The 72,089-nt window shown below is 45.8% G+C and overlaps 1 protein-coding gene, 1 non-coding gene and 1 pseudogene across 2 annotated transcripts in view; 1 reads left to right on the top strand and 2 right to left on the bottom strand.

The window, feature by feature from the left end:
• The window catches only part of LOC8023464, a 55,018-nt gene extending 54,921 nt beyond the window's left edge, over positions 1-97 (bottom strand). The window contains exon 1 of the mRNA XM_042286863.1: positions 33-97. Within this exon, the coding sequence (XP_042142797.1) occupies positions 33-51 (19 nt within the window). The 5' untranslated portion in view covers positions 52-97. The remainder of the gene's footprint in view (positions 1-32) is intronic.
• A 15,562-nt stretch (positions 98-15,659) lies between these two features.
• LOC120837332 lies at positions 15,660-53,900 on the top strand (annotated as a pseudogene).
• Positions 29,803-29,884, bottom strand: Trnac-aca. Its single transcript has one exon. It is a non-coding gene; the product is annotated as a tRNA-Cys (tRNA).
• Positions 53,901-72,089: the final 18,189 nt, after the last annotated feature.

Raw genomic sequence — 72,089 nt, 5'->3', positions numbered from 1 at the left:
CGAGAGTGTTCTGGGTGCCCGTTGTATCGTACCGTCCCCGGAGGCGTACATCGCAGTGGTCGACAGGTAGTAAAAAATGGCGACGATAACCGTTAGGCGCATCATTTCTTTCACCTGTAAAAAAGAGAAAAAAATAAAGAAAGTGAAACATATTATTCGTCCGTGAGGAAGAAGTGAAATAAAGCAATAACGAGCGATTGAAAGCAACTAGTGAGAGGAAGAAAGGAAGCTCAGTGTTAAGTCGTTTCAAAGTCATTAAAAGATAGCTACCATCTTTTCTTTTTTGTGTAGAAAACAAAATAGTGCTCAATGAGTCTTCTCTCTATTTATGCGACATTCCATGAACCTGTCTATTTTTTCGGCGCCTGTCTATGATCACGAATCAATTGACCAAGATTGCCACATTAATGTTATAGAACCTAAAACTTGTATCAAACCAGACCACACTCTCGCCCCTAAGCAAGGTATATACCATGGTCGTTTATGTTTTGTGCGAAATACATATAAACCTTAAGTTGATATCGTTCACTTTTATTTATTAAATTTTGTTTTAATATAAAATGGGCACATTTCAGTTCCTTGTAGCTTTTGTTTTCTTAGCTTTCAGATATTTTCCCTTCATGCCTTAATCCACTGTCTGCTGAGAGCTCGCGTGCTTAAAGCACTTTTTGTACGTCATAGTATCTTTTTATGGAAAGCCTTTAAAGGGGTCATAAAACCATATCGGGTTGGAATGTTCCAAGCCTTAACAGAGGCGTACTGTTCTTAGTCTGGCCCAAGTATACTCGCATGAACCGCCATTTATTCATAAATTTCTCGGTCGTGTTGAAATCGCGAGCATAAAAGGGGACTATTTATTTTAGTCTTGCCTTCGTAAAGCTTGATGACGTAATTGAGGGATCAAAACCGCCCGCCTGGCGACAGTCGAGCGCGGCTCATGAATTGGACGAGAGAACTGCGTGAGCAGTCGACTTTGGTTCGTAGCAATTAATGCCTCGACGAACGTTTGGATAGGGGCTCGTGTCCAGCCATTCCGGTGACGAGAATAGCCGAACTCTAACAGTCCCTGAAGCTAAGCACGAGCTTTCTGCATTGTAAAAAAAAATGGGAGTAGTATTTTTCTTTCGTTTAGGAGGAACTCACGTCTCCGATATGTTCCTCTAGAAAGGGAGGAAAGTTCCTCCTTTAGAACGAGAATATTTGCTCCCCTAAGAAGGGAGGAAAGTTATTTTTGCTTGTGGAGAAAAAGTTAATTCTTTAAAAAAGGAGAAAAAATTGCCACCCTGTTTTTGAGAAAACTTTTTCCTTCCGTGTAATTGATATAACTTCCGCCAGATGGCGCTGAAACCGCAAAATAAAAAGTTGGAAAAGCTTTACTGTGTTTTTCAATTTGCCCCGACTTCCAAACGCTATATCGTAAGTGCACTAGAACGCTGAACACGCGGAATAAAAGGAAGCACAAGCAGGACACCCAAACAACAGCAACAACGCAGCGATACCGAACTCTCACCTTTTTCTACTTACTTTAACCTCGCACTGTATCTATATATTATATGGCAGTCTTATTTTTGAATCCGACTTGGCTGGTGACTGCCATCATTTGTCGCGTAAACACAGAAGGCGGAGCAAATATTACTCGTGCTTCATATATATTTGAATTGTATCCTCAACACAGCAGCTACCACAACAACGGAAAGCGGAAACGCGGAGCAACTATTACTGGTACTTAATACTTATTTTAATTGTCTCCTCAACCGCAACAACCACAACAACTCCCACAACAACCACAACAACCACGACCACCACCACCACCACAACCAACATATTTTAATTTAACAGCTTGACCAAAGCAAACATCGATCATTAGGTTAATTAAATAAAATTTAATAATTATATTTGTAAGCTTGGTTTGATGAGTCATGTTTAGAATGCAGTGCTGAAACATAGTACACTGGTGCTGAACATTGCCATCAAGCTATTGCAATCAAGCTATATCTTGACTGCCTTGTCCAGCACCGGTGTAAGCTATTTTCAGTTTTGTTGGGGTAATCACTAATTTTAATAATTGCTCAGATATTTCAATTGATTTTTGAAACAAACAATATAACCTGTTTTAACAAGATTCGTTGCAACAGCAGATAAGAAATATTGGGTTATGCTTTGTCGCAGGTATTACAGATATTTAATACTGTTCTCATTTTCTATGTAGAGTCTTTTCCCTAGAAAAGCCGGGAGTGGACACACGAACCATGACTTTTGAATCGCGTTAGAAAACTATAATCAGACTTTCTTGACCTAATGTAACAGCTTGAAAATATCACGTTGCCCGAGTCAGACAGTTAAAAAGCCCGCGCGGAGAGTTTTAGTAAATCATTCAGTCACTACCTCAACTCTGTAAGCAATTTGTTGTGACCTCCGTTAAATATACCGCAGCGGAGCCGGGTTTTCGTGTTTTAGTACGTTTTCAACCCGCTGCAGAATAAGGCGTCACGAGAGCTAACGCAACGCCACTAGCAACTCTTTCGGAAACTAAACATAACATATTAAATAAAGGTTTGTTGAGCAATTGTTAGTAATATTATATTCACGTGTCGCTATTTAAATGTAATTATAATTTATAATCTAGTAGCTCACGTTCATCATTACTCTTTTTGGAGATACGTCCTGTACGTTTGCGACTAGGAGGCTTGAGGCAACCCATGTTGTTGACTCCGGGTTGGCTAAATCGTGTACAGGTGCTTTTTTTTTTGTTTTTTTTTGCGAGTGTGTTGTTTGATATGGATCAGAAGATGCAGCGCAAACTAAGAAATGCAGCGGTGAACCGACGGCTGTATTGAATCATCCAGAGGTGGCAGTAATGACATTACTGTAATAAAATTACAGCAATTAAATTATTTCTTTTTGTAATGAGTAATGCAATGAATTACTTTTGCGACTTGTAATTTAGTAATGTAATTAACTACTTTCAGGCAGTAATTTCGAGAAAACTAATCTTTACTTCTGAAATTGCTTTTCTCCCAAATGAAGAGTCCGTTTGCGAGCTATAAAATGTTGTGAAAGAAAAACATCAGAGCAAATAAAGGACGGTATGCCTCGCTGCCTTTCCTTGGGAAGCTTATTCGGGAATAAGCCTGCCAACAGATATCGCCACCCGTTTGTTGGGAAAGTAAACATTTTTGGAAGCTCGCGCCATCCTTTTCCTCAAAGGGACAATGAAGGCGATTTCAGACATCGTTCTGGCGATTGAACTGGGTTCCAGGCACGTCGCAGGCCACGTTGCCCAAATTTCAGCCGAAACCGGCACTTGTGTGCCGCGCAAATCATTTAAACAGTTGGAGTAATAGTCAGTCAGTCAGTCAGCAACTTTATTGAACCTTATTAAATGGGCTTATGCCCAAAACGAGGGTTCGTTAGGGAGGGGAATAGGGGAGGGATCTTCTTTCCGACAATCGGGTCTTTAACCGATGCTCTATTTCTAGTGTCCTTAGAATCACTGCCAACTGTGTTTCGTAGTCCTCTGAGGCCAGGAGCACACACCAGGGAAGGTCTTCGTCTTGATCGTCCAGTCTGCTTTGGAGCGTGGCTGGTATCGGGTTGCTCGGGCACGTCCAATACGTGTGCGCCCAGCCACCGTCAACACTACCACATTCCTCGCACTTGTCGCTGAAGAGATCCGGCCAGATTCTGCTCAGCATGTGGGGAGTTAGGGTGTTATGTAGCTGAAGTCTTCTCCACGTCCATTCTTGGGTTCGCGAGAGTCGCTTATGAGGGGCGCCCATGAACTTGCGCTGCATTCGGATACTTCTTAGAATATCGTTGTACGCTCGAGGGCCTCTGTCGTATGGCGCGGCCCCGTAGCAGTGGTCTCCGTCCGTTGTGGCTCGGCAGCTCGTCGCCCGGATTTGTTGTGCACGGGTTACGAATGCGTGGGCCTCTTCGTTTCCCGAGTGTCCAGAGTGTCCGGGCACCCAGGTTAACGAGAATCTGGATCCTGTCTGCGGTGTCTTCTTCTGAAGGATCATGCGGGCTACCTTGCCAACCTTTCCATCACCAAAGTTCGAGATGGCCGTTCTCGAGTCTGAGGTGATTGTGGCTTGTTTGGTTCTGGATGCCGCCATGGTTAAGGCCAAGGCAACGGCTACTTCTTCTGCCTCGTCAATATTCTCCGCACAGACAGAGGCCGTAGTCTTGTCGTTGGTGCTGCAGACTGCTATCACGTACTTGTTCCATGTTCCTGGGCACGGGCCTGCGTCTGCGTGGTAAACATGTTCCCGGTCGCCGTGGAGCTTGTCCAGTGCTTTGGCTCTGGCTTCTCTCCTGTCCTTATTTCTCTCGGTGTCCATGTTTTTCGGTAGGGGCGGAACTCGTACCGAATCTTTCCATTCGTAGGATATTGCATTTCTGCTTGTGAGGACGTGTTGTTCACATTCCTTGATTCTCTGGAGAGTCCTGCGTCCCGTTTCCGTTCTAGAGAGCCGTAGTACTTGCGACTGCTTCTGTGCAGATCTAATTTCCTCGAAGCTGTTGTATATTCCTAGTTGTTCCATCGCTTCTGTAGACGTGGATACTGGTATGCTCAGTGCTATCTTGAAAGCTTTCCTCACAATTAAGTTGAGTTGCTTGATCGAAGCCTCGGTCAGATTCATGTACGGCGCCGCGTACATTATCCTGCTGAGGGCGAAGGCTTGGACTAGTCGGCATGTTCCATTCTCCTTCAATCCGTAGCTCTTTCGTGATACTCTTCTCACGAGTCTCGCTACGTTGTCGGCGTTTCTCTTGATGTCAGCGATGAGACTGCTCTGCTCCCTCTTGATGGTTACCGTCATGCCGAGAATTCGAACTTTTTCGGCTCTCGGTACGTCGATTTTTTGCAGCTTGAGGTAGAATTCCATCTCTTCTCTTAGAGCTCTCTGCGACGGTGGTCTGACTAGGAGCGCCGATTTTTCAGTCGCAAGCTCCAGACCCATCTTTGCAGCTTCTTCTTTGACAATTTCTACGCCGGCTTTCATCACTTTCCCCATGTATGGTGAGTGGTGCGCTGTCCAAATCGTGATGTCGTCAGCGTAGATTGCGTGCTGCAGCCCCGCGACTTGCTCAAGTTTCCGCGACATTGGCAGCATGGCAATGTTGAAGAGGAGCGGAGATATTACTGCTCCTTGAGGAGTTCCGCTGCCAACATTTACTGGGAAGGTTTCGGACGTGTCTCCTTCTAGCTGAATGTTTGCCGTCCTATCTGATAGGAACGAGCGAACATAGTTGTACGTTCGCTTCCCTAGTCCTAGCTCCGAGATTTGCCTGAGTATAGCCGCGTGTGATATGCGATCAAAGGCTTTCTTCAGATCGAGTGCTGCTAGGGCGGTCCATTTCTTATTGTCTTCTTCCTCTCTGAGCTGTATAAACACGTCCTGCGTCGACAGGTGTCTTCGAAATCCGAACGTCTGGTGCGTAAACAGGTTGTTCTCCTCCATGTACTCTTGAACACGTACTTGAATAATGCGTTCAAGTAGCTTGCCCACGCAAGATGTGAGGGAAATCGGGCGCAAGTTCTCCAACATGAGTGGCTTGCCCGGTTTCGGTATAAAGCAGACCGTGGCGTGTCGGAAACTGCTTGGAAGGTTTCCGCTAGTCCATAGCTCGTTAAAGTATTCCGTGATTCGCTCCACGGAATTGTCGTCAAGGTTTCGTAGCATGCGGTTCGTAATCTTGTCTTGGCCTGGTGCGGAAGTTGTTTTGACTCCAGCCATGGCCTTTCTGACTTCGCTTTCGGTGATGGGCGCGTCCAGCTTGTCGTTTATGGCCCCTTCGTATTCCGTTGGAATCTCAGTAGTAGATGGCGGAGATTCTAAGTATTGCGTCCTGAGTTTGTTATAGATTTCGTCATCCTTGAGGTCTCTGACGAGTTTCGCTAGGAGTTTGCGCTTCTCGAGTTTGGTATCTTCCGGCGCCAACATGCGCCTGAATAGGGTCCATGGACTCTTGGTGTGAAGCCTTCCCTGCAGTTCGTCACATATTTGCTGCCACTGTTGTTGATTTAATTTCTGAGCGTGTTCTTCAATCTCTTTACTGAGCTTGGCCGCTTTTTTCCTCAATTTACGGTACCGCTTTCCGGTGTTCCTCCATCGTCTGTATATGGAGCGGTAAGCTTCTAGCATATGCTGGAGTTTACTATCCATAGTCCGAGCTTGGGTAGGATTTTCTACTTCGGTCGTAACAGACTCGTGATCTTCGACTAGCTGTGCGCACCATTCTTCGATCGTGTGCAACGGCCTGTCTTTCCGTTTCTGCCTGAACTTGTCCCAGTCCGTGCATTTCTGCGTTGGGAATTTTGCGCTCTTGTATCCGGGCAGGGGGACCCTCGTCTCGATGACGTAGTGATCGCTGCCGAGATTTTCACGCGTGTTCAGCCACGTGTAGTCATCGATGTTGATACCAAATGTGAGGTCCGGGTTCGTGTCTTTCTGAGCACTGTTTCCGATCCTGGTGTAGTCCGCAACTTCGTTGAGGAGAAAAGCTTCGTGCAACTCGGCTTGGTTGGCGATTTCCCTCCCCTTGGGTGTGTCTCTGCCGTAGCCCCATATGGTGTTGTGCGCATTGAAATCGCCCAGCACCAGTGTCGGATTTTCACCCGCTACGCGGCTCGTCTCCGCAAAGACCTTGGCGCATGCGCTCGTGGTGTCTTTGGGGTTCGAATAAACGTTACAGATTAATAAGCTTTTGTGCTTCTTTTTCTTCGGTATAATTTCTGTGACTATTGCTTTCACCGATTCATCCAGGTCAACTTCGTGTTGCTTGACTGGGAGATGTCGTCTGACGAAAGTATGAATCGTTTTTCCGGTTGGCTGAACTTCTGCGTCGAATCTTGCGTACCCTGGCAGGTTACATTTGTCTCCAGATTCTTGTACCGCTATAATGTCCGGAGGGGTTTCCGCATCCATGATCAACATCTTGAGCGAGTTGATCCGGGCGCAAAGTCCTCCGCTATTCCACTGCCACACGACGATGTTATTACTGTTGTCCATTGGCGCGCTGTTCGAGCCGCTCGAGCCGTTCGAATACGTTCTGGAATGCCTTGTCGTGGTTGTCCATTCTCTGTTTCATTTCGTTGAGCATAGCCTCAAGCCTAGCTAGTCCCGCCAGGATGGCGTTCTGGTTGGGCTCTTCTTTTCTTCTAACCTTCCCGGGCCTGCTGGTCTTGGTTTCGTCACTTGTCTGTACAGAATTGACGGTGCTCTCTGAGTCTGTGCGCTTACGCGGACGTACACTGGGCAGAGACGGAGGCGGTGCCATTTCCACTTCTTGGACTGTCGTCTGTTCATTAGGCGGTTCCGTAACCAGTGGGTTTGAGCCGTGCCTCTCCTTCTGTAGCTCCCGTAGGAGTTGCTGGTTGAGTCTTCTGAGCTCTTCCTGTTTTCGCAGGCTCTCCTCCTGCTTGCGTACGAGGTCTTCGTATTTCTTTTCGAGCTCCTTAATTCTAGGATTGGAGTCTTGCTTCTTCTTGCTTGCGCCTTTCTTCTTGCGGAGGGTTTGAGCGTAGCTCAGCTCCTCTTCCGAGTCTTCTCCCGCTGTAGTGACGTTACTCAGTTCTGGAAAATTCTTCTTTCCCATGTCTATTTTCACCGTCTCCCGATCTTGTTCTGGAGTGCTCTTTTTCGGAAACCTCGGCTCGGGCAAAGGCTTGTATCTGTCCTTACATTCCTTTCCTCCGGTGTAGTGGCTGCCGCCGCAGATGACGCATCTGGGTTTGCACGTATACTCCGTGCGCATGCCTGGAATTTTCCTGGGGAAGTCGTGCTCCTCGCCGCAGTTGGGACAAATTTGGCTGAGTCCGTACGGGCAGGAGTCTGCTCGGTGTCCCATCTCTCGGCACGATGTGCATGCTTGCTTTTTCTCTTGGTATAGGTGGTACCTATTGGCACAGCAGTAGAATACTATAAATCCAGGAAGTTCCGTGGTGTCGAGGGTGACGAGAATCGAGGTGGTCCGGCCCATCCTCTTCGCGTCGGATATAGGTATCTTGGGGTTCTCCAGTTTGAGTTGCTCGTAGATCTCCTGGTCCGTGAACGGGATAGAAATTGGGAGGCATTTGGAGACCACTATTCTTACAGACTCCTTTCGGTTGGCCGTGTACGCTTGGGTTTCTACTTCTGCTCCCTGGTACTTGAGTGTGGTGATACCCAGGTACTTCTGCGCCCTTTGCTTGTCGTTTGTCCTGATGGTGATCGTGTTGTTCATGGTGTTCTTCGTCACGAGGTCCGTACCGATCATGTCTCGAGGCGATACTCCGGTCGCGGTGGCGATCGCGGCCGTGATTTCACCGATGACGATAGTCTTCAGGTCCAGTCCTTTCGTACGAATGATGATTCCGTATGCTCTGTTCTCGTCCTTTATGGTGGTCCGGAACTTCCTCGACAATTTGACTCGAAGCTTCTTTCCACCCACAGTCCTCCATTGCGACTTCTCTCTCGCCGCGTCTGTTTCCGGTGAGCTGGCTTGCTTCTCCTTTTCTTCATCGCGCTTGATGTAGTTCATGAGTGTGGCTAAGTTCCGCTGCTCCCTCGTTGCGACCGCCATGGCGCCTCGTGAGGGACGGAGCGTTAGGCCTAGCGCTAGGCCTAGCCGCCCGACTTGAAATTTCGTCCGAAATAGGCCTTTCTTGCGGAAGTTTCGTGTGAAACGACGATTCCGTGGCTTCGCTATGTCGTCCGCTGATCGAAAAGAGTTAAGACTCACCCCCAAGGGCCCAGGTTCCGCGGCGAAACGCCGAAAATCCAGGAGCGCAGGGGAGACGCGTCCGCACTGCTCGACGTCTCGAGAAAGTTCCAGTTCGAGTAATAATCGTACCGGGATCGACTAGGGTGACGCCCCGAGAGTTACGGGAGAAGCCAGGAGAAGCGGAGCTCACGTGACCGATGCGGGGCCACGAAAGCGCGACGTCACAAGAGACGCGTCAGCGATCGGTCGAAACGAGAGACGTGCCCTCGGTCACGTTTTGGTTCGCGATTTTAGAAGTTCTTTTCTAAATTCCGCTTGAATAACCATGAAAAGTGTAAATCGGACCGGAAATGATTACTAAACTGTAGATAAAGCACCTTTTTTTTTCTTTGCTACGGTGGACGCGAAACGGCCAACGAGCAACTATGGGTACTTTGACATGAGGGCCGCTCGTTACCAGCTGCGCGGTCTCCGTCGGGTGATGGCGGAGGCCGCCACACACGTACTCCCGTTCCGTTAGTGTTACGTCACTGAACGGAAGCTCGAAGTCGCTCGCAAGGGTGGCATTGCCGTCCATGTTGACAGATTTGTCGAAACGACCCCACCACCGCGCTGCTATAACGCACCGCAGTAACCAGAGTCTCGATCTCCTAAATACTACCGATACCGACCGTTCACACTTGACGTCACTCCCTACGTCACCTCCGTTTTCGGAGGCCCAGAAACAAGAATGGTGATTGTTGAGTCTCGGTTTCTTTACTTCTTTCGTAGGCACAGAAATACGTGTGACAAATGTCTACAAAAATTGGGCAGCATGCTATGTTCCCAAGAAGCAGAAGAACACCATTTAAAAAAATTAAATACAATCGTTTTCATTGTCTCTATAACTGGCGACGCTTCTTATTCAAAAGTAACCAGCCCCCTTGTGTCAGAACGCGCAATAACTTGGGCTCTTCGGGTATTTTGGAACAATACTCACTGAAAGGAGTGAGCGGAAAAGAGTCAACTTGTACTCTTAGGAGAATAGGATTAGATTGCGTCCGAGGGGGAAGGAAAAGATTTCACGTGACACTTCTTGTAAGCAGAAGCTCCATGGCCCGACTTAACATACTGACATTGACTATAACCTGTTCTAATTCATGAAGACGGAAACATATTACACTTTAACTAAGGACCTTCGCCGCTGTACAAACAGCGAAACCCGTGAGCCGATTGTCTTTGAGTCGCATGTAAACGAAGAAGCAATTTTTCCTGTTTAACTCGTATGCCGTGCTGCGAGCCGGCAAAATGACCGTTCAGTATGGTTCACTGCTTCGTATCTCTAGCGCTACCTTTAGGCGGAAAATTAGCGTTCGGGAATGCGTAGTTTATTCCTACGAAGAAAAAGAAACAAAAACTTTGTACATTTCTTTTTTTCCAGGACACTCTGCAGAATAATAGATTCATGGCCTTTTTCATTAGGCTCCTAGTCCCAGAAAACGGCCAGTCAATGCTTCCGCGCACACTCCATGACAAGTGGACCCCGCGTGTAACGTCACGGTGCCATGTGACGTCAGGATTTGACAGGCTAACGTCTCGTGACGTTTAATGTTTTCTCAGCAAGTGTAAACGATCGTTCATTTATTTATTTCAATACCTTCAACGCCACACGGCATTAAAGAAGGGAGTGGGGAAAAAACAAAAGTACAAAAAATAGAATTCAACACACATTAGTTAAAATAATAGTTTTCAATGGCAGACCTGAATGCAGAAGCGTCTGTGATTGTGGCGATGGAGGTGGCAGGTGGTTCCAGTCGTTAGTATAGTTCTTGGGATAAAAGAATAAAAAAAAAACTTCGTGCGACTGAAAGGAACGTTGACTTTATGGTCGTGATAATTTCGATGGGATACATACGATGGTTCAGAAAAAAGCTCTTCACTTAGATGCTGGTTGTGATGATAAATTTTGTGAAATAAGGACAAACCAGATAATTTTCTACGCAATGAAAGATTCGGAAGATGTAAAGTTAGTTTCATGGATGATACACTGGAAAAATGTGAGAAATTAGACAAAATAAAACGTGCACCACGATTTTGTACGGATTCAATTTGATTAATTAGAAATTCATGGCCTGGGTCCCACACCGAACTCTCATACTCAAGCTTGGATCTAACGAGGGTCCTGTACAGTAGTAATTTTAATGATGAAGGAGCCCTTGAGAAGTTGCGGCGTAAGTAACCTAGCATGCGATTAGCGTTGTTAGCAATAAAATTAATGTGAGTTTGCCAGGAGAGGTCAGATGTTATATGGAAACCTAGGTACTTGTACGATGTCACCTGTTCAAGAAGAAAACCAATGTTGTATTGAGGAAAGTCAGTACAGGCAGTTTTCCGTGAAATTCTCATTACTTTACATTCACTGGCATCAAGGCGCATTTTCCAGACGTCACACCAGCCAGTAATGGAATTAAGGTCAGTCTGAAGAAAAGACGTATCAATATCAGAATAGATTACACGATAAATGACACAATCATCTCCAAACAACCTTATGGATGACTGGACATAGTTAACGAGGTCATTTATGTATATGAGGAAAAGAAGGGGGCCGAGTACGGAACCTTGCGGCACACCCGAACTAACAGGGCAGGGAAGAGATTCTGAGTCGTTTGAAGATACAAACTGTGTTCTGTTAGAGAGAAAATGTTCGATCCATGCAAGAATGGTAGAGTCAATGTTTAGTTTTTTTTTTTAATTTTAAGCAGAGCAGTTCGTGAAAGACTAAGTCAAAGGCTTTCGAAAAATCAAGAAATATGCAGTCGATTGAAAGATTATTGTATAGAGCAAGAGAAAACATCGTTCGTGAAACAAACCAGTTGCGTTTCACATGAGAATGATTGACGAAAACCATGCTGACGATATGTGAAAAATGAGTTGGATTCAAGAACATTAACTAGGATAGAATAGATGATATGCTCCAACATTTTACATGGGACACTAGTTAAAGATATAGGCCTGGAATTAAGAGGAGAGCGAGCATGACCTGATTTAAACAAAGGTACCACCTTACCCACCTTCCAATCGCTGGGCAACAAACAAAGATCTAGGGACTGCGAAAAAAGTTTAGATAGTATTACAGAAGAGAGCATTTCAGTGTTCTTCAGAAATTGAGAATTAATCCCGTCAGTTCCAGATGAAGAAGAAACCTTCAAGTTTTTTATTATGCTAAGCACACCAATGCAATCAATTGTAACAGGATCCATAAGTGGAAAGGCTGCAAGATCATATCCAGGGCAAGAAACAAAAGACAGTAGCATAAAAGACTGAGAACACATCATTTAGTAAAGATGAACATTCCGACCTTGGAACTGAGACTCCATTATCGTCTACTAGAGATATCACACTCTCTTTTTGTCCACCAATTATATTCCGAAATTTCTTAGTTTCATTTGTCAATAAGGATGGTAGGACATCATTAAAAATATGTTTTTTGCTTTTTCCCCTTCGTTCTTAAAGAGGGTTGCAACATTCTGACACGCACACCACACGTCAGGTTTATTGAACTGCTTTGCTTTGCGGAACAGTCGTTTCTTTTTATTTCGCAGGTGCTTTAACGAAACAGCAAACCAAGGGGACCGGTTTTTGTACGGGATAATTCGTAGGGGTACGTATTTGTTTACAAGATAATTAACTTTGACTTTAAAATAGACCAATTGGATTCTATAGTGCGATTAGAAAAATTCTGCATATATTCGTCCAGAAATTGTGCCAATTCATCATTGATGGCAGGGTAGTTAGCTTTGCTGTTATCGCGTATGCGTTTAGGCATACTCTTAAGGCGATGAGAATTGCCTTTGAGTGTGAAGTTCCTTAAATACTGCTTTTAACGCGTTACAGGACTTTGTGGACATAATTGCCGCTGACCATTTTTTTTCCTTCCTACGTAAAAAGGTGGCCGACATCAACCAAATTGATGGCATGATTCGCAGGTTTCTCTAGTTCATCTGGACGCTATGAATGCGGTATACACGGAGAACAGTCAATGCCTCGAGCGAATGCTTTATCAATGAACAAATAAATATGTAATACAAATAATCGCCTCGCTAAGTCACGTCGACCTTACACGTGAAAGTATAAATGCTAGAAGGCCGAGTTATTTGGCAATAGAGCCATGCTCTAAAATATTCCGCAGAAGTGACCTTGCTGCATTTCCATTGGAGTTAAGCATTTTTCATTTAGTTACTTTTCCCTCAGGTAAGTTCGCTCGTTGCAAATTTTATAGAAAAAAATGCACCACCTGCGGGCAACGCTGCATAAAATCGTAGCACTATAGGCTAAAAAGCCGATTCTTTCGGTAGATTTAAAGAGCCTGGCCGCGATTTCAGAGACCGGGTAGATCAAGGCAACTTTAACCATGAGTATTGTTTCCTGAATAAGATGTATTTTGGTATCTTTAGTTTTATGCGTAGAAAGTGCAACACCGATAGCACGTAGAATTCATCGTCACTTTTTTGCAGTTTGGAGTCTGAATATTGCGACGCTACAATAAAAACAACTACCGCAATATTTCGAGAGACAGCCTACCTAAAATCGAAGGAATATCGGGTGAAAACAGAGATTTGGCTAACTTTTAATGTGCAACGAAAGAGTTAGAAAAAATTTAATTTGTGATTGGCAAAGGTTTGTAATCGTAGGGTGGGGCGATGAACCAAATATGACTATACTTCCCAGTCAGAAATGTTCGCTTACCTTCCGCCGTGGCTAACTAACGCCATTTTTGCCGAAATCAATATTTGTCAGGACCTTGCAATTACTAGAGTCAGTCGACCAATCAGTCAACCTTTATTTTCCCCCTAAAATAAAGTTCAAATGTAAATCCAATGTTGCCAGATTGGTCTATATATAGCCAAATTGGGCTGCCTTTTTTCTAGTTGGCGTCAAAATTTTGTTGTTGGCTATGTGGCTATTTTGGCCTATTTGTAAAAATTCTGCGAACTTTTGTCGAAACCTCAGGTTCGACGTCGAACTTTGAGGTTCAACTAGTGAATTTTCGAACTTCTTATCGGCTTCAAAAAAGATTGTCTTGCTTCTGCGCAGTCTAGAGAAGAGAGTGGAAGGAGAAAGGTTCTAAACTTCAACAAACTTCGGGGCTTTCAAAATGCGCAGGGAAGCAATGCTTGCAGAGTTCGAGCGGTCTCCCCACAGGGCAGTGGAGCAACCCAAACAGATTGCACTATTACCAGCAACGTCGTTGATTACCACAGACCCGGTAGCACGTCTTTTACTCGAACCTAAACTGAACTCTCCGAACGCTGCTTTGGTGCCCATTGTGAAATTCGTTAGGCACCCAAGTTCCTAAGAATGAGAAGTCCGCAGCTTGGGTGGCCAGGCTCACCCGGCCTAAGAGCCGCAAAGAAAACCACGAAACTTCCCAGAGCCACTGGGGGGTTGGGGGGGGGGGGGGGGGGGGGGCAAACTGTTCTGTAGAGCAATAAACGGAACTTGAACTACTTACAGTCTATCCGAGTCATAAGCAGTCCAACTGTATATGTAATACAGCAGTAGCACAATGAGGATGCGGACTACAGCCCTCCCCAACAGTTCAACGGGCCCCCCGATAATGACACATGCAAAGAAATTGAAGAAGAAGAAGGATCGGTACAAGCTCGGAAGAAGAAGAATCGGTACCAACTTACAAATATCTCGGCGTAACATTTTCTGACGACCTAACTTGGAATACCCATTTGAAAATATAGTGGCTAGTGCATGCAGATCTCTAGGATACATAAAACGTAACCTATACCCCACTCCCCGTTGTGTTAAACTAACTGCCTATAAGACTTTCGTCCGATCAAAATTAGACTACGTCAACTTTATATGGTGGCCTCATCAATCATATCTCATTACTATACTCGAATCGGTGCAAAACAAGGCCTCCCGTTTTATAACACATGACTACTCGCGAACGTCAAGCGTAACTATACTAAAATTCAATCTCGACCTATGCCCTGTATCTCAAAGGACTCAACTTCCTCGTCTTGTCCTTTTTCACAAAACTTGCTATATTCCTCTTCTGATTTTCGAAATACCAACTGTCACCCATCACCTCACATCTCCTTGCGTCATAACCACGGCCTAAAAATTAAACCTCTATTCGCCAGAACTAATAAATTCCAAAATTCCCCACTTTCTCTCGCTATTGCTAACAAAAATTCCCTTCGTGAGTCCATAGTACGTGAATCTATCCCTAAGACATTCCGCGAACTCTGCAAGGCACACCTGAAAAGCGTTGATCTTTAACATGTTTATATGTTAATTACTTTTTCTACATGTTATGTTCTGATATATGTCCTATTAGTTCGTAGTTTTTTGTGTCTCTTTTTTCGTTTTTTTTATTATTTATTTTGTCATCACTGTTTTGCCATCTGTATATGTCATTTGATCGCCCCTCATGTAATGCAGTTCATCTGAAATACCTTTGAGGTACAACAAACTGAACTGAACTGAAAAGAGTGAATCGGCCAGTGCACTGGTCAAAAACATCTGTATCTCTGAGTAATGACGTCTTTCAGTCGAAAGGCCCTGCGCATGAGAGCGATGCCGCCAGGTTTCCAATTGAGTACCTCCAGGGATTCTTCGACGACCACGCGTTAAATCTAATTCTGCAGTAGAGCATTCTCTACGCAGTACAGCAAAACCCGAATAAGCCTTTCGCATTCTCCTGTGTGGACCTTGAGCGGGTTTTAGGCTGCACAGTCTGCATGTCGATCTTCCAGCTACCACGATCTCGTTTGTACTGGTCAGCTGAATGCAGACTACCAGTTGTGGCCGATGTTATGACGCGCGACAGGTGGGAGGAGATCAAATCCTCGCTGCACATCAGCGTTAACCTCAGCATGCCACCAGCTGTTCAAGAATCGCCCGCTTCTCGAGATGCTGCTGCCGAAAGTCGAGGAGATTCCTCAGGAACAATGTCTCTGTGTGAACGAACAGATGGTTCCATTCAAGGGCACTCCAGCATTAAGCAATACCGCCCCAAGAAGCCTCACAAGTGGGGTTACAAGATATTCATACTCTGTGACTCCAGGGGTATTGTTCACTTTTTTGACGTGTACGCAGGCCACATAGATCAAGTGCCGGAGTTTCCTCACATCGGGGCCAGCGGTAACATCGTCGTAAAGCTGGCTCAGTGCGTGCAGCCTCAACTGGGCCACCTTTTGTACTTTGACAATTGGTTCGCATCTCTGAATCTTCTCGTGCCTTTGACACAAAGAGGCATATATGCCCTCGATACTGTACGTGCGAATCGACTGCAGGGTTATGATATGGCCTCGGACGCAGAACTCCGCAAGAGAGGACGAGGAAGTGCAGAAGAGTACGAGGCAGTGGTGGATAACCAAAAGGTGATTGTTGTCAAGTGGTACGACAACCGATCGATGGCCACAGCAAGTATCTTTGCCGGTGCACAACCCGTCTCCACTGTCATGAGGTGGGATAGGCGTGAAAAGAAGTCTGTCCAGGTTGAGTGTCCTAGCGCAGTTGTGACGTAAAACAAGTACATGGGATGCGTTGATCTCCTTGATGCACTGATATCATACTATCGGATCCAGTTGAGGTCAAAAAAATTTTACCTCAAGCTTTGTTTTTCACCTTTTAGACGTTGTGATCGTTGTGAGCTAGCTCCTCTACCGACGAGACTGTCAGTTACTGGGCGTACCACAGAATAAGCAGAGAGACATGCTGAAAATCCGGCTTGGAATTGCGGAATCCCTCTGCAAGCTAAGAAAGGAACTCTCCTGAAAGAAACGGAAACGACCCTCCGGTTCTCTTGAAGCTCAACTCCAAATGAAGAAGCGACGAGGACTTACGAGCCACATCCCCGACGAGGACGTCTGACGGACTGCAAAGGATATTGGCCGGTTGTCAAAGGCACGAGGCAGCGGTGCAAGAAACCTGGTTGCAAGGGGCATACCAACGTAATGTGCAGAAAATGCAACGCACATCTTTGCCTTAACAAGAACACCAACTGGTTCTTTGATCTTCATCAGCCATGAAGTGGAAGCCAGATGCTTTCGCGCTGTGCTTGTTCGTTGTGGGAACAAGCACAGCGCAGTGAGCAAAACGGTGTTTCACTCCTTTCGAGACGTTTTTTCTACGCAAATATAATTGATGAAAAAAATTAATTTTATTCAGATGGCGTCGGTAAAATTATTAACTTCGTGGCCTGTTGTCCCGAGTTTGCGACATACCTCTTTCAGCCCAATAGGGTACCTGTCACAATTCACAATGTTTCTATAATTTTGAGAGAACCTTAAGCACGACATACAAACAAAAATATATATATTGTTTTCTTTCTCGACTGAAAAATGAGTTCAACATGAAAGGGTTAAAATGCAATCCATTTCTCTTTTTGGGGAAGTGCTCGTGTGACAGGGGGGGGGGGGGGGCGTAGGGGTAGGAGAGGAAGCTGCGAGCAGCACTTTAACACGCGAACAGCCGCATGCGGCTCGGGAGCCGCTGCTTGGCCACTCCTGATCTACACAAAGAAAAAGAGACAAGTGGGATATTGGTGGACCTTAGATGTTGGGGTTTTGGTTTGAAACTCCCAACGTTCTTACTGTTCTGCTTCTATATTTTGTTCTTTAACTGTATGATCATATCTCCCGGGCTTCAGAATAAAACTGTCTTTGTTTGTTTTGTATTTCTGAAGACCTTCGAAGAAAGGGTCATTGCTGCACGAATTTTCATCCTTCCGAAACATATTTTTCAAGAAGTCACAAGTGACAGAATGTACACGAAATGTGGCACATATGAGGGTTGAAAAAGTGGTGGTGGTGGTGGTGGTGGTGGTGGTGGTGTTTGCCTGACGTGAGGTTTTTCTCACTGGCTGTGGAAAAGTTTCACGGGCTTGGGTTATTGCAGTATTGATGAGAATGAATGCAGGGGAAAGGAGGGGGAACAGATGGTGATGAGAAATATAGGATGATGAAACACAAATTAACAAATTAAAGTAAAATAAAAAGTCGGCAAGAAATCAGTCAAAAGTGAGAAATCGGGCACATCTAGAACGCGAGCATCACAGAATGTTCACAAAATTCCCGCAGGAAACTTCACGAGAACAAAAAAAACTATCCCTGGCACACAAGCACGTAAAGAGAAATCGGCGGTCGTATTTTCGCACTCGTCAGAGCCTTGCCAGAAGCCCACAGGCATCCAAGAAGCTGAACACAGTCTTTCGGAGACGTGTGCACGTAGATGGTGGACCCTTGGGGAACAGCATATCCACGAGGGTGGGTGAAACACCGAGGTTCTTCAGTGAAGCTAGAAGGACGGTTCTTTCTGTATTGTAGTGTCCACATTCAAAAAATATATGCGTCAGCGTTTCTGGTTGATCGCAGTGCTCGCAGAAGGGGCTGGTTGTTTTTTTGATGCGGTGCAGGTTCACTTGCGTGTACGCGCAGTCTGCTCTTAAGCGGTGGAGAAGAGAAGCGAACTTCCGTGTTAGGCCACGCGTACAAGCTGGGGGAGGAGGTTCATCAGACGCCACACTGGAAACGGGATGCTTGTGTTGTATCCAAGTCTTAATAGCCAATCTCGGGTCAGAGTGGCTGGGGAGGTTCAACGTCGCAGTGGGCAGTTTTAGAGCGGTTGAGGCAAGATGGTCAGCCATCTCATTTCCGGGTAAGCCAATGTGCGAAGGTATCCACTGTACTCGCAGGTTGGAGCCATGGGAGACAAGTAGGTGACCCAGCCTAATTATTTCACGAACCAAATCTGGATTGGCGCCTTTGCTGCTGAGGATATTATGGACCGCACACCGAGAGTCTGTTGCCAAAAGCCAGTTATTTGGTGGTTTCGTCGTGATGTGAAGAAGAGCCGCGTGGATTCCACTCAGCTCAGCTGTAGTCGACGACACGGCATGGTCGAACCGTCCTGACCATGAGCAGGGTTCCGATGGGATGTGGTAAGCTGCAGATGCGACATCATGAATGAAGTCGACAGAGCCATCAGTATAAATGGCCGTAAACGAGGAATGTCGAGACGTCATCACATCCTCTGTCAGGGCTCGACTAACCACACAGGGGTGTCGTGATTTTCCATGGAAACCCGGGATGTCGTCGTAGATGGTGAACGGGTGCTTGCTCCACGGGGAGTCAACTGGAGGAGAATGGACGAAGGGTATGAAGCCGAGAGCCTCAACTAGAGAGGTGCAGTGACCGCCATATTGTGAAAGATGACGCTGTTGCATGTCAGTGAACAGCGAGACACCACTGGTCGACTCAGCAAGCCGAACGAGATGTTTAAAAGCACGGTTCACAGCGTGTAAAGCTACCGGCATCTCTCGGCCCTCAATCCACGTTGCATCGATTCCGGAGTACGAGGGAAGACCAAGAGCCATTCTTATTCCGGCTCGGTGGCATCGTTCCAGCTGATCCCATAGAGATCGCGTAGGCGGCAAATATGACGCCGCATAAAGAATGCGGGAAAGGTTAAGCGCCCGGTGCACGCATAGTAGGGCTTTAGGGGTCGATCCCCACTCAAGTCCATGAAGTCGACGAATAAGAGATGTCGTCATCGCCGTCTGACGTACAAGATTCGTTACGTGCCGACGCCAACATAATCGGGAATCAAGATCGACCCCCAAGTATCGATAGCTACGCACGCGCGGTACTCGAGTCCCACATAAAGTAAGCCGCGGAAATCCATGACGAAAGGGACGGCGGGAACAAGCGAGCACCGCTGTTTTTTGCGGTGAGACGGAAAGTCCGAGGTCTTCTAGCATGTTTGCAACACGCGCGAGGGATATTTGCATGAAGGGACGTAGAATGCGTCGATCAGAGTGGGAAGCCCACAAACAGATGTCATCTGCATAGATGATAATACCACTAGGGTGTGGTGATTTATGCATGCATAAAGGTATTGTTGTCATTACGATATTAAAAAGCACTGGACTAAGGCAACTACCTTGAGGTAACCCACGCAACAGTGGATGCACGGCTCCCGTAGTCTTGCCCAAGCAAACACTAATTGTCCTGTTGCTCATAAACTCTTGGAAATATTTTAGCATTCCTCCTGTTATGCCAAGGTGACTCAAGCAGGCAAGAACTACATCATGTGGAACCGAGTCAAAAGCTCGTTCAACATCAAGAAACACTGCCAAAGCAGTGTCTCCTCGTGAACGAGCGTCTTCCAGCGCTGATGTAAGGCTCGCAATACAGTCAGCAGTGCAGCGTCCACTTCTGAATCCCGCTATTTCAGGTGGCAGTGCTTCAATGTCGTCAAGGTACCACTGGAGACGCGTAAGCACCAAGCGTTCTAGAAGTTTCCCAGCACACGAGGTCAAAGATATTGGGCGGTACGAGGACAATTCCGACGAAGGCTTGCCTCGTTTTAAAAGGGGGGTTACTACAGCATGCTTCCATTCTTGCGGAAGAATACCAGTAGTCCATGCCAAATTTAAGCGCTCGAGCAAGACGACGCGTGACTTGTCACTCAGGTTACGCAATGCTTGGTAGGTAATGCCATCAGACCCAGGAGCACTGTGGCGTTTGCATTTCCTAAGAGCCGCATCTAGTTCCGACATATTGAAAGGATGATCCATACTCTCCGGACTCCGTGCAGGACCAGTCAGTGATCGAGGATATGAAGATCCAGAAGGGCGTTGGGGTACAATGAAGCGCACCGCAAAATCATCTGCAAGTCGTGATAATTCGATGCCAGTTTTAAGACTGAGGGCGATGAACACATCTCGAGGTGTTGGAGAGCAGCCCATACCTCTCAGTACTTTGTAGATCTTTGGCTTAGGTGTACATGGAGTTAATGAAGAAGCAAACTGACGAAATTGTCGACGGCGAAGTACGCGAGTATGACGGAGTAAAGCTGACGTAACACGACGACAGTCTATCCAATGGGAGACCTTGCCAGATCGGCGCGCACGACGCTGAGTGCGGCGGCGAACAGCACGTAAGCGTACGAACTTCAAATCCGGGGACGGCTGAGATATCCTTAATGATATTTTATATGTGGATTGAACGAGACATGCGGGAATATCTTTTAATATATCCTCTGACGGCTCAAGAAAGCGAAAATTTGCGCGAAATACGTCCCAGTTGGTTACACTGTATTGACGACGTGGGAGGCGGGTCACTTCGGGTATATTCATCAAAATTGGAAGATGATCGCTTCCACGTGTGTCCGCATCCAACGACCAGTACACGTCTAGATTGGGGGAAGCGAGAGTAAGGTCCAGCACGCTAGGTTCTCCGCGATGACCAAAAAATGTAGGAGAGCCGTCATTCAGAATAATCAAATCTGTTGATTCAATCTCATCTGCGAGAGTCGTACCCCGAGGCGTCGTGCGTTTACTACCTCAGAGAGGATGGTGTGCGTTAAAATCTCCGCATATAAGGAGATGACCAGGAAATTGAAGACGTAGGCTACTAATGCACTTCGCATCAAAGCGACCAGTAGGACATATATATACAGACACAATGGTCATCTTAAAGGAGCGAAATATGACCGTGCATGCTGCAAATTCAGCTGTTTCTGTACACAGATGGGACACATCTTCTGCAGCTTGCTGCACACTAGAGTGAACAAAGAGTGATGCCCGTGACGAGCTGTTAGGCGTGGCCGCCGCGCTAGGGTAATAGACATAGGGCTGAATTCGAGAGCCATGTCTGAGGCGGCATTCCGAAATTGCAAGTATAGGCACCGGCTGAGATGAAAGGTAATACTGCAACTCTGCTAATTTAGAAGTGATGCTGCGGGCGTTCCATTGTAAGATAGATGGGCAGGAAGCCATGAAAATAAAAATGAGGAGAGTAAAAACTTTCATTGCAGAAAACTTTTGACCAGGGGCTCTATAAGTGTGATAAAATTCAGGAGCTGGTTTGCCCATGGATACTGTAGAAGCGGGAGAAACTGTCGCGCTATGACCAGCATTTGGCGTACGAAGCTACCTAACGAGGAAGTGAGGGTGCTTGGATTTTGGAGGGACGGTATCGCCTCCTGTCCAACACTAAGAGGAGCTTGAGTGGTCGGGAGTACAGGTCCGGCCTGAACTGGTGGTGACGTCGGTGGGGGCTCGTTTTGCAGCGCTGCTTTGTAGCTTTGTCGCACGTTGCTCTCGCCAGAGGAGACAAGGACAGGTGCTTCCCTAGGCGGAGGCTCTGTGTCCATTGGCTTCGGGGCTTCGGCGACAAGCGAGGATGGCGGGTCTTGTTTGTCTGCAATAGGTTGTTCTGCCTGGCGTCGTCGGGAATGACGTCGTCTCCGTTGAAATTTTTCAGTTAGAATAGCCATCTCTGTTGCAGCTTCGGCTCGTGGAGCCGCCTGCTCGGCCGTACGTTTGTCAACTTGGGCTCGTGCTTCTGCGAAGGACACATTGTTCTCGCAGCGATAGCGACACACGGAGCGCTCAGCTTGCCAGAATGGGCACTGTTGGGATGTTGTTTCATGTGGTTTCTTGCAGTTGACGCAAAGAGTGGTCGAGCCTTTGCATTCCGTAGTTGCGTGAGCTTCTGCGCATCGGAGGCAAGATAGCGACCGCTTACACACAGCCGCAACATGGCCAAACAAACCGCATCGGTGGCATTGGATGGGGTTGTTAACATACAAGTCGACGCCATGTCGAACCAGGCCGACGTAGACGTGCTCCGGAAGTGTAGGAGAAGCAAACTCAACACGAATAGTAGTAGACTTGCCGATGCGACGGACGTTGCGGATGCCTACTGTTGAGCGCAAAACTCCGAGTATTGCGGAGTCAGAAAGGGTGCTGTCAATGTCGCGGACAATTCCAATGCTGGAGGCCTTTCCACGAGGCTCGAAAGCACGCACTTTCATACCGCAAAGCGTAGTCTGCCCAAGAAGAGTACGTGTCGTCTGTCCATTCCGCGTGTCAATCGCTAGGAGATTCTTCCGCCTGTTAAAGCGCACCTCAATAACACACGAAGGCACGAGCGTCTCCAGAGTGGACGTGAGGCGAACCGAAGTGATGGAGTCAATTCTTACATCTCTATCCACAGGAGTGAAAAGAACTACGAGACCGACAGTGGGCTCGGTTTGGGTGATGATAGTCTGCTCGCTAGAACCAGAGCCTTGACTTGGGCAGCGTCTCTTTGTTCCGCGGGCGACATCCTGAAACGCACCTTGATTGTCGTCGGCAATTGAGCCCGAAACGCTGGCGATTTCTTCGTCGTCAGGCGGGAGCGGTTCCGCCATGGCGGCGACTAAGGACGTTGAAATTTCCATGCCTTGCCGGCTGGAGTGCCGCGCAACGGGCCAGCCAGAACCTTGCAAGCCAGCAAGAACTGCTTATGATGAAGTCAGAGAAAAAAAATACTCACTGGCGATGGGCAACGTAGTATCAGTAAGCAGAGAAAATAGGAGCGAATGGAATGCACGTCCGCTATATCTTGAAAAAGTGAATGCAACATGTTCTGTATGTATGTGAAACATTGTGAATAAAAGGCGTAAAAATAATTGTTTTTAGCCTTGGCTATTTTGGCCATATCTTTTTTTTACGGCTTTGGCTATATTTGGGCTACACTTCCCAGCCGTTTGGCTGTTTTTTCTTGGGCCATCTGGCAACACTGTGTAAATCTCACATAAGCCAATACTGGTTTGTGCGTGAGACGCGACAGATGCCTCTGCATATTTGTTAGAAAATTATAAAACTTGCACTATAAGTTTGCACTAGAGCACATAATGAAATAGTGGAATGAACTGTGAGTATATTTTTCTTCAGAAAAATATTGGCGACGTGCGCGACCGAAAGCGTCGCTGTGGTCGGCCTTTCACGATTGGCCCAAAAGCTGACTATGACGTCGGAAAGGGTATCCCATCGACGCAAATAAGAAGAATGAAGGAACTTTAATTTCGACGGTGTTGGCAGTGTTCCTTTGAGAGCGCAATGATTTCAGGCTTCCACCATGCTATTTACAAGCACCATCGAACTTGTTGTTCGCAAGGTAATGACGTCACAAGGGGGAACCATAGGAGGGCACCACCAAAACATCTCGCCGCTAATAGTCACAGTTTATTCCACTAATTCATTAAACAGCAGTTATGTATTATATACGTTGGATGTTGGCATTCCTAACGTCACGTCGTTAACTACAATTCAACGTATCGAAGGGAACCAATTCCCTTAGGGTGTTTTTTCGTGTGTTCAAGTATCCATGTTTTCGACAGCCTTTCATTTGGATCGGGGGGGGGGGGGGGGTTATTTTGAGTAACTCTTGGGGTAATTAATTAAAAATCTTGAAACATAATTTCTTATTGCCTCTTTATATTTCGTATAAATAAGTGTCGCAAAAAATTTTGTATTCGGTCTTAACGCTCCTTCATCGGCATTTTCCACTTTAAGTCTGTTTTTGAGAAAATGCTTTTTTATTATATCATGCTTCCTATGATCTCCGAAACGCGACTTTCCTAGGTTTTATGCATATAGTTTTGCAGATCTGTTTCTTTACTCGGGTAACCCATACTTTTGGCTATCCTTTCTCGGATCGTATCTGTTTTTGTTGAGCATATTTGGCACAGTGTCCGTAGTCTGTTATTCCATACGAAAGTGTGGACTTGCCCAATGAATTGTATATCAGTCTTATTATGAATCGAGGGACCAGACCTCGTGCGTGATACATCTGCGCCATTGATATCCTTAATGTTTTACAAATTTGTTTTACATATCTCATTTAATATGTCTGCCTATGTGCTTCCTTAGGTAATTGACATTATCACCGTATCTGAGGAGAATGCGTGAGCAATTATTGCAATTCTGCTCGTGCATTTTTATTGGTAATTCAAATAGGGTTTGCTTCCTCGGGGCTCTGAAACATAATACTCGTGTTTTAGGAACGTCTCCAACAATTTGAATTTTCCGGTTCCATTCAGTTAATTTATGAATGTCTTCTTAAATGGTCTTCAGAGCTACTTTGTAATTTTTGTGTGCATATACAATTAGTGCATCGTCTGCAAATAGAAAGAGTTATGTTTTTACCTTGACTTGGGCTATCTCGTTAACTTATAAATAAAAAAGTACTGGGCCCAGTACAGTACGTTGCGGTACACCCTGTTTGACTTTGATTTCTCTGATATAGTTTGAGGCCTGTCGTATTATCTGATATGGGGCATGAAAATAAGTTTGGAATAAGTTATGCATCTTTCTCCGAATACCAATACTGAGTAATCTATATAGTAATATAATATGCTTTATTGTTTTAAAGGCGCTACTAAAGATTAGGAATAAAAGTAGAACATTATTACTTATGTCCCTATTTTCACTTACATAGCCAAAAAATATTCTAACAGGTCACTGAGTCCTATATGTGCTCTCTGAATCCATATTGCGTGCTAGTGTGATTACATCTTGAAATAAAGCTGCGAAGTATTTTCTTAATATAGTTTCTATTATATAATTCATTGAATTACTATTCTTTATTTGATTGCTTTGTATTTCTATTTCTATGCAGCAAAGGGCATTGATTGATTGTGCATATTTTGTATTCAAGCAGTTTGCTGGTACTTCTAAGCAGGGTGTCGAATCGGAACCGAACCGAACCGAAAACCGGAACAGAACCGTTATTTTTAGCCGAACCGGAACTGAACCGAATTGAAATCTTTGCCGCCATCTTGGAACTGAACCGGAACTGAACCGGAAAAAAATATAACGGTAACCGGTTCAAAACGGTTCACGGTATTTTTTTTGTTAGTATTACAAATTTATTATTATTGGCACGTGTATTCCTCTACGTACTGATCAAATCGTCATATACAGAATTGCAATGTATAATAAATCCTGGTTTTTTGCGGCGCTTTCTTATTGGCACTATGATTAGCCATGTGTCACAATGTCACGTGACGTCATGATGTCAAGACATGCTGTCAAGTAATGTCACATCACGTGACCCCGTGACGTCACGTGACTCACCGCGTTAAGTAGATTCGAATTGAGGACGTCGCTAGATCTATTAACGTTGTTGATACCGTGACGTCACATGACATCACAACTTCGCACTGAGAGTCACGTGACACCATGATGTACCCGATTGTCATGATCTCGAGTCAAATGCTCTGGTTCATGACAACCAGTACCGCCAAACATTCGGGTAACGCTCGTGTTCAACTCAAAGATTATGATGGGCCCGAGTCCCACTAGAGCTAGAAACAGAAACAAACGAAAGCGACAAGCCTCAGACACATGCAGCATGTTCGCGATGGTACCTTTATACGGGTTTGAGTTGTTCGGTGCTCGCGAAGTTAGCACGAGTGTTTACAAGCCTGCAAATGGTACCATCGTGTGCATGATACTCGTGTTTGAGCATAGCCTTCTTTATTCTACAAAGCCTGTCAAATCGCGAAATACTCTGGTTTAAGGCTAGCCGCTGTCGTTTGTTTCTGTTTGTCGCTTTAGTGGGGCTCGGGCATTATAGCCCAACTAAAATTATATCTGAAGATCAGCCCATGCTCTCTGCTTTGCCAACCCTGCGTATGACTATGATAAACACTGACGGTGTATATATTAGGATCAGATCACGTGGCTGATAGTTCTAATTGTGAGTTGAGGAGGGGAAAGCTGTTTCATTTCTTTCATTCGACTGTCTGCCATTTCGCGGAGCGGCAAACCAATGGATGCTTTTGCAAGTTATCAACGTCAAGGATTACAACTTAGCGGTATTTATTGAACTTAAGGTAAAAAAAAAGAAAGATGCTGCACGACCCATTTTACATGTATGCACACCATTGAGGCTCCCAAACATGTTTTCGTTATTGCTGAACTGCCTCAGAAAGTTGTCCCGAGAATAGAAGTGTTAAAGGGTCTAAATGTGACGTATTAGTCGGACGTTACATGGAACTATTAGTGTGTACGGGAGGGATACCTGAAAAGAAAGATCCTAGTGGCCTCACGGGGATAGCCGAACGTTGGCAGCCGCTCTAAGTCTCACAGGAGTGTCGCTCTGTATTTTGTTTAACCTTCACAGTTTGGTACAAAGTTAAAGCAAGGAAGAATTACTGTTAACAAGTGACACAAATATAATTGTCGAGTGAACACCACTCAATTCGGAGCAGGCAATCCCTGAGAAATAAAAATTATATTGAGGAGCAACTAAAAAAAAGGGAGTGGGGAGGGGGGTAGTTTTAAAGCATACTGTGTCGTAAAGATTCCTCTGCCCCACATTTTCGGCGCAGACTAGAAAGCGTGGCCTGGAAACGATAGTGACAGATGGGTAGTTGGTACAACTTTTATTTGTAAAAACACTCTTGCCAGAAAGCACGTTTTCGTCGTGCCAGATACTCGCGCCGTGCCTAACGACGATGTACCAACAAGAAAAATGTGTGCCTCTCAAATACATAGCTTGCACTGAGCGCGAAACTTTTGCAGCGTGCATTTTGCCAAACCGGATTTGATTTTCTCAGCAAGAACAACTCGCAATGACAACCAGTATCTAGTGTGATTACGTCACGTGCAAACCATGTTAAATACTTCAGCTTTCTGGTGAAGTGCGACGTTCGCAACACCAGCAGTAGACGTCCAATGTGTAAAGTTGTGTAGTATTTATAGTAGTCTCGCGATGATATACGGCAGCCTAATGAAATGTTGGAGCACATGACTGATAAAGAACAGAGTCATGAAGTAAGGTCTCAAAACAAGTGCACGTAAAACCTAAGATAACATTAGCCTCCCGAGGCAGTATCCCGCGACGTTTCGAGCTGAGGCAAGCTGGTGCCCAAAAATGATTTATATTAGGATTCTAAAAAATCTTTGTTTGCCCTGCGCGGAATCTATGTTTAATTAGGAATATCATTTTATGCATTTCTATGCATTTCTTTTTGCAGTAAAGCGTTGTGTAAGGGATTATTTAGAAAAAAATTGCGTGTCATCTCCTTATTTCTGCACATTTCGTGTATTTGCCTTCCGATATATCATGTGACCACAGTGTTTTTTGGCATGCCCTGCAACCCACTATTTTACACTGCAAAACAGCTAACAAAAGCACGTTGCCGAAGACACAACAGCTGGCGTATTTTCGAGTATCGTCCTTCCGTGTCGGTCTCAGGCGGTTATGCGAACTTCATAAAGTCAAATTTAACGATGATAATAAAAATATACTTAATTCCTGTCTGAAGATTTGGCAGCATAAATAGAAGATTCTCACCTCCAAGATATATAAGTAAATGCGCCTTTAAATTATCGTAAAGATGTTCGGCAAATATTTGTCGGTGCTTTTATCCTCTATAGACACGTTATAGGTGATTTTGAAAAGATTTAAATAATGTTTTTTTTTTATTATTTTGAAGCTAATTTAAATAACTATATGTGTTCCTCACGCATATATAACTTCTAAAATATATAGAAGTTTATTATTGCGTTTTTTATGTGTTTTTACTATCGCCCTTTTTTACTGGAACGAATGGTGGAACTATGAGGATTGCACACTTAAACTCTCAGAAAGTGTCCAATTAGGTAGCTTCCGAATTGAGTAGAGCATGAAATACCACTTTGTTCTATTTAACAAAAATCATCAATTAGCGAGAGTGATGCTTATTTGCAAATTAAATTGACCTGCATTTTGTCAAGAGCAAACCTCAACATCCAGGCTATGCCAGTTTATCCAATATAAGAAAATGTTCACATGGGTAAACACTGTTTTAGGTCAGATTCGATCTCAGTATTAAGGTGCTCATGGTTAGAGTGAACAATTTCAGCCACTCCTTTTCGCATGATTCGTCGCCCGCATCATGGTGCTGAGAGCAAACTATATGCTAGTTAGAAAAACAAGCATTGCGATTGTCGCTTAGTGTTCCTATAAAATATAGACTGGAAGGACTTGTCCCGTGACTTTCGTGACATTTTGAAAATTATATTCCCTTAAGCTCAGTCGTCTCGTCATCATGTATATATTGTGAAACGTATTCCGTAAAACACATTTCATGATATATATGGCGACGAGGTGCCCATTTCATGATTGTATTCACTGTAATTAATTCCTTAGTTCAAGGGCAAAACCACGATTCAACATCTAATACTGCGATACAAAGTTGTACCAATCACGGGTATTTTAGGCAACCTACTTCACTTCCGAAAACATTTCGATTCAGGTACAATATATGTGACTCTGGTAAACGAAGGGATGTTGAGTCGTATAAACACGACGTTTTGTATGTTAATGTAGATTTTCCTTTCTTGTTGTGTAGGAATAAATAACAGAATTTTATAATTTTGGTACCTGAGAATAAAACTGAATTGAACAAACAATAAAAAAAAACTATATACTGTAAACGACTATTTTTCGTGGGCTCAATATTTCGCGATTTAGGCCAAAGCTGAAGTTTTGGAATAATTCGCGGGTTGTAATTTTCTCGACGCGGTGGAATCTCAATATAAATTTCAATCTGTTTACATTTTACCGAAATTGTTCGCGGGACCTATTTTTCGCGAATTGTAGGCGATTCGCGAAATTCTCAAAAATAGGTCCTCGCAAAAATCAGATCGTTTACAGCAGTTTGTTTCACGGCCTAAATAGCGCCTATTGACAGAACATCGCGGAAAATATATTCTCAATTTTAGCGGTTCAAACCGGTTCGAACCGGTTCGAACCGGTTTGAACCGTTATTTTTTGCGCCCCGGAACTGAACCGGAACTGAACCGAAAGCCGTGAGCCCGAACCCGAACCGAACCAATAAAAATATTGGTTCGACACTCTGCTTCTAAGTGTGGTTCTTAACCAAAGTTTGTTTTACTGTCCTCAATTTTTTTTTGTCCTAACAGTTGGTTTACTAAAGTCCACCTTTGATCTCTATTCATTGTCCCAGCAAACTTAGCTCAATAAAAGCTCCCTTTTGTGGATGTCATCAGTGCTGTCACTTGGTTAAAAATTTTTGTTTGTGTTTTCCTCTAAATTTGCGGAATGATTAGAAAACCGCTTATGTAATTGCAAAGCTTTCGTGTGTTTCTCTTACCAAGTCTTTAATTTCTTTAACTCCCCACTGGTTCCCTTGTTTACGTTTTAGAGGCGAAGCTCTTTAGGGTCTACCCTTGTCCGTCCGTCCGTCCGTCCGTCTGTCCGTCCGTCTGTCCGTCCGTGCTCAAATAAAAAGGAAAACTGTTTGCGCAGTCGACAGGATTCGAACCTGTGCGGGGAGACCCCAATGGAATTGTAGTCCATCGCATTAACCACTTGGCCATGACTGCGGGACGTGCAGGGGGCTCTGAGATGTGGTAGTAATTCAAGAGCTGGGGTTTCTATCATGGATGAAGCGTTGCATGTAGCCGCTCAATTTTTATGCAGGAGAGGGTGCTGCGGTCAAATGCGTATATAATCGCGTTAAACTTTGCATGCATTGGCTCAACGTTTATAGACGACAGGGCGCTGCAGCCAAATGCTGAACTGCGTATATAACCACGATCGATACCACAAATTCTCTTTCTGACATGGACCGTTGACTTAAGAGGTGGAAATGCGTTCCCACGGCTTCTAGCGGATCCAAGCTGATCCGCTAGAAGAACCACTGGCTCTGCATTTCAACGACCATAAAGCAGAAATAATGAAGTCGAAACGCAACCCGGAACTCAGCACTACCTATGAGCAATAAAAAAAATCAGCACCATGAGCACTACCTATGAACAATAAAATCAGTATCAAGAGCACCACCGGAGCTTCGCCCCAATCATAAATCATGCACCACGTGGAGATGCGGTCATTTGTTTTTGTTAACTGCATATTTGAGTTAATTTTGCATAATTACCTTTAAATATGTTAACAAAATCATAGTATAATTTTTCTGGGTTTTGTTCTTTAGCAACTTCGTTTCAGCCTATTCCTTCGATATATAGATCTACTTTCCTATTAGTGGGCTATCTTTCGGTGCTTTTGAAAAAATAGCATATCATGCCGAAAATAGGGGTGGGTCATCTTTCAAGGGTGTGGAATTTCTCGGGATGTAACGGCAGTGCGGCGGAAAGTCCTCCTTATTTTCAAATCTTTTAACTATAAAGTTTGGCGCCAACCAACACGCTATGTTTGAGCAAACTACAGAAAATTGGCGACGTCGTGTTCGTGCTAACAGTTTCGAGCAATGAACCGTCCATCTCATGACCTATTATGCTAGCCGCTATCAGGAAACTCTTCATGACCATCTTGGCATTTTCGTGCAGATATTTCCGCACAGTGTAATACGTTTATCAAATGATTTATAAGATAAGCAATAATTTATTCCTCTCCTCCACTACACTTAAATTTGTATCACACCGTTAAACTGAACGATAAACATAACTTTCCTTCACGACAAGCTTTTAGATTAAAAATGTACAGCCGAATGCAAATTTGCCTTGGCACCATTTTTTACTTACCTTTGGTTTAATTTAGCTCCGCCAGAAATCCGCCCAAAAGACGCCGCGAAAGCGATGCTAGATTGCGTGGACTCGGCCCAAGTGATTGGTTGGACATCTCGGGCTCACTATCGCATGGCGATGATTTATGAAGACATTATTATTTTTTTATTATCTTGTGACGTTTACGATTCTTACTCGGCGAACATACTACCAGCTGCCGCGCCGAACATGCCAAGGAATGGGCAGTCCTCGCTTGATTCTGATTTACGATGCGCTGGAGGTCGTTAATATACTCACACGCCGAGGGACTTCTTGCGGGAGCGAAGGTGACCATTGTGCGGTCCAGTCATTTCTCTGGCACTAGATGCCCATTTTGGCTTGGTAAGTTTTGCACTAAACCATGGGGGAGTAGCACTAAACTGATTGGCCATAATCTGCGGTGTAATGGCGCACAAAAGGCAATGAAGATGCAGGAAATGAGAAGACCTCGTCGACGGAGTGATTACCCAATGCACTCGGACAACTCGGTCTGTAAAACCGGACATCGTTGACAAAATGTTTTGCAGCCTTGAAGACTCTTTATTATTATTATTATTTTATTATTAATAATATTATTTTAAGTGGTGCCAGCACTAAGACCTACTGGTTGTTCTGGACACTTTAATAAACATTGATTGATTGATTGGTTATTATGAGCGGCAGTTGAATTCGAATATTTTCTGTGTATTTTTAATATAGACATTGTTTTTTTTATGAACCGAAGTGCTATCAAAATTTTATTTGTGCATTTTGTAACATGGGATGGTGGTTTAAACAAATATCGTCTAGTGCTTTACAACTACGACATTTATCACTAAAATGAAAAACGACCAACTTCCCACTGCATGAATAAAAATTAAAAATATTGCAGAGATAATTACATATCTCTAAAGAAAAATAGGTTGCAGGTAATCCGTGTTTAAACAAAAGATTGAAAAAATATATTTTTGATTAGGAAACAGAACAAAATGTTTGTTATTCATGGGATGTGGCCGTACGCTATTCATTTGAGAATATACTATATGTGTATGAATAGTGAACTTTCAGCTCAATTTAAATTCGAACCGAATACTGCCGAAAAAGGGCCAAAAAGTCGAATTTCGAATCAAATACCCTTACCCAAAAGTTTTTTTCGCAATGTTTACAAAACTTAAACATTACAAAAAAAAAGAGAAAACCTTCGTGTCTATTTTTATGCACGGCACTCGGAATGGAGAGAAGCTAGCAGGAATAAGAACGGTGTTAAGGACCACACTTAAGCGACAAAATTTGAGACATAGGTGGCGGTAGTTTCCACCCATCCACGTGTGAATACGCAGCGTGCTGGATGGACGGACGGCTGATCCGTTTGATTCGGGTGGCGTCCTGCGTCACGTATCCCTGGGACCTCGCGCTCTACACAGCGGAGAGCAATGGCGTAAGATGCTGGCTTAATTATCCCTGCTATTTATATTTTGATAATGATTTGTCATATTATGGACGTAACAGCCGTGAGTAGGAGTATAGCCCAGTAGACGCAAGATCGCAGATTTCAGAAGGACGACGTTCGTGGTTTTGGGGTTTTCGTCAAGCGAATCGAATAAGCTTGTGGCATAACTTTTTCAGTCGAGAAACACACGTAACGAACTACTTTTCGTCGTTCGTCAAAGCTTCTGAAATCTAGATTTAATGAAGGTCTGTAAGAACTATTTGAGTACGTGAACATTGTTCCTAAATAAACCTGTATTTTTCTAGAATTTTATTATTCCAGTCATCGATTTATTCTAAAATTTAAATATGAATCTGAAAGTCGAATCGAATAATTCGGGTAATGATTAATCGTATCTAAATCGAAACTCAAATATTATCTCACCGCTGAAATATTTATTTTCCCGTCAAAATGTCGTATTTAATTTTACAAATTAACTTACTGTATTGCACATGCCACACTAGAAATATTTTGTTAGTCTTATTTCAGAAAGACGCAGGATAAAAGCAAATCAAACTTTGGGCTTTCCTTATACAAAAATACGATATTGCCTGCTCAAATAAGCTCAAAGTTCATCCCTCCCAAATTATCCGTTTGAATTTTCGTGGATATCTATTCCTCTGTTCCCCTTACCAGAGTGTTGGTTTTAATTTAAAATTAAAATAACTAGAAACACATAGGGGGGACGCAAATATCTGCGCACGGTTGTAAGACACTGCACTTTTCAAGTTTCGATAGTATGCACGTTGTCGAAACTTACATAGGGAACTTAAAGGGAACTCTCTAAAAGTCTCATAGGGCCGGCCCACACCTCGGTGAGTATACAAGTGTATTATGTTCATTATGCTTATTATTAGCATTTAATCCATTTCGTTACTATTTCCTTTTGCTCTCCTTTGAAATTTTGAATGTTGCAGCATGTATGAAGAAGATTCTTTTTTTATATCAGCGCACCAAAACACATATTCATATTGACGATGCCGATTAAAATAATTGCACCTGAAATCTTGTCCACAAACTTGCTTTTGAGTTTGATCGCTTATGACAGGGGTGCCCAAGCTGCGGGTCGCGAGCCGTATGAAAGTGCGGCTCGCGTCTCCCTATACCTTGTTTCGCCTTATGAGGAACCGCACAGGACGCACCAAACTATCGAAGGCGATCCCATGGTGTGTGAGCGTCACATGATCATCAGAAAAGACTCAGTGACGGGCAGAGTGCGTTATTACGTGCTATAATCGTAGCGCTGGATTGGCTGGGGCGGTTCATGGCGTCGGCTGCGGTCCGTCGCGAGGTGAAACGAAATATGCACCCCGTGCGGGAACCATAGGGGGCGCTTTGGAAAACGCGCGTAGCGCCGCTAGCGGAAGAGCTGGTGTTCGAGAGTGAGGCGTGTGCAGCAGCATACGGCGGATTTTCGCGTGCGAAGCTGTGGCGGCGTAACCGGATCCAGGGACGGAACTTGAGCGTTTTGAGCGACACGTTGCGGGTGACGTTGCATTAGGGCTCTGCCATACCTAAGAAGGACACATGGATGTTCTCCGCTGCCTATGTATCGCTGAAAATAAATTTCACACTCTACCAATCACGTTGCATGCTGGCTTCCGACGAGAAAACTTCCAGGCTTCTAGAAAGTGCAATCAACGCACGTTTTCGCAAAATCGACGACACATTTAGATCCTGAAATTAATGTACAACAAAAACGTTGAGTTCAGGGTGGAGAAAAAACTCAAGTTGATTTAAATTGTGATTGGGGCCACACGAATATCACTGTAATCATTTTTCACAAGAAAACTTGCTTTTTTAGAAAAATCATTTCTCGCAAAACAAACAGCATAAATAATTGACGATTATTGTTTTCTTTCTAATTTGATGCCGTCCGTGCAAATTAATTTTGTTTTTAATAAAATGGAGAAAATAACATCGGAAAAATAATAATGCGGGCACGCTGAACACGGGCAGATTGCGGCGCTCTTCTGCGCTAATCGGAGAGGTGAACTTTGCTTTTATCTTCCACCTATTTTGTTAATTACGTGACATCTTATGCAAGCATGCCATAATGCGAAGGAAGCAAACATAAACGTGTATGCGGGCCTTGACGCGCACTTAGACCGACAAGAGGTGGGACGGTTCTTCAGAAAGCCGTAAAATGCTTCGCGTGCCTTCTATCGTTCTGCGATTTGTTAATTTAGTGTTTTTCGATGATGCTGAGCAATTTTATAATTTAAACCATGCCCTTAAACACAATATTAAAAAGTAATTACGCAAAAATAATTAACAACTTAATTATTCCAGATTTTAATCAATTTCCTAATTGGGCCCCTGGTCCAGGACCAAAACGCCACAAGTCTTTTTTGTTGCGATGAGTAGTTTTCGCAGCAGCGATTTGGCTTGCGTTCTCTGAAACACCCTGTATGTATGTATGTATATATATATATATATATATATATATATATATATATATATATATATATATATATATATATATATATATATATATATATATATACATATATATATTTGAAGCCACGGCAACAATTGCGCCGAGTGCACGATGCTGAGAAACCAATCTGGCGGGAGCGAACTCTTTCCTGGACATTTTCGTAGAAACTCAAAGATATTCTTATTTTGTTTTGCTGAACTATTACAGCAAATAAAGCTTTCTCAAAAACCAAATATTGCCGCGCGCGCTGGCCAAGTAGGCAGCACGCGCGTGGCCTAATTGTTATCGCGCCTGGCTCCCACGCGAAAAGCTAGGGTTCGAATCCTGGGAGCGACGTGTCTTTTGTTTATTCCTGTAACTTAGTGTTCTGGAGAATTCGAGAATCATGTTGCTTGTTCCAGGCCCGAATGTTCTACGCGTCGAAGTTTCTACGCCGATTATTCCCGAAGATCACGCATGTACAGTCGGGGACAAAAGTCTCCAGGACACGCGAGCTGCGACTGAAACGCATTGCTCTGCCATCTGCCGGTGGGTCGCCTGGTTTCGAGATCACAGAAAAGCGCATGCGCGTCCTACTATGCATGCCAACATGTGCGCTTTCCCGCTCTTCTGCGGCGCGGCGCCTAACTCGGAATCGGGCGCGTGGTACCGCCTCGGAGATAGCGCTTACTGACATGGCACATATCAAGCAAGAAGTCCCGGCATCTCAACTGAGCGATAAGCTCAACTGGTTATAAAGCAAGGTGCGCTGACACGGCGAAATGCGGCGAAATGTCCCAGGCGGTATCTCGAGTTTCGAAATGTGTAGCAGACGCTCGTCAGCCGCCAGCGCTATCTCCGAGGCGGTACCACGCGCCCGATTCCGAGTTAGTCACTCTGCCGCAGAAGAGCGGGAAAACAGACATGTTTGCAGGCAGAGTAGGACGCGCATGCGCTTTTGTGTGATCTCGAAACCAGGCGACCCGCCGGCAGATGGCAGAGCGATGCGTTTCATCCGCAGCTCGCACGTCCTGGAGACTTTTGTCCCCCCACTGTACATAAGGGGCTCCGCGTGGCGAGCCGCAGTCAGTTTCGCACCAGCGTTCGACTCTGTTGCTACGCCGACTTCGACGCCCGCGACGCTCTGTTATTATCTTTTGTACTCGTTTATTTTTTTGGCACAAGTTCGCCACATTAAACGTTTATTTCTTTCTGTTTATTTCCTGTTTTTTTGTTTGGTCACCACCCGTGACATTTGGTGGAGGTGCGGGGTACCGCATGCCCCTGCCGCGTACCCCTCCGAGGGCCCACAGTGCAAGTCCGACGCCTAGCCCACGAAGAACCGACGAAAGCACTTCCGAGATCCGGTTCAGTCGTCGCATCCAAGGTCTACACCCGGAATTCGGACCTCTACCGCCCAAGACTAAGCAGCCAACGAGGCCAACGATGGACAGCCAGTCGTCCCAGAACCCGTCCACCGCCAGCGTCGTATACCTGCCCGTCGCACCCAAAACTCCGACGCCTTTCCACGGAGACACCCACGAGGACATCGAGGACTGGCTGCAACATTATGAACGTGTGGCCCGACATAACGGGTGGTCAGCTGAGCACTGCTTGCAGAACCTTTACTTCTCGCTGGAAGGTACTGCAAGGTACTGGCTGGAGAACCACGAGGCTTCTTTAACCTCGTGGGAGGTGTGCAAGCAAGAGCTAGTGAAGACGTTTACCAGCCAACACCGACGCGAGAGGGCCGAAGACATCCTTCGAACAAGGACCCAAGGTCTGAATGAAAGCATCACCAGCTTCGTTGAGGATGTTCTTCGCCTGAGCGCCCGCGCCGATCCTCAGGCTACAGAGGAGAAGAAGCTGCGACACCTGATGAGGGGTGTCAAAAGCGAGATATTCGGAGGTCTCATTCGCAATCCTCCGACAACTGTCGACGGGTTCGTCACGGAGGCGACGAATATGGAGCGTGCGCTACTAGCACGCGCCAGACACTACGAGCGGCACCCTGGCGTGACTACTCTGGCGACATCCGGATACGACCTTGGTACCGACCTCCCATGCATCCGTGACATCATCCGTGAAGTCGTGCGGGAAGAAATCCGCAAGGTGCTCCCCGCTACGGATCGCTCGTCCTCCCTGTCGCTCGCCGAGGTCGTCCGAGAGGAAGTCCACCGAGCCTTCCAACCTGAGATTCCGATCAAAACGACGACGCCAGAGGAGCCTACTTTGAGCTACGCCGCCATGGCCCGAAGATCGCCGTAAGCTAACCGCCAGACCACGGCGCCACCCCGACGAGACCCTCCGATGCCACAGTATCCTCGACGCCAGGAAGGACAAGTCCACGACGTTCGCCCGGAGCAACCCTCGTCGAGGAAGACCGACGTGTGGCGAACGGCCGACCGACGCCCGCTCTGCTACCACTGCGGGGAAGCCGACCATGTGTACCGCCGATGCCCATACCGACGACTCGGGCTGCGCGGATTCCACCCAAACGGCCCGCGCCCCCGGTGTGGTGAACGCCCTCGGGAGATCGACGAGTACCTGCGACGACCCCAGTCCCCCGAGCCTGCGTCCCGCCGAGAGTTCCGGTCGCCATCGCCACGACGTCCAGCTTCGCCGATGCACCGACCCCGACGTGAAAGCCTGTCGCCCCTCGCTCCTCGCCGGGGAAACTAGGCGCGGCAACCCCTGGAGGTGGAGTTGCCGAAGACGACCGACGTAAAGAGCCTCCAAGAACGCCGGAGCGCTCCCACTCTCCCGACGCCACGCATCGCTACGACGCCCCTGTAACGGTGTCCAACAACCTAAACGTCGTCATCGACGGTCACGACGCATCGGCACTCGTGGACACCGGAGCAGACTACTCAGTCTTGAGTGGGAGGCTCTCCCGCCGCCTTCGAAAAGTCATGACGCCGTGGGAAGGACCCCAAATACGAACCGCCGGAGGACATCTCATCACACCAGTCGGGAGATGCACTGCTCGCGTCGAGATCCACGGTGAAACGTGCCCTGTCAAGTTCGTCGTTCTGCAAGACTGTTCGAGGGACGTTATCCTCGGAATGGACTTTCTCCGCGAGTATGGAGCCGTCATCGACCTCGGAACAAACCGGCTGACGCTACGAAAACCTGCTCCACCAGCGGAGGAACCCGAAGCGACGTCACCCACGGTCCGAGTCCTCGCAAACCACGTAAACCTACCACCGCGGTCGAGTGTTTTCGTACTTGTCCGGATCGATGAAGCTTCCTGTGGCGAAGTTCTTCTCGAGGGAAGCCTCCAATTGCTCCTGGGAAGAGGCATAGGCGTCGCAAGGGGAGTAGCTGAACTTCAGGATGGGCGGACTGTGGCCCTCGTGACGAACTTCCGAAACGAAACGCAACACCTCACGAAAGGTGCAGCCGTGGGCCACGTCGAGAAACTCCGAAACCCCGCCGAAATCACTGCGATCACTGACGAATCCTCGCCGCCCCAGCAAGACAGTACGTCGCCAGCGCAGCTCGACATTGACCCTAAGCTTCCGGACCCTAAACGGCGTCAGCTGGTTAACCTCCTCGCCGAATACCGCGACTGCTTTGCGACGTCGTCGAAGGTGTGCTAGACCGCGGTTGCCAAGCACCGCATCGTTACTGAGGACGACGCGCGCCCTGGGCATCGATCGCCGTACAGAGTCTCCGCTAAGGAAAGGGAGGTGATCCATCAGCAAGTTCAAGAGATGCTGAATGACGACATAATCCAACCTTCAAGCAGTCCATGGGCCTCTCCAGTCGTGCTGGTTAAGAAGAAGGACGGAACTCTTCGGTTCTGCGTGGATTACCGGCAGCTCAACACGGTTACGAAGAAAGACGTCTACCCCCTCCCCCGCATCGACGACACTCTAGACCGGCTGCGCCACTCTCGATACTTTTCATCGATGGACCTGAAGAGCGGCTACTGGCAAATCGAGGTCGACGAACGGGACCGAGAGAAAACAGCCTTCGTCACGCCGGATGGACTGTACGAGTTCAAGGTGATGCCCTTCGGACTATGCACGGCGCCAGCAACTTTCCAGCGTGTCATGGACACCGTACTGGCAGGGCTGAAGTGGCAGAGTTGTCTCGTCTACCTTGACGACGTCGTAGTATTTTCAGCTGACTTCGACGAGCACTTGAGACGACTCCGAGCTGTTCTTCAAGCCATTCAGACCGCCGGACTCACACTCAAGCCGTCAAAGTGCCGGTTCGCCTATGACGAACTGAAGTTCCTTGGCCACGTGGTTAGTAACGAAGGCGTCCGCCCAGACCCCGAGAAGACTCGCGCCGTCGCGGCATTTCCAGCGCCGACAGATAAGAAGGCCGTGCGAAGATTCCTTGGACTTTGTGCCTATTATCGACGCTTCGTTCGGGATTTCGCAAGGATTTCCGCACCACTTACGAATCTCACGAAGGACGCCAAGAAGTTCGAATGGGCCGAGGAGCAACAGCAGGCATTCGACGAACTGAAGCGACGACTCCAGACTCCTCCTGTGCTTGGACATTTCGACCAGGATGCGGAAACAGAAATTCACACGGACGCAAGTAACGCGGGACTGGGCGCAGTACTAGTCCAAGTGCAAGAAGGCATCGAGCGAGTCATCGCCTACGCAAGTCGGACATTGTCCAAGGCGGAGAAAAATTACTCCACAACTGAGAAAGAATGCCTTGCGGTCGTCTGGGCAATAACGAAGTTTCGTCCGTACTTGTACGGCAGCCCGTTCCGTGTAGTCACCGACCACCACTCGCTCTGCTGGCTTGCGAAGCTGAAGGACCCGTCAGGACGCCTCGCTCGTTGGAGTCTTCGACTACAAGAGTTCAACATGACAGTGGTCTATAAGTCAGGCCGCAAGCACAGCGACGCCGACTGCCTGTCCAGAGCCCCCGTCGAAACCCCTTCCGGCTGCAGCGACGACAATGACGACGAGTGCTTTCTAGGAGCAGTGAACACCGACGATATGGCACGACGTCAACGGGACGATCCTGAGCTGCGCGCATTAATCGAGCACCTGGAAGGGGGCAGGAGTACCGTGCCACGTGTCTTCTCACGAGTACTGCCGACCTTCGCCATCCGACAAGGTGTACTCTACAAAGAGAACTTCGGCAACAACAACACACCTTGGTTGCTGGTAATCCCGAGTGACCTTCGAGAGGAGATCTTCCAAGCCTGCCACGACGACCCGACATCCGGACACCTTGGTTACAGCCGGACACTGGCCCGTATTCGTGAAAAGTATTACTGGCCGAAGCTCCCCAAGACCGTCCACCTATACACACGATCATGCCACGAGTGCCAGCGACGCAAGAAACCGCCGACGAGGCCGGCCGGACTTCTGCAGCCCATTTCTCCTCCAACTACACCCTTCCAGCAGATCGGAATGGATCTACTTGGTCCTTTTCCGCCTTCGACGTCGGGGAACCGCTGGATCATCGTCGCCACAGATTATCTCACGCGGTACGCCGAAACGAAAGCTCTTCCTTCAGAGACTGCTGTGGAAGTCGCCAAGTTTTTCATCGAGTCCATCGTCCTCCGGCACGGCGCTCCCGAAGTTCTGATTACAGATCGCTGATCTTTGTTCATGGCCCAGCTGACGCAAGAGATCCTTCGTCTCAGTGGCACCGGCCATCGTCGAACCACTGCATACCACCCGCAGACCAACGGACTGACCGAGCGACTCAACAAGACAATCGCAGATAGGATCTCTATGTACGTCGACGTAGAGCACAAGACGTGGGACGAGGTGTTGCCCTACGTCACGTTCGCCTACAATACGGCGGTTTAGGAGACCACTGGATTCACCCCTTTCCAGCTGGTACATGGTCGGAAGGTAACGACCATGCTGGACGCAATGCTGCCCCATGAGCCATCTGACAATGAGAGCGACGACGCCCAGGCGGTTGCTCAACGCGCCGAAGAAGTCCGCCAGCTCGCCCGACTCATGATTCAAGACCAGCAACGCGTCGACGCGGGCCGCTACAACCTTCGTTGCAGGGACGTTCACTTCCAGCCCGGAGACAGGGTGTGGGTGTGGACGCCCATCCGTCGCCGCGGCCTCAGTGAGAAACTGCTGAAACGGTACTTTGGACCATACACGGTACTTCGTCGCCTCGGCGAGCTGAACTACGAGGTGATGCCCGATGGAACACGGACTTCATCACGCCGCCCTCCACGACCAGAAGTCGTCCACGTCGTGCGCATGAAGCCGTACTACGCTCGATAGGACAGTGGACCTTACGTATTCCAAATGACTCTTTAGTTTACCGTTCTTTTTGTTTGCTTTGATTCGTTTTGTGCTGCATCGGGGCGATGCACTTTTTAAAGGGGGGAGTAATGCCGCGCGCGCTGGCCAAGTAGGCCGCGCGCGCGTGGCCTAATGGTTATCGCGCCTGGCTCCCACGCGAAAAGCTAGGGTTCGAATCCTGGGAGCGACGTGTCTTTTGTTTATTCCTGTAACTTAGTGTTCTGGAGAATTCGAGAATCATGTTGCTTGTTCCAGGCCCGAATGTTCTACGCGTCGAAGTTTCTACGCCGATTATTCCCGAAGATCACGCATGTACATAAGGGGCTCCGCGTGGCGAGCCGCAGTCAGTTTCGCACCAGCGTTCGACTCTGTTGCTACGCCGACTTCGACGCCCGCGACGCTCTGTTATTATCTTTTGTACTCGTTTATTTTTTTGGCACAAGTTCGCCACATTAAACGTTTATTTCTTTCTGTTTATTTCCTGTTTTTTTGTTTGGTCACCACCCGTGACAATATATCAAGATTTTGTTGTTCTAGTATGACGTGGTTTATATTCAGAAAATAAGTTTTAATTAATTTACACTTTACCAAATATAACTAAAATTGCGGTGAATTTTTTTTTTTTTTTTTTACTTGCTATTTTTAGTGATTCAGCGGTTTGAAGAATCTATTTCCCGTGCTCAATGAGACTAGTGAAAAACAAATTACTTTTTTTAGCTAAAGTAATTGAAATAATGTAGATAACTGATTTATATTGGTATAAACTTAAGTAAAAACCAATCTAGATTCTTTTTTTTTAATTATATTATATTAAGTTTGTGTTTATATATAATAGTTTTCTGCATTAATCTGATTCGGAACGATTTCGGCGTATTGTTTTTGAGTCATCTACTGCCTACCGGCAACCTCATATATGAATAAAAAGCGATTTTCACGTCCGAAAGACGGCTGATCAAAAAAGAAAGCAAACCTAAACTGCTCTAGTCAGACGTCGATGGTTCAGTGATTCCTAGTTTTATTGTAGTTTTCCTTGGATTCATATTTGCCATTTTTTGTTCCGTTCGAAGCCCCCTTCCTGAGGCACGGACTGCATATGTTAGAGTGGTCCGAAAATATCATCAACACGTACGATGGGGATGAAACGTCTTTGGAGGAGATTCCTCCAACGAAATTGGCACTGCATATCCGCGGCAGTGGGATGGTATTGCTGTTCGTCCCATCGGCGCCAACCTATCTAGGCGTTACTGGTACAGAAACAAACGCATAGCTTGAAGGTATTGTCCTCGAGACCCAGATTGAATTGTGTGGAAACGTGCTTTGTTTTATTCGTGGCACGTGCTGATTCCATCTGTCCACAATGCGGATGGAGACATAGCATCCACACCAGAGCCGTAAATGTAGAGAGTTTGGCCATTCGTTGGGAAGTATAGGAGACAAATGAGGAGGTGCCATTGGCCAAAAGCGGGCTGGGCGTGTTCCAGGGCGTCTTCAGAAATTTGAATGTGACCAACCAGAAGCCGGAAATAATACCCTGGCGGTGGTCGCGAGAAACAAACCTGATAACTGCATTGGAGTAACTCTCGATGGCTGAAAATATGGTACGCGTGATGTTTCAATGACGTTAATCCAAAATGATGGTGGAAGAGTGCGACTAGCGGAACGATCAACATAATCCGTACGCCAAGCGCCGAGGGCCGGGAATCTGCCGTCCGAGCGGTCACACTCTGTCTGAGCAAAACAGATTTGCGCGGCGCATTCGGTTCTTACATCTTCCTGCGTGATCATGATTAAAACAACACGTGTACCCTATTTTTAACCACGAAGAGTTACTACACTTCACTCTTACGCGCTTATTAAAACCATATACGAACATAGACTTTTGATCAGAACTGCTTGCCGCTACCACCGCTAGGGGATTCTTTTCGGCTTCTGGTTGGTCAAGAGAGCATGCCAAGCCCTCTTTCCGACTCTGCCGCACGCCCCGACTCTGCCCGCGCCTCCCATTGACCAAACTCTCCACATATACGGCTCTGATCCACACTAACGGCTCAGAGCACGGGCAATGGTACAGTGCGCGACCGCTGCATTGGCGCCTGAAACGATTACGGCCTCGCGTGCATAGCATTTGTCTTGCTCCAAGTAAGTGTAAAACAAAGCGTAGTTCTGGTTTTCGCCACATCAGATGGATCGATTCAATCTCGAGGCGAATAGTGAACCAAACAATTTAGTGTCCATAATATGTGGCGCACGTTCTTTTCCCGAGCCAGCAGACGCCGGTGTGCGCGAGCACACGCAACGAAAATTGATGTCATAGTTCCCATTCGCGCTTAAGATGACAGTGAAATAGATGGGCTTCGAGCCAAAGGAGAATAAAGACAGACTTCTCCTTTCCACAAGTGAATGCAATGTGCCTGTTATACCCCTGTCAGACGGGCTAGTTTAGTGTCGCTACAAGCGAGTGCACTTCGCCCCTAGTGTAATTTCTGTAGTGTGCCACACGGCTCCTTCCTGAGGAACACACTTGGCTTGGAGTGAGTTTGACGAACTCACTTCGCTCGATCGAGTGCGTGTTTATAAAAAGAAAAGAAATTCGTGATAGAGACGACGCCTAGAAGAGTGGCATTGCAAAAAAAAAAATAGTGGGGTGGACTTGGACTTTAGGCTGATCTGAATCAAGATTAGCACAGCGGTGAATTGGTAAAAGACGACGACAAAGTCAGTCATTCATGGCTATCTTGCTTAGCAGAGAATGACAGAGTCTACTTTTGCTTCAGCATGTAGCTATTCGAGACAACACGCTAATTATTTTTTAATTAGGCAGTGTCAAGGCCTCCTCCTAGAGTTCCGTAAAACTAAGTGGAACGCCAAAGTTGGATATGTTTCGTTTCTTTTTTTTTTTTTTTTGGGGGGGGGGGGGTTGCGATAATTGAATCGAATCATCCAATTGGCGTAAAAATTGTTAAAAAATGTAACGTTGTCTTAGAGCACAGCTCCTATGCACCCGTTTCTGAGTGTAGCGGCGTCGGCGTAACCGCGCGTTGCATAAAGGACTGTTTCCCAAAATGACGTCACACGTGACGTCACGTGGGTCGTCACGTGTGACGTCAGGAGGGTAAAATTTTCCGCCTAAATTTTGCGGTAAAAGGTTTTGCTATGTTTGGCGGAAAATTTGTCCGCTAAATTTAGAGGAAAAATTTTACCCGTGTGACGTCACGCGACGTCACTTAAAATTTCAGATGACGTGTCATGTGACGTCACACGTCAATTCAACGGGAAAATTTCCCGGCTAAATTTAGCGGGAAATTTAGCGAAATTTTTATGGTAAGTGGGATGGGAACAGGAGAGGAGGATGGGAGGGTACGGAGGGGGAGCAGCTGGCCAAATACTTTACTAGGGAGAATACATTCCACTCTGCTCATTTGCATTAGACAGAACGCCTACAGCGCCGAATCCAGCCCTGACGGTGTGGAGGTCCGCGTCATTCCACGCGCAAGTGCGTGGACTGACACGGCTTCTTATACCCCTGTCAGACGGGCTAGTTTAGTGTCACTGCAAGCGAGTGCACTTCAACCCGTCGAAACACACTCCAAGTGTGTTGGTGCTATACGGGAAAACTTAGTGTCACTCCAAAATGATGTCAATAACGATGGGTTAGTAATGGGAACGCAAAATATTACAGTCCATACGCATTTTTTTATAAATAACTTCGTCGTCTTATTAGAAACACGTTACCACACATTGTTGCGCTAAGTCACCAGTTTTAATCCAAATTTAAATTCAATTTGATCATTACGATCAGCCATTACAAGCCAGTGATACACGTCCGCACGCCGGTACGATACTCTGTTTCACCTTATGATGTACCACAGAAAAGGCTACAAGCGCGAGCTCCTTGCTCTAGGGCACATCAAGGCGGCACAAGCTCTCGTGCGTTAAGAGTAGCTCCCAACACTATGAGCTCGCGCATCTAGCCTTGTCTGCGGTACAACATAAGGTGAAACGGAGTACAGATCGAAACGAGCAGAAGTAGGAATTGAACCTAGGATTCCTGGGTTTTGCAGCGCGAGCTTTCGCTCCGCGTGCTCCGAGCTGGTGTGCGCGAGCCCACTCGGCCACTCGCCACTCGCCACAATGAAACATCATGAAGTGTGTGGAGGACGAGCTGGAGGGCGATATCCGCGATGTTGGACAGTGGAAGCGCATGGTTGGGGCACTCTTCTCCGTGAGAGCCCAACGCCCTTCAGATAAGAGGCAGCTGGACCTGGATGCCGACGCACAGACAAGAATTTCAAGTGATATCGATCAGCAGCTGCAGGCCTACACCATAGCCGCTCTCATGACCGACAACCTACCCGTGATCAGTCGACAACGGTGGACTTTCCAAAGGAACGAACGGTGGTTCGAAGACATGTACCTTGCCCCATTTGGGCGAGTTCTACTTCAAGCAAGCCTTTCGCGTCTTTCCTGCCACCTTCAGATTCCTGGTGGAGTCGTGCAGGTGCCTCCTGCAGCCGTCGTTGGCCGTCGCGCAGGGGCCAAGGCTGGAAACTAGATTAGCCGCTTTTTTTTTTCTACAATGCACTACTTTACTGACAACAGAAAACAAGTGCGCATCTAATATTACTCCCATCAAAATCATACTAATTTTACGCAGCGTTAATTTCTTCTATTATTTTTACTCCTTGAACACTGCTATCGAGATTACACACTCGGTCTACCGGAGCGAGCGTAGTGTGCTCCCCGAACTCACTTCATTGGAAGTGTGTTCTTCGGGCAGGGCTGGGGATTGAGCTCAGGATCACTGGGTTCTCCTTTTCGAGCGCGAGCTTTCTCTCCACGTACTCCGATCAGGTGGGCGCTAGCCCACTCGGCTTCTATACCCCTTAATAAAGACACGTTAAAAAAATTGACGTTTTTTTTACAGCTCTTGAGAAGGGAGGAAGGGTGCGAAGGGGAGGGTATGCCAGCTGCTCCCCCTCCGTACCCTCCCATCCTCCTCTCCTGTTCCCATCCCACTTAGCGTAAAAATTTCGCTAAATTTCCCGCTAAACTTAGTTGGAAAATTTTCCCGCTGAATTGACGTGTGACGTCACATGACACGTCATCTGAAATTTTACGTGTGACGTCACGTGACGTCACACGGGTGAAATGTTTCCTCTAAATTTAGCGGAAAAATTTTCCGCCAAACTTAGCAAAAACTTTTACCGCGAAATTTAGCGGGAAAATTTTAGATGACAGGTCATCTAAAATATTAAGTGTGACGTCACGTGACGTCACATGGGTAAAATTGTTCCTCTAAATTTAGCGAAAAAATTTTCCGCCACACTTAGCAAAAACTTTTACCGCAAAATTTAGCGGGAAAATGTTACCCTCGTGACGTCACACGTGACGACACACGTGACGTCCCGTGTGACGTCATTTTGGGAAACAGCCCTTAATGCAACGCCAGTTACGCCGACGCCGCTCAACCCAGAAACAGGTGGCTAGGAGCTGTGCTCTAAAACAATGTTACATCAATGAACGATTTTTATGCAAATTGGATGATTCTGATCGATCATCGCAAGCCAAGATAAAGAACGAAGCATATCCAACTTTGGCGTTCCGCTTCGTTCCACGGAAGTCTACGAGGAAGCCCTGACACTGCTTAATCATATCATATCGTGTTGTTTCGAATAGTTACATGCTGAAACAAAAGTAGGCTCTATCATTCGCTGCTAACCAAGATAGCCATGAATGACTGACTTTGTCGTCGTCTTTTATCAATTCAGCGCTCCGCTAACCTTGATTCAGGTCAACCTAAACTCCAAGTCCACCCCACTATTTTTTTTTTTCAATGTTACTCTTCGCTTTCACGAATTTCTTTTTCTTTATGAAATAAAACTTACGCCACGCTTTTGTTTTTTGTGTTGTTATGATTTACTGTTGAAACACTCCTATTGATGCCACGCACTCGATTGAGCGAAGTGAGTTCGTCAAACTCACTCGAAGCCAAATGTGTTCCTCGGGAAGCAGCCGTGTGGCACACTACAAAAATGACACTAACGGCGAAGTGCACTCGCTTGTAGTGACACTAGACGAGCCCACTGATCTCTACTAGAGATCAGTGGACTAGCCCGTCTGACAGGGGTATTAGTTTAGTGTCACTACAAGCGAGTGCACATCGCCCTTAGTGTCATTTCTGTGGTGTGCCACACGGCTCCTTGCTGAGGAACATACTTAGCTTGGAGTGAGTTTGACGATCTCACTTCGCTCGATCGAGTGCGTGGCATCAATAGGAGTGTTTCAACAGTAAAACATAACAATGCAGAAACCCAAAGCGTGGCGTAAGTTATATTTTATAAAGAAAAAGAAATTCGTGAAAGAGACGACCTGTAGAAGAGTGGCATTGCAAAAAAATAGTGGGGTGGACTTGGAGTTTAGGCTGATTTGAATCAAGATTGGCGGAGCGCTGAATTGATAAAAAACGACGACAAAGTAAGTCATTCATAGCTATCTTGGTTAGCAGAGAATGATAGACCCTACTTCTGTTTCAGCACATAACTATTCGAGACACGACGATAATTGTGATCTGATTAGGCAGTGTGAAGGCCTCCTCGTAGACTTCCGTGGAACGAAGCGGAACGCCAATTTCGGATATGCTTCGCTCTTTATCTTGGCTTGGGATGATCGATCAGAATCATCCAATTGGCATAAAAATCGCTGATTAATGTAACGTTGTTTTAGCGCACAGACCCTAGGCACCTGTTTCTGGGTTGAGCGGCGTCGGCGTAACCGCGCGTTGCATTAAGGGTTGTTTCCCAAAATGACGTCACACGTGACGTCACGTGTGTCGTCACGTGCGACGTCACGAGGTTAATGTTTTCCGCTAAATTTTGCGGTAAACATTTTTGCTAAGTTTGGCGGAAAATTTTTCCGCTAAATTTAGAGGAAAGATTTTACCCGTGTGACGTCACGTGACATCCCACTTAAAATTTCAGATGTGTCATGTGACGTCACACGTCAAATCAGCGGGAAAATTTTCCGGCTAGATTTAGCGGGAAATTTAGCGAAATGTTTACGCTAAGTGGGATGGGAACAGGAGAGGAGGATGGGGAGTACAGAGGGGGAGCTGCTGACATACCCTCCCCTTCGCACCCTTCCTCCCACCTCCTCAAGAGCTGCGCTCCGATTCGGCATTACAGAGAATTGTAAACGTCTAATTTTTTTTAACGTGTCTTTATTAAGGGATATCGGTGGCCGAGAGTGCTAGCGCCCACCTAATCGGAGTACGTGGAGAGAAAGCTCGCGCTGAAGAAGGAGAACTCAGTGATCCTGAGCTCAATCCCCAGCCCTGCCCGAAGAACACACTTCCGATGAAGTGAGTTCAGGGAGCACACTACGCTTGCTCCGATAGACCAAGTGTGTAATCTCGATAGCAGTGTTCAAGGAGTTAGGATTATAGAAGAAATTAACGCTGGGTAAAATTAGTATTATTTTTATAGGAGTAATATTAGATGCGAACATGTTTTCTGTTGGCACGAAAGTAGTGTATTGTAGAAAAACAAGCGGCTAATCTCGTTTCTAGCCTTGGCCCCTGCGCGACGGCCAGCGACGGCCAGGAGGCACCTGCAACACTCCACCAGTAATCTGAAGGTGGCAGGAGAAACGCGAAAGGCTTGCTTGAAATAGAACTTGCCCAAATGGGGCAAGGTGTCTTCGAACCACCGTTCGTTCGTCTGGAAAGTCCAGCGCTCTTGACTGATCACGGGTAGGTTGTCGGCCATGAGAGCGGCTATGGTGAAGGCAATGGCCTGCAGCTTTTGATCGATGTCACTTAAAATTCTTGCCTGTGCGTCGGCATCCAGGTCCCCAACCACGCGCTTCCACTGTCAAACATCGCGGATATCGCCCTCCAGCTCGTCCTTCACACACTCCATGATGTTTCATTGTGGCGAGTGGCGAGTGGCCGAGTGGGCTCGCGCACATCAGCTCGGAGCACGCGGAGCGAAAGCTCGCGCTGCAGAACCCAGGAATCCTAAGTTCAATCCCTACTTCCACTCGTTTCGATCTATACTCCGTTTCACCTGATGTTGTACCGCAGACAAGGCTAGATGCGCGAGCTCATAGCGTTGGGAGCTACTCTAAACGTACAAGAGTTTGTGCCGCCTTGATGTGCCCTAGAGCAAGGAGCTCGCGCTTGTAGCCTTTTCTGCGGTACATCATAAGGTGAAACAGAGTATCGTACCGGCGTGCGGACGTGTATCACTGTATTGTAATGGCTGATCGTAATGATCAAATTAGATTTAAATTAGCGCAACAATATGTGGTAACATGTTTCTAATAAGACGACGAAGTTATTAATGAAAAAATGCCTATGCACTGTAATATGTTGCGTGCCCATTACTTACCCATCATTATTGCCATCATTTTGGAGTGACACTAAGTTTTCCCGTGTAGCACCAACACACTTGGAGTGTGTTTCAACGGGTTGAAGTGCACTCGCTTCTAGTGACACTAAACTAGCCCGACTGACAGGGGTATTACTGAGGAACACACTTGGCTTCGAGTGAGTTTGACGAACTCACTTCATTCGATCGAGTGCGTGGCATCAATAGCAGTGTTTAAACAGTAAAACATAACAACACAGAACCAAAAACGTGGCGTAAATTTTATTTTATAAAGAATAAGAAATTCGTGAAAGAGAAAACAGTGAATAGCGGCATTGAAAAAAAAATGAAAGCCGCTTACAACTCCCTGTAACGCCGAATTAGAGCGCAGCTCTTGAGGAGGAGGAGGGAAGGGCACTGGGGGGGGCTTAAACTAACCAGGGGGGGGTCACGTGACCTTGGGGGTCACGTGACCCCCAATGCCGATGTCATCACTGACGTCACTGATGACGTCATCAGTGACGATGACGATGCGGGTACCGATGACGTCATTAGTGACGTCACTGATGACTTCACCAGTGATGATGACGATGACGATGCGAATGTCGGTGACGTCATCAGTGACGTCGCTGATGACGTCATCAGTGATGATGACGATGACGATGCGGATGCCGGTGACGACATCAGTGATGTCACTGATGACGTCATCAGTGATGATGACGATGACAATGCGGATGTCGGTAACGTCATCAGTGATGATGACGATGACGATGCGGATGCCGGTGACGTCATCAGTGATGATGACGATGACGATGTGGATGCCGGTGACGTCATCAGTGATGATGACGATGACGATGTGGATGCCGGTGACGTCATCAGTGATGATGACGATGACGATGTGGATGCCGGTGACGTCATCAGTGATGATGACGATGACGATGCGGATGCCGGTGACGTCATCAGTGATGATGACGATGACGATGCGGATGCCGGTGACGTCATCAGTGATGATGACGATGTGGATGCCGGTGACGTCATCAGTGATGATGACGATGACGATGTGGATGCCGGTGACGTCATCAGTGATGATGACGATGACGATGCGGATGCCGGTGACGTCATCAGTGATGATGACGATGTCGATGTGGATGCCGGTGACGTCATCAGTGATGATGACGATGACGATGTGGATGCCGGTGACGTCATCAGTGACGATGACGTCATCGGGGGGTCACGCGACATCGGCGGGGGTCACGTGACCTCAGGGGAATCACGTGACCGGGGGTCACGTGACCTCGGGGGGTCACGTGACCCCCATGAGGTCACGTGACCCCGGTGGGGTGCTCGCGCGGTGCATTATGGGACATTTCCCATGATGCACCGCGCGGTTACGCCGACGGCGACGCCGACGGCGACGGCGACGGCGACGGCGACGCCGCTCAAGCCGGAAACGGGCCCCTAAGAGCTGCGCTCTAAAAACAAACATAGTGGGGTGGACTTCGAGTTTAGGCTGATCTGTACCAAGATTATACTTCGTTTCAGCTTCGGTCCAGACGCAGCCAAAGCTACAAGAGCGAGCACCTGGCTTTCAGCGTCCCTGCCAAGCATGCGCGCTCGTGCAGTGCAACCACTGTTCTGGGCCACATGCTCGCGCTTGTAGCATCGGCTGCGTCTGGACCGAAGCTGAAACGAAGTATAGTGCCGCGGTGAATTGATAAAAGACGACGACAAAGTCAGTCAATCCAGGGCTATTTTGGTTAGCAGAGAAGGATAGAGCATACTTTTGTTTCAGCATGTAACTATTTGAAACAACACTTTAAGCGTGAATAGGGATAGGACGAATATTTCGTTGCATGTTTTCGCGCACACCGGTGGCTGCTGGCTCGTGGAAAGATCGTGCGCCACTTAGTAAAGGCACAGACATCTTTGGTTCAGCCTCCCTTCGAACATGGAGTTATTACGATAAACGCTAGACGCTCAGCTGGCGCTAGTGTGTTGTTGCATTTTGAAGCAGACAGCAAGCAGTCTTAATCACAACACTAAGCAAATATTGCTTAGCGTTGTGACAGAATAAAATGTTTGGAACTTTTTACAATCAGATGTACACAAATATGTGCCAGATAGAGCGTTTTTTTTTTTTAATTCATGGCGTCGAACGCTGCGCTAAAAAAGCCCAATACAGATGTATAATACGTGTTTACGTTGCGGATTGCCATTACAGGGCACGAAGTTACGCATATTAATCAATGCTGTGAAGCACACAGAGTGAATCAGCTTGGCAAAACACAAAAAAGGATGCTAATGTATGCCAAATGAAACAATCAAAACAAACGACAAGAAAGAAGCAAGGAGTTATGGAACAAAGAACACGTACTGGAGTAGTAACAAACTGTACATGAAGAATCATTTATAGCTTGTATTCATATTTCAGTTTGTATTGACATATCATGGTGCACAACATAGACCCGGGACTCAAAGGTTGCTAAATTAAACATCGCTCAGTAAAATAAGAAAAAAAATTATTAACAGAATAATATACACTTTTTTATGTGGATAAGGCTACGTATACTCCGAGTCAAAAGTTCTGTGCAGGGCAGTGGAGCCTATGTGATGTAAACAGGCAACTTCTTGCGCGAAAAAACAGAGTTCCAACAAAATACACGCATTTTGCGTTTACATCTGTCCATATACCATAAAGGTAAATATTTATGTACTTAATCGCACAACTCTGTTTGAAAGTAAATGATTTTAACAATTCATTCTGTATCTTTTGCTTTCTTAATTGAGTAATACTCAAGAATGAGTTCCAAGATATCAAAAGCAGAAAAGTCATTTGCGGCACTTATATATATACATATATATATATATATCGTGGAGATTCCTGTGCTCTCCCTTCCCCGATGGCTGTAATAACAGCCGCGGGTCGGAGCACTCGGCCTTCTTCGCCGTGAGCTCCGACCTGTTCGTGAGGCGGAGGGACCCCTGTCTTGGGGGGGCCCTCCACTCAATCTCTCTCGGGGGGACCGATTTCTGTTCCGCCGCTCGGATGCGAATCACGGCTGACAGGAGAGGAGGTTTCGCCTCTTGTTTTCCCGCTTTCGGGAAAGAGACTCGTCCGGGTGACCCCGAAAGAGATAGGACGTGTGTCGGCGACTTCTCCGACGCTTCCCCGGTCTTGGCTCTCCGGAACCCCGCGTCTGGCCAGGTAAGGACCTTTTCTTACCTTGCCGGCGCGGGGGGCATTTTGGATGGGGACATAGCAGTTCATTTTAAGAGTGTTCCAATAAATGCTCTTGGACTCTGTCCTTGCTCTGGTACGTGTGTCTTCTCTTCCGCTATATTCGAGAGAGTGAGACGATTTAGACGATCATTGGCACCGACGGTGGTAATTAATCGAACCGACCCGCGTTAGTGTAGCCCTAAAAGTCGTCTACATTGCCGCGGAGATCTGGGGACCGCAAGCTACTAGGTTTGACGGTCGATAAACAATATATATATATATATATATATATATATATATATATATATATATATATATATATATATATATATATATATATATATATATATATATATATATATATTGTTTATGTAGAAACTCTAAATATTTTGTATTAAAGCTACAAATAAGCATGAGTTATATTATAAAGCTGTTTTTTTGTTTTCTGAATTCGTGAAGGCGGAGGGAGTTTTTCACGTTGTACTTCGGTTGTTGCAAGATGGCTACCGCCGTGTAGCCTATGAGGTATTGCTCCAAACTTTCGTTTTTTTCCAAAACAGGCAAAGCAAATCGCAATGAATGTGCTAGGACTTTTAACGAAAGAGGCAGGAAAATCTGCGAGCACCACGAGCAGCTTTCGAAGAACGGCGCAGCTCACTGTTGTGAGTGAACGGGCACTGTACAAGTGGTCTGCTGAGTTTCAGAAGAGCGGCAGAGTGTCAACTCCGAAAACCAACTCCAGAGGCGGGAAGAACTGCTAACGAACGAAGAAACTCGACGACTTCGACCTTGGTGTTCTGAGAAGAAAGGTGCACGATTTCTTCCGCAGGAACGAGATGCCAACAGTTGCGAAGGTGAGAAAGCGGTTCAGTGAGAGCGACGACCTACCGCAAGTCTAGGTATCTACGCTGAACCGAATGCTTAAGAAGCTCGGCTTCAAGTACAGCAGACGAACCACAAACGCGCGTCTGAATGAGGGCCCTAACATCATACATTGGCGATGCAGCTACCTCCGGCAGATCAAAGAGTTCCGCAAAGAGGGAAGGCAGGCATATTTTACGGATGAAACCTGGGCAAACGCCGGGCATGCGAAAGATCGTGTCTGGGTAGACACAACTGTTTCAAGTTCAAATCAGGCCTGACGTTCTGGTCTTACTACCGGATTAAGAAATCCAAGCGGTAAAGGTGAGCAGCTCATTATCAACCAGTGCGGCAACAAACGGGGCTTCGTTGATGGCGCAAGAGAAATATTTTGAGCGCGAAAAGGCACGGTGACTACCACCAAGAGATGGACGGGCCGCATTACGAAAATTGGTCCAGCGAAAAGCTTCTCCCAAAGCTTGCTCCCAACAGTGTAATCGTCATGGGTAATGCACCCTATCATTCGGTGAAGATTGAAAAAGTTCCGCGGATGTCGACACGAAAAAAGGATATTCAGGACTGGCATTCCAGAAAGGGTGTTGCGTGGAGCAATGGAATGGTAAAGGCCGAACTACTGCAGCTTGTTGCAACAGTAAATATTCAGGGCAACCAGTACCGTGTTGATCAGATGGCTTCCCTGGCTGGTCACACCGTTTTACGCTTGCCCCTTTTTTCACTGCAAGCTCAACCCTATCGAATTGGTTTGGAGTATGGTGAAGGGGTATGCGGCCGACAAAAACAAGACGTTCAAGATTGCCGACCTTAAACCGTTGGTCTTGGAGGGCTTCGCTGATGTAATAGCTGAGAAGTGGGCACATTGTGTTCGCAATGTCATGAAGGAAAAGGACACCATGAGGAAAGTTGACCACACCATCGATGACGTCGTCGACAGTGTCAAAAGGATACTGATCAGCCTTGGTGACTAGGAGTCGGAAATATCTGAAGTTGATAGCCCGGAATACGCTAGCATGTCAGATGACGACCTGGGATGCCAGCCTTTGTAAGATTTGTCGCAGCATTTGCAGCCTTCATAGCTCACTTGGCCTACCTATATTTTAGCTATTTATTATTTAGTTCAAATACCCTCAAGGTAAGTGTATATAAAGGCATCACAGCTCTAAATCATTTACTATAAAGTGTACAGATTAGTATTATCATGTTTAAACAAAACGTTATCAGAGATGTTAGTAAAACTATAGTGGCTAGTGCTTGTAAATCCTTGTGATATATCAAACATAACTTATACGTCGCCCTATGACCTCGCCCCACCGTTCTGTTAAGTTGCCTACAAAACATGTGAGATCTAAATTGGACAGTGCTAACTTTATTTGGTGGCCTCATTGGTTAACAAACTTGAATCAGTTCAAAACAAGGCAAGTCGTTTCGTATCGCATGATTACTCTAAAAAATCCAGAATATCTGCACTAAAATCTGCTCTTGGCTTGTGTTCACTGTCTGAAAGAACAAATATCTCCCGTCTTGTCATCTTCCATAAACTATTCGTCTTCCCCTCCTCTTTTCGTGACCTTTACTTACAACCAGCATCATACATTTCCATGCGCCTTGACATTAACCTAAAAATCAGGCCATTATTTCCGAGGACTAATAAATTTAAGAACTCTCCACTGGCTCTTGCCATTAATAACTGGAATTCGTTTCCTCGATTAATTGTAATTAATCTAATAACTATAAATTCAGGGATCTGTGCAAGGAATACCTCCAAACTGTTCATAATTTTTATGTTTAGTTATCACCACCTGTATTTCCTACATGGCTCTTGCCATTAATAACTGGAATTCTTTTCCTCGATTAATTGTAAATTAAACTAATAACTATGAATTCAGAGATCTGTGCAAACTGTTTATAATTTTTATGTTTAGTTATCACCACCTGTATTTCCTACATGTAGAGCTTTAATTTTTTGTTGTCAATAATTGTATGCACCATTTTACTAATCAGCTGTTTTATTCGATTTACCTGCTCAAACTTGTCCTCCCTCATGTAACGTGCTTTCGATGTACTTTTGATGGATAATAAAATAAAAATTACGTCTTTAGTGCCTTTCATATTGTGAATTGTGAGGTTAGGTACTTTTGCATTGCCCCTTGTGCCTAGCAATTACGTAGCGACTCAAGAGAAGGTGCGCCGAGTCCAGCATGTTTTCCTGTATTGCCTATTGCACCGCAGCTCTGGAAACTACAGACGCAGAAGTTGCGAAAATGTGGCATGTGATAAACGGTCTAGACATCAACCCGTGTTTTTCTTTTAGGGCAAGCCTGCATAATCAACACGTAGAGCTGTAGAAACAGGAGACGCAAGAATATCAACAGATTATGGCAGCTGCAACACAGAGGTCCAACCAAATTAGGTAATTTTTAATAGGGTGGCTATCAAAACCAACATATAAAGCTAAGAAAACGACAGGCGCACAAGGTTGAGGCAAATGGCATGGGATAAAGTTACGTCTAGACATCAACCCGTGCTTTTCCTTTGCGACAAGCCAGCATGATCAACACGCACAGCTGTAGAAGCAGGAGACGCAAGGATGTCAACAGATTATGGCAGCTGCAATAAAGATGTCTAACCAAATTAGGTGCTTTTTAATAGTGTGGCTAGCAAAACCACCATATACAGCTCAGAAAACGACAGACGCCAAAAAGTTAAAGCAAGTGTGGCATAAGATAAAGTTATGTCTAGACATCAACCTGTGTTGGCAGGCAAGTTTTTAGCGGGCAGATTTTACTACCGAGAGTAATGCCCCAAATAGGCCTATTTCAATTACACTGTAGTTTTGACAACCAAACCCTGCAATTCCTTGTTACTACTAACAGCATCGCCCTTTGAACTAGGCCAATTCACCGGGATGGTCAGTACAGCTCTGAGGGCGTCAGTGGCTCAGTTGCAGCATCACTACGGACGTGCATGCAGTCGCTCAAATGTAGCAATACCCGGTTGCATTGAGGACCCGCGTGTAAGCGATTTAGCGTGCGACGAGACGAGACGAGCGACGGCAAGAGCGACGAGAGTTAACGACGAGCGACGGAGATTTCTTAATGTCGCTCGTCGCGTGCCTCGGTTTTTGGATTTAGAAAACGTTGCTGATCGCCTTGGACCATTGCTCCCGTCGCTCTCACGCGGTTTGCCTCGTCGCGCGACTGACCGAGCGACAGCGAAACGGGTCGCCGTCGCTTCTCTCGTCACTCGCCACATCATTTACATGCGATTTACACTTGAAATCGAACGATGTTTCATCGCCACGTTACGTTTTATCGCTTGTTCGCGCGCGACATAACCTTGGGAGGGGGAATTCATGTCGCCGACATGTGTAGACTTCGGAGGCCCGATTCACTGAAGCGGCGGAGCATTCGACAAACAGGAACAAAAGACACCGACAAACCCCAAGCGCGTTTTTAATGTTTTTGCAGCTCGCAGATAGTGCATCGTGTCATACCCTTTTCCAACAGTGGGTGCCGCCCGTGCCGCTGCCGCGAGCCCACGACAAGCAGACGAGAATGCGACGCGGGGTAACACTTTGTATTAATGTGTTATTCCGCGTTCGCCCTCCTTATTGGTCGCGGCCACCTGTAGTTTCCACAGCGCTGCACAGAACTTCTGATGTGGAGTATAGTAATCGTTAAGCGTAAAGAAACTGCGCTGATTTCTATTATTCACTGGCGAAGAGAAAAATATCACGGACGTTTTTTCATAGAAATACGCAGGAAGGCTGAAAAGGTAGACTGTCTGCTGTCTGCTTGAATTTGCAACCTGAAGTCCCGTAGACACTATACTCTATTTCACCTTATGATGTACCGCAGGAAAGGCTACAAGCGCGAGCTCTTTACTCTGGGGCACATCTTGGCGCCACAAGCTCGCGTGCATTAAGGGCAACTGCCAACGCTATGATCTCGCGCTTCTAGCCTTCGCTGCAGTACAAAACAAGGTGGAACGGAATACAGCGCCAGCTGAGCCTCCAGCGTTTATTGTAATAACTTTATGCCTTTAATAGCGGCGGTGTAGAATATGTCAGCCGTGCCGGCACACTGGCAGATACGATCGGGAGACCGAATTTCTCGCGTCGTACGGCACGGGTCCATTGTTGTCGCTGTCCCACACAAAAATCGGTCAGTTGAAAAACTATGAAACTTTGTCCCTACGACCTACGAAACATAACGCATACCTACCGGAGCACTTAACGACGCAGCAGTTCATGCTGTCAACCAAGCGCAACAGCACCGCTCCGACTTCAATGCGTACCAATGTACGCGGCGTGGCTTCGTTTCGCTGGGGTTCCCACTGCCTACCTTCGGCAACGGCGCACTATAGCTCCTGTGCTGCTGCACATCAAAAAAACCCAAACTAGTCTTTAAAAAAAGATAACCTCCGGTAACGGCCGCGCGGCGGCTTGCCGGTCGCGTCACACGGAGTGTGTAGTGAACCTACCATCTCCCCCCTCTGCCTACCCTTTTCTGCCCTTCCTCTTGCAGGCGGCTGTCGGAAGTTTAGTGGTTTAGTTTTCGGCTCTGATGCCGGGTCAGCTTGGCCACCCCTCGTCCTTGTAGCAGCCATTTGTACCCGCATGCGCCAACAGAACACAGAAGAAACGTGGCGCCATCTAGCAGGCAGCCCTGGAACACATCCGATCTGCGTATAACTAGACTGAAAGGTTCTGCAGTATTTGCCTGATCAATGCTACGCACTCTTCGTGAGGAAAAGTCGCTTATAACATCTCAAGCATTATTGATTTATTTATTTAAAGCTGTGAATCACAAGCAAACGATGGTGTGTGAACCAGCCTTTCCCACCTTGAACTTACCAGTTTTCGAACGCCTAGGGTGTTCATGCGGGAGTCTGTTCACTCACCACAGTTTGAAGCTGAAGGAGCGAAAGCTCCCGCAGCAGAATCCAGAGATGCGGTTTCATTCTCGACCCCTTCCCGTTTCAATCTGGATGAGCGTAATAGTTTCTTGGTCTGTGCGTGAGTACTGCTTAAAATGCGTTATAGATTTCATACTAGCAGTGTTTTCGCAATGGCTAAATTTCTAATCTACAGCTTCTTGCGGTGTCGCCAGACTTCAAAGGCAGACCAACCTTACGCTCTCTAAAAACAAACCTTAAATGTAGTTCCGTATTTTTTTTTTTTTTTTAGTTAGCAATCGATTTGCGAAAACACTATACAACGGTATAAAATAAAAACAAAAATGTGAAAAATGCTACGTGCACCTGTACGTGCAACAAAGCTAAGGAGAGAATAACAAGTTCCGTTATCGATCACGTATGATGCATCATCATTACGGCACACAACGTCTCGGAAATGTGGCTTACGGATAAGTCCGGGCTTGCGGTCGCGTGCGTGAAGGCGATGTTGGCGTGAGATCCCATACAAACTGTCGGGCCTCACGCCAAGCTAATGCGGTAGGGCGGAATCCACGCTGAGATACACCCAAGTCTTTCCTCCCCAGATTCTGTTCTCTGTGGCGACCTTTCGGAGGACCATCTTTTTCTTTGTTATCTTTCGGGGAAGGACGCTATGATACAGGCGGCGCCTCAGTAAAGTACACGCCTACTGCCAATATACCACCTGAAGACAAGGCCTGGGCCTTTATCCTTCAAGCGTCATCTCAAGTGGATCCACGCACAGCCATGCACCTACAGCTTGCATCTGCATAGCCTCCAGAGTGTCTCGCAACGTCTCACAGTGCTATTGGACGCGGCGAAGGCACTACGCACGCGTCTCAGGTTTTGCGGCGTCTATCGTTGAGCTTCTGTGTGGTCGCCGCTTGGGGGCGGGTTGAGCATCCGCCAACGTTATTAGATTAGCTCACTTACGGAACTGCTCACAAACGCTGCTTGCACGGGAACAGTACCCCTTTCACTCACCACAACTCGTCTCACGTCGCTCGACGCGCCGGACGGCTGCTGTGGTAACTGCAGTGTATTCTATGGAATACGTAACTATCGCAACACAGCGCCTAGATGGCGTTTAAGGTCTACTCTATAAAACAAGCAGTTATGAAACGAAAATCTAGATGGCGCTTCAAACGACGGGAGGCGTAAGTAAGTTTATCCGGAGTTCCACCACTGAGTTAATCTAGCAACGTCTGCATCCGCTAACGATGACATCATGCGCAGTCCTTATCTTCTAGCTGGTATTGCTACTGCTTTAGTCGCAGCAAAATGCCGCCTGTACTAGGCCTACTTTAGACGAAGGGATTCCTTTGTGCTATCGAATAGATGTGCGATTTACAGCTTTTAACTTTAGGAGTGCAGCACCTATGCGGAGAGCTAGTTGTCTGCTACTTGTGTAGGAGCTGCGGTGAAGGCAGAAAGACGCGAGCTCTTATTGGCTTTGATTTTAAAAGACAGGGGATAGGCCTCAATTCTAGATGCCTTAAAGGGCAACTCCGCCAATTCTTTTAGTCTTCGATTTGGCTGAAAATCGACAGACCGCATCCATAATCTTTTCTCAACTAATGGTCAAAATATTTTATAAAAATAAAAGTTTTCCGTGAAATTACTGAATTTTCAATTAACACCGGTTGCGAGGGTTCCAGTGGGTGACTCTCTACTGGAAACGATTAAAAAATCCCAACTTTTCCCTACCCGCGTACGTCACCGGCGGGCTGGCGGACAAGCGACCCGGGCAGCCACGAAGTGGCTTTCGGGACGCCAGCTATCCAGATTATTTTTTTCACAGCTTCAACATTAAAAGTTCCCTTGCAATGGTTAGCAATCACTGATCCGCTGTAGGTTGTAGAAACTGTGCTAAAAAAAAGTTTTTTTTTTTTTTTACTCTCGTTGTTACGTAACGAAGGATTTTTTTTTTTTGTAATAAGTAAGATTTGTTTTAGAAACGCTTATCTTTCTATAGTTGCGCCGGCATTGTTTTTTTTTTTCTTTTTTTTTTTTTTTTTTTTGTCTGGTTAGGTTTGTGTCGTCATTTTTGGACGTTTGCTCGCAGACCCGCGGCAGGGGGTACGCTTGCGGGAGAGAATGAGCGGGAGAGCATGAACGAAGCCTCCCGCCGCCGGGGCTTCGAGCAGCCGCGGGGCTCGATGGAGATCAGTCGGACCCCGGTCGTTAACGAATGGTTTCAGTTTGGGGCGCCGGAACACCCGCGTCTTTGGCAGAGGTACTTCTCTGTCCGCACTTCTGGCTTTGAAGCGGGTGTGCTTGTGTCCGGTGTATTTCGCCGTTTAGTGTAGAAACTTCGCTTTTAATCGGCGCAATAACTTAACTGGGTGGCGCCAGCCAGGCGCCAAGGAAAGCATGTAGTAACTCTACGAGGAATTTGGTTTGGACCCTTGAGGTGTCGGAGGAGAATCACGTTGACAGCTCACTGATCTCTGGGTGAGAGTGTACCACGTGAAAATTGGCAAATTTAAAGATATGGGTCCGTCTCTGGAGGGAAAGGAGGCACCTACGATTCTAGAAAAGGGGTGCCGAGAGGATTCTCGGGGATTCGGCTTTTGAGATCAGGGAGATTCGGCTCTTAAAGGGATACGGAATCGAAACTTGAAATATAGAGAAAACATCAAGAAATGAGTTCAATATGATCAGCTAAGCCTGTAATGAATAATCGCACGGTCGTATTTTGAGCAGATGGCTATATTTTATGCTCTAAATGCCGCGATTTTGGCGAGCGCTTCAAAATCAGCCATGGAGGAGCGCGATGCATCTCGGGAGATCCGGCAGACGTCTTGACGTCATCATGCCTCGGACGACCAAGCGTACCGTAGTGACGAGTTTTGCCACTTGGAGGCGTCAACGCGTTACAATCTCGCTTTGTTGAAGTACCCAAGGGCTGTAGATATCGCGGGGCCAGCACGCGCACCAAACCTGAGAACAACCGAAGCACGCGTTTGCACGTCGCGCGAGAGCTGAAACCAAGGTGGCTCACTTCGTTTTCGCTCTTTCCACCAAGACGCCTCGGTATTGCGTTCAGGCCTAGGCAATCTATACCAGTGAGCGGACATACCGCTGCGGCGCTGCTTTCAGAGGCATGTTGTCGTCACGACATTCCATTGAAGCTTCATAACCAACTACACTCTTAAAAAAAAAGGTGCGCAAAGGCACCAATCGCCATCTTTCATCCCCGCGACCCTTGCGCCCTCTATTCAGAAGCGGTAACTCGAGCAGTTCGTCCCGCGGGCATTTCGTTGCTCCCGCTGGAGTTGATCCCCTAACGAATACTTTAGTCCCCTCGCCAATAATGGCTGCCGCAAGCCTTCGATGAAGTGGACGAAGCATCACTCGAGTAGCTATTTTGGAAAGAAGCCTTGGCAAAACAAGATTTTGGCCCCGGGATTTAGAAATTGTGACTACACGCGCATATTCGGTGAATGTTTCCGGCCGCGAAAAACATGAGAACGGAAACCGAGCGACGCGGAGGCGCCGGAGACGAGGCTACCTACTCTCCGACTGCCGCGCGCGCGCCCGAGCTTGAACTGGAGGTGACGGTTGACCCAGTTGACCTGTAGCGGTGCGGTGGAAGCCTCGTCGGATGCAGTCGGAGTGGCAACCGATTGGACGGTGAGTTTTGATGGCTTTGGCTACTTGTAGAGCAGCAGAAATGTTATAGTCATTTCAGAACGTACTTGATAAAGCCGCAGGGTTACCCTGAACGATAGGCGCTCGCTCTCTGACGCGGTCGCGCTCGTACTCGTCCATGTTAGCGTGCAAACGAGGCCTAGCACTTCAAAACTAGACCCGGCGGCAATCAGTTCATCAAACAAACGATGTAACACCGGCAGATGGTTTCGTCGACGCAGCAGCGTTTTAATGCCACTTAGGTTCATCGAAAAGTACCCGTGTTCGTTTCATCGACCAACCTTGCGACGCTTCATCGGAAGCGTCTTTCCGCACATATCGCCTCGGTCGGCGACCAAGGTGATGCGAGCTTGACGAAACCGTTGCGGTTCGCATGAGGCCTGGTGCGAGTTCGCGCCTCGAGAGTAAAGTTTCGCGCTTACGCTCTTAGGCGAAATGTATGGTCGTATCCGATATGCGTAAATAAACATGTTCTCGATCAATATTAAAGTGTCTCCGAGCGGAGCGAAGGGTTTCAGCGCGTAGTGCGGACGGTTTGAAAGCGGCGATCGCCAATTCATTTGTGGCGTATCAGAGTCGCCTGGGCAAGTCCGCTTTAGTTGAGGTAGTCTTGGGGCGAACGAAATTAAACCAAGAATGCAATCCCCGGGGTGAACGAAACAAAACAAAGTCGACGAAACGTTGTAGGAACACGTATCGACGAAATTGAGCGGTGCCGCGAAGTCGTGCACGCGCGCGTTTAGTGAAGCATTATTTTATGTTTTTACTTTCTCTGCGGGTTTCCGAGCGTCTTTCGGCCCTCTATGTTTCGGCCGATGCTGGTCGGCTCCGCGGCACAGTTTATAGTTTCAACCATGGTCGGGAATCACCAAATTGGAATTGAACTTGAACGCTGTAACCATACTATTGTTTATAGAGCCCAGCGTAGAGGTGTTTTGTCTTGTAATACTTCTGCTTCTGAGATCCTCACTTCGGAGTTTGCTTTCGCCCTGTGTAACTTGTGCTCGTGGCTTCGAAATGTGTGTTGTATTCTTCAAAGCTGCTCTTGTGATCTTCGTTCAAAATTTTTCTTTTTTTTTTCTTAGTCTTGTTATTGATAGCTGTGTTTCCTTTGGGCTCTGAGCATTTTCATTGCTTTGGACTCTGAGCATTTTCAAGCAGTCTGGTTAGGACACGCGCGTCGAAAAATAAATTTTACGCGAATAAACTACAAAAAAAAAATTTAGAGTAATATTTATTTATTCATTTATTTTTTTATTTATTTATTGAAAATACATGCAGGGCCCGAAGGCATTACAGAGGGGGAGAGGCGCAAACATAAAATAAAGATATTAATATAGTAACAAGTGAACAATATTAAATATGCAACAAACAAAAAAAATCGACAGGTCATGGGTCACTGTTAAATTAGTTGGTGATAGACCCTTTCCGAAATTCAGTGCCATCTGGTGGTTTGTAAAGCAGTTTAGGTTTTGCCATATGAATGGCGGAAATGAACTTGTATCGGCACCATCACTTTCGCAAGTCAACGGGACGCGACGAATTGTTCAGTATGAATTCTTTCTCGATCACTTTCAGTTCAATATTGACCAAGAACCTACATTCAGAACAAATCTCCAACCCACTCAGGTTTAAAGCCGATTGTGTGCCGCCCACAGATTGACTGAATCAGTTATTAGAAATAAACGCTTACGTAGCTCTTGTGTTCCATTCCCACGTCGCGTCGTACTGACCCCCCGAATGGCCTCGCAAGATCTGCTTAGGAGCATCTTCAACGTCTTCCTTTATCAGTCACTAGAAGGCCGCCATTGGTATGGCAAAGATGCCATTCCACAGATGATGATAGTGATCATAGTGGCCAGACTGAATTTCGGAAAGGGTCTATTGCGCGAGACGCGATTTAGTCGGTAATCACGTCCTTTCCACTTGTTTTCTTTCGAGTGCGGGGAGGAGAGGTGGATTGCCTTGGCCATCGCGTTCAGGTGGAGAAATGGTATGCCAATCTTATTGACGGGAAAATTGCGTATTATTATTCTGTGACGTCATGAAATTAATAGAAAATTAATCTCGCGCCGTCAATATTGCTAAAAAATGTTTTTGTGCAAAATTTATTTTTTTTGGCACTTGTGTCCCTTATAAACTGTTTAAAAGAATTTTTTTTCAGGGGTCCTTTAGGGTGCAATTTTCTCGTCTTGACTGTCATTCCATTTCGCATTAATAAATTCTGGTTATGACAGACACTATGCTTTATGACAGTATCCTACATAAATAATAGGGTATTACCACATAGCATCGTCATTTTGGAACAGAAGTAGCTGCAATCAAAAATAAAAACAAGTCACGTAAAAATAAATTTGCACATGCCATGAACAGTTATCACGACACAAAATGTTGCTATAGCTTCATTTAAAGGACACTTTAATTTTGAGTTGGCCTAGCACCTCCTAAATACCAATACCTTACCCCTTAATTTTCTTTCTCGGTTATCATATTTCAGTGCAGGGTATATAGTGGACAGTGCTATGTTAGCATTGGCCTAGAACTCGTGTTCAGTTGGTGAGAATACGTGTTCCAGCTGAATGCAAATGCAGCACTTTTTCCAGTCAGCCTTGCGATGACCTATGAGAGGGGGTAGAATCCAGCAACACTAAAGCCTTGCGATCTAGGAGGCATTGAACTAACTGAGTAATCTTTGATTATTGAGCTCATTAAAGTATTGATTTCGCACTTGTAGGCTTCTTTGTCTCTTGAATGTTATTAAAGAAATACTTTTGATGTAGCAAAAAAATATTAGACCACAGGTGGAGAACAGACATATGGAAAAGGGTTGATTTATGAGGTTTAGGGCGAAAACGAGCTGGTGCTAGTTAATTAAGACTATGTCTGCCTGTCCTTTCTTTTTCGAAATCTCTGAGTGTTTTTACTATGTTCAAGGTTGGTTTACTTCGTTCCTTCTAATTTTCAGAAGCTGCAAGCATCCTTGCCCACGACTGAAGATTGAAATTTCATAGCCGGCCACATGGACGCAATGAGAAGAGAAAGGAAGGGAGCTACTACGTATATGGAGATGGTGAAAGATGCCATGGAGAGGACTTTTTGGGCAAGGGAGTACATCAGCATACACCCTACAATCTTCAACACCGTAGACGACTATCCAGCCCTAAAGCTCACAGACCAGGTAATATGTTGTTTACTAACGATGTTGCTCATGCTTTTAGGAGCAGTAAGTTCCCTGATAAGACCACGACCACCCCCATTATGGTGCATTCGCGCTGCTAGCGAATGGAAGCTCCTGCAGGGAGATCTCGGTGACGCGGTTGGGGAAAATGTTCCTCAACGCACAGATCTGCTTTGCAGTTGCGGCTCCAGTCCTGGCATAAATGCGCCGTTAGTCCTGTCATGATGAAGTCTGGCACCATGATGGGTCTCCTTTTTTATCCCACTTACATCAATTACGATTTTGTTACAACTGATAAGTAATGATTTTTTTCGCTTTTTCTTTTAAAAAGAGCAGTTTACAAATATCTTCAAGTAGACTGAAAATGTGAAAATAATGTTTCTTGCAGATCTTTGCAGTGTCTTTTTGTATTAGTACTGGCGCCAAGGCAAAGGAGCGATTTATGAATGTTGCCTCAGAAAACCTGCCAACTGTTCTCATGGTGACTGAGGAAAAACCAAGACCGGCCCTGTTCTGCGAGATCATTGTAAGGCTTCATGATGCAGAAGATATAAAAAAGGTGCACTTTACCCTTTGTTGTATTACACTTTTCTTTTTCAGCACATTTGCAGTAAATGAAGCCGTTCGTCTTTTGCTATTAATTTCCTTCCAAGGGCTCAGCTTACGGGTTGGCAGAAACTTTGGGCTCTCGGGACAAGTATTTCATTACCTGACCCTGCCCTCATGCACATGAGTATGTGCAGAAAGCATGGTCACCAGTTTTATGATCGACAGCTGGCTGGATCTGAGAGCATACTCAATGTGATAACAAGGTTTAAAATGGCACTGCCCTGCCAACCTGTTGGAAGTTTTCAAGAGAGCAAGCACACTGTCCTTGCCCTGTTGCTCAATTCAGTGGGAATTATTCAAGTTCAACATGCCTTTAAAAAAAATTCTCCTCATAGGCCACTTCTTGCTTGCCTTTTTTATAGCAGCATTATAAGAAAATACTTGCGTTTTAGTTATATTTTTGGAGGGCTAGAAAACCGAGCAAATAGCTTTATATTTTGGTAGGTTCCTCCTGCTGAGCGAGATTTGGTGCAGCTGAGATGTATCTGATCGTAACTGGCCAACCAAAAACACTGCACATTCTGAATTAGTTGGCTTATGTGGAAAATTGGGGTGCTTCATACTTTTTTTATTCCTTTGTTTATTTTAAAGTAAGTATTAACAGCACTTCTCAAAGCACGGGCAAAACTAAATGTGATCACAAGCATAATGAGATGTGCTTGGAACGAATTACTTTAAAAAAAAACTGATAACAACATCATAGACTTATTAACTGGCACTTCCTCCATGGCAAAAGCAAGCACCACGAGTCTTTTATTATCCCACTGACATCTTTGCAATTACGATTCTGTTTCTCATAATAAATTGGGAATCTTTTTTTCTTATCTCCTGCTTTTCTACAGGGTAGTTTACGATTTATTGGCTCACTAAAGATCATCTATTTTTATTTCAGATTTTCGCTGAGTTTAATCGCATCACAAGCGTCGATGCCGAGCAACTCTCTTTTTAAATTGCCTCAGAAAACCTGGCGACCGCCCTTGAACTGACAGAGGGCAAGACAAAGCCGGACATTTTCTACCAGACTGTTGAAAGGATGGATGATGTTAAAGAATCGGAGAAACAAGGTATACCTGCTTTACAATTTAGCCTTCATTGACTGTTAGCGGAAGTCCCAATCCAGCTAGCTCTCTATTGCAACCGAATCGGTGCCGACTCAGTTCATGTGATAGGTGGGTGCAAACTATGTAAATTAAATTCGAGATATCTAACAGTTATCTGTACGGTATCTGAAATTCCAAATGCTTCTGTACATTAATTTTAAATTGTGAGTGACCGTCTGGTGATGAGTAACATTAAAAAAATGGGGGAATGGCTGTATTTAAAAAGAAATATAAATTTGCATTACTGATGTGATGCTAGAATAGAGCCTTCATATTTTGTGTTGAATTGCTGTGACACTTGGCACTGAGCACAATTGAAAGGATTAGTTTAAAAAACAATCTACTAGCATGGGTGATTATTCTGTTATTAACTGTGTGCATATGAGGAAACAACATCAGGCCCTTATTTCTCACCTGGTAGGATTTGACTGAATGGTATTACTGTTTCACCCTATGTCCGGATGCAGCGGATGCTAAGAGCAATCCCATTTAATCGTGCTCTTTGAACATAGCACATAACACATGTCGCCGCGCCCACTCTCTAAGGACACATGACACCCGCACAGCTTTGGATTTGCTCTGATGGCTCGCAGCCTCCGCTGCGCCCTAAGGTGACACAGAGTATAGTGTAGAAGGTGGTTGGACAAAAAAATTCTGAAGTGTCTGTGCTCTGTGGTATGAAAATATTTTAAAGGGATACTTAACGAAATTTGAAATATACCCGTCCTGTTCAGATATGGGCTGAATATGATCAACAATATCCGTAAATGACAATCTCACGTTTGTATTTTGAGCCTGAAGGCTGAATTTTTCGTTATAAACAAAATACCTTTCTGGCTTTAATGCAAGGCATTAGATGAATCCGTGTTAAGAGCCTTTTCATATACATCAACCGTATCTAGGAGTTTTAGATATCGCAGTGCTCCCGAAACTTACTGTTGACCGGAGATGGTCCATCTTTTGCGTTGTTTGTGCTACTCCTTTGCTCACCAGTCGAACAACGTGGTGAAGTTTGGGTACCCGATGATGACCTAGCCTGGAGAGGATATTCCAGCTGCTCCAATGACCAATGTAGCTTTGATTTGCCAAGAACAATATTAGGCTAACTGGTTTGGGGTGTTAGGTTTAGGGAGTATGTACTGAACCTGTTTCAGGTAGTCTATCAGTTACCTGTATCTGCTTATCATCAGTTACTTGTATCTGCTCTAAGGGCAGGCCTCTCTTTTTGTCAGAAAGCCTTCGATTTTATGATTTGTTTTAATTCCCAACCTTTGTTCCAGACGTTCCCCGCAGTCTATTCCATCGAAGTGTGTCCCAGGACCCCAACAGAGCGCTGCAGTGTGCTTTTTGTAAATCTGGCTTATGAGACAGAGGGCCCTCTGGAAGCTGTGGCACTTCGTTTCTGCCTGGCATGGGCTTTCGACCTTCAGTACTTCGTTAAATATTTTTGCACATTTGTTTGTTTAGAGAGACTTGTAGGTCTCAAACATTCAAAGCTGGGCTGCATGGACACAAGGCTGCTGACCAGCTTAAATTTAAAAAAAAAGTTTTTTTCTGCACATGTTGTTAAAAGAATGTTGTTCTGGGCTTGTGTAATGCATTGAAGGAATGCATTCGCATTTAAGTGAACATTATTTTTACTTTCTTGAGCACATGCATTCCTGAAGGTCTAAAACCCATAACAAATTTTTTGTTCTGTTTTTTTTTTTTATAAATATAGGGTGACCCAAGTCACCGGGCTCGATCAAAAATGGACCGTAAAAATCGTCGCCTTCACGTCGTAGACCGTGGCAAGTTTATTCGCCCTATTATTTACAGAAAAAGAGCTACGCTTTGTAATTAAAAAAACGACCTGTGAAATACACCTATGACGAAAAATTTAGATCGCTACGTACAGGCGTCAATTTTTACGGTCCATTTTAGGTCGAGCCTGGGGACTTGAGTCATCTTATATACTAGTAATTTCTTGAGCAGATATGTTCGTACAGGCCAAAAACCTTTCCCAGGTTTTTTTCTTTTTTTTTTAATTTATAAATATACTAGTAATTTTACTGCCTCACATTTTATGATTGGGAGCTCTTTTACTAAGGTGTTTGATTTTTTATAGTCATTTTCATTAAAAAAGGGAACAAACGACATTAAAAAGAGCTGTCTCTTGTAAGCTTTTTTTTCTCTACAAGTTTTCTTATTTTTGAATGGATATTAGAATGTCTACAATATGTTTTAGTGCTGTGAAACGAGCCAGAACAATCAGAGCCTGCATGTAGGAAGCTCAATTAAGATTTCACTAAATGTGAATTTTTCCTGCAGAAATTTCAAAGCTTAGCTCCCTTCACATGGAAAATAAGACCAACAAACTGGCCAGTGTCAATAGCAGTCATGTCTGCAGATGATAGAGTTAGCGATGGTTGTAACTCCCGGTAGGCACAACGAGCAGATGAGATCGCCTTCTGCTTCCCTTGCTTAGAACAAAATGACGTCGCAGTTTACAAGCATTGCTAACGCTGCAAGCATGTCCACCGTAGGCCCTGGCAAGTTCGTCTAATTTTTCACAGGAAGGAGGCGAAATTCCTTACAATTTCAACAGGTAACATGCACATTCGGTGAATGCTTTAACTTTTAATGTGCAGGCACCAATTTTTCGGGCTCGTTCAGCAGCACTAAGAACCATTGTAGATTCCTATATATATGCTAGTCATGTAAAATTTCGGCAAGTTCTTCAGTGCCAAGATGGCAGTATTTTCTTGTATACTTTCTTGTGATGTGCAATTGTTTTCATTTACAGTGTTGTGTACCTTAGTTCTAGAATAAATATATTTCCACAATGAAAGTGCTAGTTTTTTTTTTCTACAGATAGCTGGTGCAATGTTTCGTAAAATGGTGATGTTAGCTGTAAAAAAACCTGCCTGAAAGTTCTACGAGTGTTGTCCGCATATCCAGTCTTCGCAGCTTCTTTCACAACAAAGGCTTGCTTTTTCCAAATAAAGGTGTGCGACTTTTCATATGTACTGCAATATTTAGCTGTGAATGTGAGTGAAAGGTCTGAGGTATTGAATACCTCCCTGCTCTGAAAAGACACTTTGTGCAACTTTTCAGAAGATATACCTTTTCAAACAAGTTGCACAATCTGCCTTTTCTGAATAGGAAGCTGTTCAATGCCGCAAACCTTTCACTCCTATTCACAGCTAAAGGGTCTCATTACTAGTAATTTCGGCTCTAAAAGTGTCAAAATTCGTTCACAAAAGGACGAAAATTACCCTCTCAATACTATAAAATTAATCCCTAAAAGGGTCAAAATTGATCCTCAAAGGGACGAAAGTTACTCCCCCATCACTATAAATATCATCCCTTTAAGTGGCAAAATTAATCCCCAAAGGGACGAACTTTAGTCCCCAATAAAAAAAAGTTAGTCCCCCAATCACCACTGTTGATCCCCAAAGGGATCAAAGTTACTCCCCCAATTATAAACACGACGGCGCTCAAGGGACCATAATTAGTCCCCTGAAGAGTTAAGCTTAGTCCCCGATGCCCTGCTGTAGGGATCAAAAGCACTCCTCTTAACGGTTCAAAACTTTGACCTGAAGGGATCAATGGAAAGGGACTAAAAGAAAAGGGAGGGACTAAACCGGGGTTTTGCAGTTTTTGGGGGATCACTCTCAGTGACATCGATTTAGTCCCCAAAAAGGACGAAGTACTACTCCTTTTTTTTTTAAGAGTGTACCAGGTGGTTTTTGATTATCGTTTAATTCACTTCAAAATATGTTTTCTTGCGTTTTCTAGCGCAATATTTATGTTTCTGTGGTTGTGCTGCTACCTGCGTCGTGTTGAAACAAAGAAATGAGCTCCAGAATTTTGTTTCCGTACCCCTTTAAGACTGCGGACTAAAGTATGGCTTTTAATTTTAGGAGTTTTGTATTGTAAATTACTGTTGAGTTGTCGTTTTGTTTTGAAATAAACGTGACTACACTGGCCATCGTAAACCAACCAACGTCGTAATGTGTCCAGCGGGATCGAACAACTTTCAGTTGTTTTTTTTTTTCTTCTTCGACTTCCCGGGGGACTTCCATCGGCCGAACATCATCATCGGTTGTCACCAGACTTGTGCCCGTTACTCCAAAAAAGTAATTAATTACAATTACAATTACTTGGCCTAAAAAGTAGTGGATTACCGTTACAAATTACTCCCCGTAAAAAGTAACTGATTAATTACTTCGTTACTTTACTCAATTACTTTTGCGTTACTTTAAAGAAACACGCAAAATACCTGCAATATCTACTGCGTGTTAGTGGGGGGAATTTCGGGCCCCATCAAAAATAAAACAGATTCAGTACTATATCTACCGATTATTCCAGGATAATAATTTTACGACGATGGATCTATGAAGGTCTAAAGGACTGGAACAGGTGATCGATATAAACGAATCTAGCGCTGTCCACCCGGGACAGAACTGAATCTTATGAACATGCGACGAATGCACATAGGTGGCGGAGGTATACGTACACCATTCCAAATATGGCAACGGCAAACTTTAGAACACGACTCTCCTGAAGATGTGGTTTTTCTACGGTTGCTATATATTGCCTAAATAGGGGCTGGTTTAGACACTAAAACCAATTAACTGGCTGTAAGACGTACATGCGGTACTTGCGTTTGGGCAGATTTCAGAGTACCGCCTGTTGAAGGTTGCTATCCGGCCTTGACCCACTTGATCTTTCTTCTTGGTCATCAAACTAGTTAAAACTGAAACTTCACACGAAATATTCATCCATAATCTTTCAGCTAAGCAGATTTTTTCGTTCAGAAAATATTAAAAAAAGCACAATTTTCAGTGAACAGCAGGCTTCAATGTATCTCACGCGTTTACAGCCGCCTTGCGCTGCCTGTGGAGGCACCCTACTGTGTCCAAGTCAGCCACTGTTTATTCTCAGAAAACTCAGGCTGTG

This window comes from Ixodes scapularis, unplaced genomic scaffold, assembly GCF_016920785.2.
Source record: "Ixodes scapularis isolate PalLabHiFi unplaced genomic scaffold, ASM1692078v2 PGA_scaffold8__174_contigs__length_109621045, whole genome shotgun sequence".
NCBI classification, from domain to species: Eukaryota; Metazoa; Arthropoda; class Arachnida; order Ixodida; family Ixodidae; genus Ixodes; species Ixodes scapularis.
The sequence above is the reverse complement of the archived record's forward strand: the minus strand, read 5'-3'. Positions and strand labels throughout refer to the sequence as shown.